The following is a 66,926-nucleotide window of genomic DNA, read 5'->3' on the forward strand; positions in this document are numbered from 1 at the left end:
ACAGAGCGGGCGAGTTGAGGAGTTGGGCTTAGAGCCCAGGTCCCCTAACCTGCAGGCTCATGCTCTCTCCAATAATAATAATGAGAATGAGAATGGTACTTGTTCAGCATTTACTATGTGTCAAGCCCGGTTCTAAGCGCTGGGATAGATACAGAGAAATCAAGTTGGACACAGCCCCTGTCCCACTTTGGGGTTTACACTCTTAAATCCCATTTTTCAGATGAGGTAAGTGAGGCCCAGAGAAGTGAAATGACTCACCCAAGGTCACACAGCAGACACGGGGCACAGCCGGGATTAGAACCCAGGTCCTTCTGACTCCCAGGCCTGTGCTCCATCCACTAAACCACGCTAGGCCCTCAGACTCTCCTGGGAACCTCAGCCCTCCCCTAACCCGTTGGAAGCAACAACCCTTGCGAGCCAGAGGAAGTGGATCAAAGCCATCTTCAAACCAAGAGGATGGAAGGCCGCGAGGGAAACCAAACCCGCCGTTCCTTCAAGCGTTCTGTCTCCCCTTGGGCGCACCTGGGCTAGAAAGAGGGCCGCCCCTTTCCATTCCTGGGGCGGCCCCCTAGCCAGCGATGCAACGCTAGACAAGGAAGTAGAAAACCAAATCAGTCCTCCGGGAAACTGCCAGGCCCAGGGGTTTGGCTTGGCACCAAACCGAAGGTCTTCAGAGAACGACACTGTCCAACCTCCTCTAAGCCGAGCAGCGTGGCCTAGTGGGAAGAGCCAGGAGACAACGGAGGCCGACAGACCACCGTGGTGCTCTGCAATGGATTAATTAACTTTGGTATGTGATCAGCACTTGCTACATTCATTCAGTTGTATTTACTGAGTGCCTACTGTGAGTGCAAAGCACTATTCGGCGCTTGGAAGAGTACCATATAGCCACAGACACATTCCTGCCCACAACGAGCTCACCGTCTAGAGGGGGAGACAGACATTCATAGAAATAAATAAATATCAGATATATATGTATATATATATATGTGTGTGGGTGTTCTGCAGGGATGCGAGGGAGGATGAATGAAGGGGCAAGTAAGAGCGGCGCAGAAGGGAGAGGGAGAAGAGGAGGGTTCAGTCGGGGAAGGCTTCTTGGAGGAGGTGGGCCTTCGATGAGGGCAAAGTGACAAACGATGGGGGTAGATAGAAGATAATCAATTTGGGCACAGTCCCTATCCCACGTGGGGCTCTGGGGGAGGGAGTGCAGGTATTGAACTCGATTTTACCAATCAGGAGACTGAGGCACAGAGAAGTTTGGCCACCCCCCCCCCCCCCGGTCACACGGCAGGCAACGTTGCCTTGCGGTTAGAGCACGGGGCGGGGAGTCAGGGGGACCTGGATTCTCATGCCGCCTCCCGCCGCGTGTCGGCTGAGGGACCTCGGGCAAGCGCAGACATCAGAGCCTAAATGGCAAAAATGCGCCCCAAGAGAAACTCTACCCTCGGTGACATGGTCTCCGAATGGGGACAGTGGCAAGCAGCGGGTGGCCTAGTGGAACAGAGCACGGGCCTGGGAGTCAGAGGACCTGGGCTCTAATCCCAACTCTACCACTTGCCAGTGGCGTGACCTCAGGCGAGTCACTTACCTTCTCTGTGCCTCAGTTGCCTCATCTGTCAAATGGGGATGAAATGCCTGTGGCCCTTCCCCCTTAGATTGTGAGCCCCATGTAGGACATGGACTATGTCCCGTCTGCTTATATCATATTTACCCCACCCCTTGCTAAAATTCCGGCCCCAAGTAAGTGCTTAACAAACACTATATTAGAGAAGCTGCGGGGCTCAGTGGAAAGAGCACGGGCTTTGGAGTCAGGGCTCATGAGTTCGAATCCCAGCTCTGCCACTTGTCGGCTGTGTGACTGTGGGCAAGTCACTTAACTTCTCCGTGCCTCAGTTCCCTCATCTGTAAAATGGGGATTAAGACTGTGAGCCCCACGTGGGACAACCTGATTCCCCTATGTCTACCCCAGCGCTTAGAACAGTGCTCGGCACATAGTAAGCGCTTAACAAATACCAACATTATTATTATTATTAAAGAGCCCGGGCTTGGGAGTCAGAGGTCGTGGGTTCTAATCCCGGCTCCGCCACTTGTCAGTTGTGTGACCCTGGGCAAGTCGCTTCACTTCTCTGGGCCTCAGTTCCCTCATCTGTCAAATGGGGATTGAGAGTGTGAGCCCCACGTGGGACAGGGACTGTGTCCAACACAATTTACTTGTATCTACTCCAGCACTTAATACAGTGCCTGATACCTAGTAAGTGTTTAACAAACACCATAATTATTATTGTTATTATCATCTTCCCCGTTTTCTTGATCAGATTCCAGTGTACAACACTTCCGGTCTTTAAATCCCACCCTGTCCCAGCTGTTATAATAATAATAATAATGTTGGTATTTGTGAAGTACTTACTGTGTGCCAAGTACTGTTCTAAGTGCTGGGGTAGACACGAGGTAATCGGGTTGTCCCACGTAGGACTCACAGTCTTCATCCCCATTTTACAGAGGAGGTAACTGAGGCCCAGAGAAGTGAAGCGGCTTGCCCAAGGTCACAAAGCTGACAAGCGGCAGAGCAGGGATTAGAACCCATGACCTCTGACTCCCAAGCCACACTGCTTCTCATATAATAATAATGATGACATTCGTTAAGCGCTTACTATGTGCCGAGCACTGTTCTAAGCGCTGGGGTACATACAAGGTAATCAGGTTGTTCCACGTGGGGCTCACACAGTCTTCATCCCCATTTTACAGATGAGGTCACTGAGGCACGGTGAAGTCAAGTGGCTTGCCTAAAATCACACAGCTGATCGGTGCCGGAGCCGGGATTTGAACCCATGACCTCTGACTCCCTAGCCCATGCTCTTTCCACTGAACCGCGCTGCTCCTCTGATAATAATGTTGGCATTTGTTAAGCGCTTATTATGTGCCGAGCACTGTTCTAAGCGCTGGGGTAGATACAGGGGAATCGGGTTGTCCCACGTGAGGCTCCCAGTTAATCCCCATTTTACAGATGAGGTGACTGAGGCACAGAGAAGTGAAGTGACTTGCCCACAGTCACAACACGGCTGACAAGTGGCAGATCCGGGAATCGAACTCATGACCTCTGACTCCCAAGCCCGTGCTCTTTCCACTGAGCCACGCTGCTCCTCTGATGCCCCGCTGCTTCTGCTTCGGTTAGTTTTTGACTTTATAACACTGGACTAGTAGTCAGTCAGTCAATCCTATTTACTGAGTGCTTACTAAGAGCACTGTACTAAGCGCCCTGGGAGAGTATAACACCACAACGCCACCATAACGCCACGATATTACAGACACGTTTCCTGCCCACCACCAGCTTACAGTCTAGAGGGGGAGACAGACATTAATAGAAATAAATAAAATCCCAGATTTATACGTAAGTGCTGTGGGGCTGGGGGGGGGGGGGGGGGTGAATAAAGGGAGCACGTCAGGGCGACGCAGAAGGGAAGGAAAAGAGGGCTAGTAATCCCGGGTAAGTAGTCTCACACCTTCATCCAGCCTTCCCCTCTTCCCAGCCCTGGCTTTCCCGTCCTCCCCCTTCCAAACATTCGGTTCATCAGTCAATCATATTTACTGAGCACTCACTGTATGCGGAGCGCTGTACTAAACGCTTGGGAGAGGACAACACAACAATATCACAGACACATTCCCCGCCTACAAGGAGCTCACAGTCTAGAGGCGGGGGGAGAGACGTTAATAGAAATAAATACATGATGGATAGGGACATAAAAAGTGCTGTGGGGCTGGTGTTGGGGAGGGGGTGAATAAAGGGAGACCCCCCCCCGCCCCCGCCCCAAGCTCACTCCTGGGTCCCAGTCCTTTCTTGCTTCCTCCTGCGTCCCCCCTCTTGGAGTCTGTTTGAAAGCTACCGCTGCTCCTGTCACCACCGGTGGAGTTTGGGGGGCTAGATAGGGTGAGGACGCGGGGAGGGAAGGCGGCAGAGGCAGAGGAAGCCTCCGTCCCTCCTCAAATCCGGCAGACGACGACTCTCCCCCCTTCCAAAGCCTTATTGAAGGCCCGTCTCCTCCGCGAGGCCTTCCCTGACCTCATCTCCCTTTCCGCGTCTCCCACTCCCTTCTGCGTCGCCCTATCTTGCTCCCTTTATTCATCCCCCCTCCCAGCCCCACACCGCTCAGGTCCAGATCCGTCATTTATTTCCTTCTATCAATGTCTGTCTTCCCCACTCTAGACTGTGAGCAGGGAACGCGGCCACGTATTGTTCCGTCGTGCTCTTCCAAGCGCTCGGTACGGTGCTCCGCACACAGTAAGCGCTCGGTAAATAGGACCGAATGAATGAATGAGAGGAAGAAGAGGGGCCGGCCTCCTTGGACCTTCTTCCCTTCCGTCATCGTTCTCTGGAGGGCCGAGAGCATCTGACTATGGAAACAGAGACAAAATACTCCTAACCAAATGGAGCGAGGGGGCATGAGGAGACGGGAGAGGCAAGGGATGGGTTCTTGGCGTTAGAAGGGGGGCAGGAGAACGATGGAAGCCTGGGGGCGGAGGAGGGAGGGAAGGGTTTTGTGTTGGCGTGGTTTCTTTTTTTATAGGATTTGATAATAATGTTAATTAATAACGCGGTATTTATTAAGCACTTACTATGTGTCGAACACCGTACTAAGCACTGGGGGAATACAAGCAAATGGGGTTAGACACAGTCCCTGTCCCACATGGGGCTCTCGGTCTCAGTCTCCATTTCGCAGTTGAGGCCCAGTGAAGTGAATTGACTTGCCCAGGGTCACACGGCAAAGTGGCAGAGCCGGGATTTGAACCCAGGACTGTCTGGCTCCCAGGCCCGGGCTCCACCCATGTTGCTTTGATAAGCGCTTACTATATTTCAGGCACTGGGGTAGATACAAGCTAATCAGGGTGAACGCAGTCCCTGTCCCACATGGGGTTCTCAATTAATCAATCAATCAATCAATCAATGGTATTTATTGAGCGCCTACTATGTGCAGAGCACTGTTCAAAGCACTTGGGAGAGTATGACACAAGAGAACTAGCAGAAACGTTTCCTGCCTATAATGAGCTTACAGTCTTACTCCCCTTTTTGCAGATGAGGTAAGGGAGGCGCAGAGAAGTGAAGTGACTTGTCCAAGGCCACTCAGCAGGGAAGAGATGGAGCCAGGATTAGAAACCAGGTCCTTCTGACCCCCAGAGATCCGTGGTCTGTCCACCAGGTCACACTGCATCACTGTTTAGGACACGACCTAGCTCTTCACGTGGCTTAGCGGAAAGAGCCCGGGCCTGGGAGTCAGCAGACGTGGGTTCTAATCCCGGCTCCGCCACTTGTCCGCTGTGTGACCTTGGGCAAGCCACTTGGCTTCTCTGGGCCTCCGTGACCTCATCTGGAAAATGGGGATGAAGCCCGGGAGCCCCACGTGGGACAACCTCATTACCTTGTAACTTCCTCAGCGCTTAGAACAGTGCTCGGCACATAGTAAGCGCTTAACAAATGCCATAATTGGTCTAGCTTTCTAGTCCAAAGCTTGTCTAGCCTGTAAGATCGTGATGGGTGGGAAATATGGCTGTTTATTGTTCTATTGTATGCTCCCCAGCGCTTAGAACAGTGCTCTGCAAATACGATCGAATGAATGGATGAATAAATGAATGAATGAATGAATGAGTGCCAGCTCCCTGCCAGTCCTAGGTCATTGAGCGAGGTCTCTAGGGACTGAAATTTAAACTTTCACCGGGCGGAGGGCGGTGATTTTATCCAAATGATTGTGATTTCTAATTGGAATGCAGCTGAATTACTCATCCATCTTTGACTGATGAATAATCTTAGGGTCGTTTTGCTAGCAGCAGGGCTTCCGGCCCGGGTGCTGGAAACTAATCCCACTTCCTTTTTTTAAAATTTCTTTTACGGTATTTGTTAAGTACCTACTCTGCGCCAGGCACTGAACTTACGCCGAGGTGGCCGATAGAAGCTAATCAGGTTGGACGTAGTCCCCGTCCCACGTGGGGCTCACCGTCTTAATCCCCATTTTACAGATGAGGGAACTGAGGCATAGAGGAGTGATGTTTTTTGGTGGTGTTTTTGATTTTTTTTAATGGGGTTCGTTAAGCGCTCGCTATGTGTCAGGGGCTGTACTAAGCCCTGGGGTAGATAGAAGGTTGTCAGGTTGGACACAATCCCTGTCCCGTGTGGGGCTCACAACCTCCATCCCCATTTTAGGGATGTGGTGATTGAGGCACAGAGAGGTGAGGGGACTCGCCCGCTGTCACAAAGCGGACCAGTGGCGGAGCCGGGATTAGAACCCAGGTCCTTCAGACCCACGGGGCCGGGCTCTAGCCACGAGGCCATGCCTGCTTCCCGGCTTCCTGTGAGAAACTGGCTCTGACTGAGGAACTTCCGACTTGAGAGGCCGGTTTCCAGGGCCGACGGTGCCGAAAGCCCGTGGCCGGCTAGTAAATTCGCTATTTTTCGGGCTGCGGTTGCTCGGCCCCCTCTGGGACCGGGAGCGCATCCTTTAACGAGTTCCCCCGGACCCTAGTTCCACGGTCAGGAGGTTCATGTCCCACGGGAGAACAGCTATTGAATCCCCATTTTACAGATGATGATGATGACGGTATTTGTTAAGCGCTTACTAAGTGCAAAGCACTGTTCTAAGCCCTGGGGTGGATACAAGGTGATCAGGTGGTCCCACATGGGGCTCAGTCTTCATCCCCATTTTCCAGATGAGGTCACTGAGGCCCAGAGAAGTGAAGCGACTTGCCCAAAGTCACACAGCTGACAAGCGGCGGAGCCGGGATTAGAACCCATAACCTCTGACTCCCAAGCCCGGGCTCTTTCCACTGAACCACGCTGCATCTCCTGACAGATGAGGCACCCGAGGCATGGAGACGTTAAATGACTTGTCCAAGGCCCCACACATCTGCCCGAAACCCCCCCACACACCCAAGGTGGGGTCCCCAATTAGGGGGCCACTGTGGCAGGTCTCAAAAACCCTGGACGTTGACACTCATAATCAAAATAATAATAATGATAGTATTACTGTGCGCCAGGCACTGTACTAAACGCCGGGGTGGATGCAAGCAAATCAGGTCGGACACAGTCTCTGTCTCACGCGGCGCTGACAGTCTCAGTATAGACAATAAGTTCCTCGTGGGCAGGGATCGTGTCTACCAACTCTGTCGTCAGCGCTTCGAGCAGGGCGCAGCGCTTCGAACAGTGCTTTGCGCGTAGTAAGCGCTTCGCAAATACCATCATCATCTGTAAAATGGGGATTCGATAGCTGTTCTTCCGTGGGACCTGAACCTCCTGAACTAGGAACTAGGAGGAACTAGGGTTTGGGGGAACTCTTTAAAGGATGCGTTCCCGGCCCCAGAGGGGGCTGAGCATCTGCAGCCTGAAAATAATAATAATAATAATGACAAAAGTAGTTGTTAAGCGCTAGGAGCCGGGCCCGGTTCTAAGCGCTGGGGTAGATACAAGTTAATCGGGTTGGACACAGTCCCCGCCCCACCTGGGGCTCGCACTCGGAATCCCCATTTTCCAGATGAGGTCGCTGAGGCCCAGAGAAGTGAAGCGACTTGCCCCAGGTCACGCAGCAGCGTGGCTCAGTGGAAAGAGCCCGGGCTTGGGAGTCAGAGGTCATGGGTTCGAATCCCGGCTCTGCCACCTGTCAGCTGGGTGACTGTGGGCAAGTTACTTCACTTCTCTGTGCCTCAGGGACCTCATCTGGAAAACGGGGATGAAGACTGGGAGCCTCACGTGGGACGACCCGATGACCCTGTATCTCCCCCAGCGCTTAGAACAGTGCTCTGCACATAGTAAGCGCTTAACAAATACCAACATTATTATTATTATTATTATTATCACTCTCCCGAGCGCCTAGTACAGTGCTCTGCACTCAGTAAGCCCTCAATAAATACCAGTGATGGATTGATTGCTCGTTCACGCTTCAGCCCCCGCCTCTCACCGTACCCCTTCGGTGACCAGATGGGGACATCCCCTGGCTCGCTCTCACTCGTCCCACTAGCCCACGCTGGGCTAGGGATGCAGAACACCGGCCCGGCCTCCCGTTGCCGGGTATTTCATCACCGCGTTCCTCCCGTTATCCAAACTTCGCACTCCCCCCTCCGTCTCGTCCTCCGACCCCTGGCCGGTGACCTCCCTCTGGCCTGGGACTCCGTCCTGCTTCACGTCCGATGGACCATCGCTCTACCCACTTTCCAAGTCTCGTCACGTCTCAGAGAAGCGGCAGGGCCTCGCGGCAAGAGCCCGGGTTTGGGAGGCGGAGGTCGTGGGTTCTGATCCCGGCCCCGTCGCTTAATAATGATGGTGGTATTTGTTAAGCGCTTGCTACGTGCCAAGCACTGTTCTAAGCGCTGGGGGGGATACAAGGTGATCAGGCTGTCCCTCGTGGGGCTCCCAGTTTTTAATCCCCATTTTTACAGATGAGATAACTGAGGCACAGAGAAGTGAAGTGACTTGCGCAAAGTCACACAGCTGACAAGCGGCGGAGCCGGGATTAGAACCCGTGACCTCTGGCTCCCAAGCCCGGGCTCTTTCCACTGAGCCACTTTCATTCATTCATTCATTCATTCAATAGTATTTATTGAGCGCTTACTATGTGCAGAGCACTGTACTAAGCGCTTGGGATGAACAAGTCGGCAACAGATAGAGACAGTCCCTGCCGTTTGACGGGCTTACAGTCTAATCGGGGGAGACGGACAGACAAGAACAATGGCACTAAACAGCGTCAAGGGGAAGAACATCTCATAAAAACAATGGCAACTAAATAGAATCAAGGCGATGTACAATTCATTAACAAAATAAATAGGGTAACGAAAATATATACAGTTGAGCGGGCGGGTACAGTGCCGTGGGGATGGGAAGGGAGAGGTGGAGGAGCAGAGGGAAAAGGGGAAAATGAGGCTTTAGCTGCGGAGAGGTAAAGGGGGGATGGCAGAGGGAGTAGAGGGGGAAGAGGAGCTCAGTCTGGGAAGGCCTCTTGGAGGAGGTGATTTTTAAGTAAGGTTTTGAAGAGGGAAAGAGAATCAGTTTGGCGGAGGTGAGGAGGGAGGGCGTTCCAGGACCGCGGGAGGACGTGACCCGGGGGTCGACGGCGGGATAGGCGAGACTGAGGGACGGCGAGGAGGTGGGCGGCAGAGGAGCGGAGCGTGCGGGGTGGGCGGTAGAAAGAGAGAAGGGAGGAGAGGTAGGAAGGGGCAAGGTGATGGAGAGCCTTGAAGCCTAGAGTGAGGAGTTTTTGTTTGGAGCGGAGGTCGATAGGCAACCACTGGAGTTGTTTAAGAAGGGGAGTGACATGCCCAGATCGTTTCTGCGGGAAGATGAGCCGGGCAGCGGAGTGAAGAATAGACCGGAGCGGGGCGAGAGAGGAGGAAGGGAGGTCAGAGAGAAGGCTGACACAGTAGTCTAGCCGGGATATAACGAGAGCCCGTAATAGTAAGGTAGCCGTCTGGGTGGAGAGGAAAGGGCGGATCTTGGCGATATTGTAGAGGTGAAACCGGCAGGTCTCGGTAACGGATAGGATGTGTGGGGTGAACGAGAGGGACGAGTCAAGGATGACACCGAGATTGCGGGCCTGCGGGACGGGAAGGATGGTCGTGCCATCCACGGTGACGGAGAAGTCTGGGAGCGGACCGGGCTTGGGAGGGAAGATGAGGAGCTCAGTCTTGCTCATGTTGAGTTTTAGGTGGCGGGCCGACATCCAGGTGGAGACGTCCCGGAGGCAGGAGGAGATGCGAGCCTGAAGGGAGGGGGAGAGGACGGGGCGGAGATGTAGATCTGCGTGTCATCCGCGTAGAGATGGTAGTCAAAGCCGTGAGAGCGGATGAGTTCACCGAGGGAGTGAGTGTAAATGGAGAACAGAAGAGGGCCAAGAACTGACCCTTGAGGAACTCCAACAGTTAAAGGATGGGAGGGGGAGGAGGCTCCAGCGTAGGAGACCGAGAATGATCGGCCAGAGAGGTAAGAGGAGAACCAGGAGAGGACAGAGTCCGTGAAGCCAAGGTGAGATAAGGTATGGAGGAGGAGGGGATGGTCGACAGTGTCAAAGGCAGCAGAGAGGTCAAGGAGGATCAGAATGGAGTAGGAGCCATTGGATTTGGCAAGAAGGAGGTCATGGGTGACCTTAGAGAGAGCAGTCTCGGTAGAGTGGAGGGGACGGAAGCCAGATTGGAGGGGGTCTAGGAGAGAATGGGAGTTAAGGAATTCTAGGCATCGATTGTAGACGACTCGTTCTAAGATTTTGGAAAGGAAGGGTAGTAGGGAGATAGGACGATAACTGGAGGGGGAAGTGGGGTCAAGAGCGGGTTTTTTTAGGATGGGGGAGACGTGGGCGTGTTTGAAGGCAGAGGGGAAGGAGCCCTTGGAGATTGAGTGGTTAAAAATAGAAGTTAAGGAAGGGAGGAGGGCAGGGGCGATGGTTTTAAGAAGGTGAGAGGGAATGGGGTCCGAGGCGCAGGCGGAGGGGGTGGCACTTGCGAGGAGGGAGGAGATCTCCTCTGAGGATACTGCAGGGAAGGATGGGAAAGTAGGGGAGGGGGTTGTTGGGGGGGAGGGGAGAGGCGGAGGGGTGACTTTGGGAAGCTCAGACCTGATCGTGTTGATTTTCGTGAGGAAATAGGTGGCCAGATCATTAGGGGTGAGAGATGGGGGAGGGGGAGGAACAGGGGGCCTAAGGAGAGAGTTAAAGGTCCGGAACAATCGGCGGGGGTGACGGGCATGGGTGTCGATGAGGGAGGAGAAGAAGCTTTGCCCGGCAGAGGAGAGGGCAGAGTTAAGGCAGGAAAGGATAAATTTGAAGTGTGTGAGGTCGGCTTGGTGCTTGGACTTTCGCCAGCGGCGCTCAGCAGCTCGAGCATAGGAGCGTAGGAGGCGGACGGAGGAGGTGATCCAGGGCTGTGGGTTAGTGGCGCGAGAGCGGCGGAGGGAAAGGGGGGCGAGAGAGTCGAGATGAGTAGAGAGGGTGGAGTTGAGAGCGGAGACCCGATCGTCGAGAGTGGGAAGAGAGGACAGGGCGGCGAGGTGAGGCGAGATGCTATTGGAAAGACGGATGGGATCGAGAGAGCGGAGGTCTCTGTGGGGCAGTAGCGAAGATTTGCAGGGGGAGGGAGTGTGAGAGATGAGGCAGGTGAGAAGGTTATGGTCCGAGAGAGGGATTTCAGAGTCGGTGAGTGAGGAGATAGTGCAGCGGTAGGAGATGACAAGATCGAGGGTGTGACCGAGTCGGTGAGTGGGCGCGGTATGGTGGAGGAGGAGGTCGGCAGAGTCGAGGAGGGATAGCAGGCGGGCGGCAGAGGAGTCGTCGAGTACATCCGTATGGATGTTGAAGTCTCCAAGGATCAGAGTGGGCAGAGAGAAGGAGAGAAGGAAGGTGAGAAAGGGGTCAAGGTGGTTGAAGAAGTCGGAGGTGGGACCGGGAGGGCGGTAGATGACGGCGACAAGTAACTGGAGTGGGTGGTAGAGGCGAACGATATGGGCTTCGAAGGAGGGGAAGGAGAGGGAGGGGGGAGGAGGGATAGTGCGGAAGCGGCATCGGGGCGAGAGGAGGAAGCCGACGCCTCCTCCCTTACCGGTGAGTCTGGGGGAGTGGGAGAAGGAGAGGCCTCCGCTGGAGAGAGCGGCGGCGGAGACCGTGTCTTCGGGAGAGAGCCACGTTTCCGAAAGGGCGAGGAGGAGGAGAGAGCGGGAGAGGAAAAGGTCATGGATGAAAGGTAGCTTGCCTGTAACAGAGCGGGGGTTCCAGAGGCCACACTTGAAAGTAGCTGTGGGTGCAAGGGGGGGAGGGGGGGAAGGGCGGGGGGAGGGGAGGGTTTGGATGGGAAGGAGGTGGCGGGGCCCTGGACGAGGAGAGGGGGATGAGGGGTGGCGGTGGGACAAGAGGACTGGGATGGCTGTGTGCCTTTGGGCAAGTGACTTCACTTCTCTGGGCCTCAGTGACTTCATCTGTCAAATGGAGACTAAGACTGGGAGCCCCACGTGGGACAGGGACTGTGTCCAACTCAATTAGCTTGTACCCACCGCAGGTCACACAGCAGACAAGTGGTGGAGCCAGGATTAATAATTATAACGGCGGTATTTGTTAAGCGCTTACTATGTGCAAAGCACTTTTCTAAGCCCTGGGGGGGGGATACAAGGCGATCAGGTTGTCCCACGTGGGGCTCCCAGCCTTCATCCCCATTTCCCAGATGAGGTCACTGAATCCCAGAGAAGTGAAGTGACTTGCCCAGAGTCACACAGCTGACAAGCGGCAGAGCCGGGATTAGAACCCAGAGGTCTCCCAAGCCCGGGCTCTTTCCACTGAGCCACGCTGCCATAACCTTCTGACTCCCAGGGCCGGGCTCTAGCCACTACGCCATGCTGTTTTCATTCATTCGGTTGTATCTATTGAGCGCTTAGAGCACCGTACTAAGTGCTTGGAAAGTACAATTGAGCCATAAATAGAGCCAATTCCGGCCCCAAACGGGCTCACAGTCCCTTTGCCCCCTCCTCCCTCACCTCGCTACTCTCCTACTCCAGCCCAGCCCGCACACTTCCCTCCTCTACTGCCAACCTTCTCACTTTCCCTCCATCCCGTCTACCTCGCCGCCGGCCTCTCGCCCACGTCCCGCCTCTGGCCTGGAACGCCCTCCCTCCCCAAATCCGACTCTCCCCTCCTTCATAGCCTTACTGAAGGCCCGTCTCCTCCAAGAGGCCTTCCCTGACTAAGCCCCACGTTTCCTCATCTCCCCCTCCCTTCTGCGCAACCCTGACTCGCTCCCTTTGCTCTTCCCCCCACCCCGATCCCAGTCACCCAGCGCTTATGTCCCTATCCGTCATTTATTTATTTCTCTTAATGTCTGTCTCCCCCTCTAGACTCTAAGCTCGTTGTGGGCAGGGAACGCGTCTGTTAGATTGTTGTATTTTGGACTCTCCCAGGTGCTTAGAACAGTGCTCTGGACACAGTAAGCGCTCGGTAAATACCACTGGCCGACTCCGCCGGTGGGCGTTCGGCTTCTGTTTCTCAGGTGGCCCCCGCCCCCGGAAAAGATGACCTGGAAGAAAGCTCCTTTTGGGCTTGTTTTTGTTTATTGTTTTTTATAGAAGCAGCGTGGCCTAGTGGATAGACCCCGGCTCGGGGCGTCAGAAGGCCATAGGTTCTAATCCCTGCTCCGCCGGTTGTCGGCTGGGTGATCTTGGGCAAGTCGCTTCGCCTCTCCGGGCCTCAGTTCCCTCATCTGTAAAATGGGGGTGGAGTCTGTGAGCCCCCCCCCCCCCCCGGTGAGACAGGGACTGTGTCCAACCCGATTCGCTCGGATCCACCCCAGCGTTTAGTACGGTGCCCGGCACCTAGTAAGCGTTTAAAAAAATACCACAATTACGAATTCTCGTATTGTCCTCTCCCAAGCGCTTCGAACAGCGCTTCGCTCGCGCTGAGTGCTCAATAAATAGGGTTGAGTGAATGAATTGGGCAGGATGAGCTGGGAGTGGGGGTTTCGGGGCTGCCCCGGCTCCTCCCGTTCCCTCCCCTCCCCTTCTGGCCCCTCCGCAGTGCCAGTTGTCTGCCAACTTTCTCCTCTTAGTTGTAATTAAACAAGCAGCCCGCAGATGCCAAACAGACGCCCCGGAGCCATCTGCTCCCTCCCCGGGGGAGAGGCTGGGCCCAGGGGGAACCCGCTACTATGAAGCGGAAGAGGAGGAGAGGGGCATGTGAGAGGAAGTAAGGGGAGAGGCCCCCCGCCTGCTGGGTCGCCCCCCAAGGACCCCCTTCGCCCACCCGCCCCTATGGCCTGCTCTCTGCCCTGGGGAGCTTGTTGGCCTCTGCTCCCGGAGGGGACCCCCACAAACAGCCATGCAAGCTGCCAGGGGGTACTCGGGGATGGGGAGGAATGTTTAATAATAATGATAATTGTGGTATTCGTTAAGTGCTTACTATGTACTAAGCGCTGGGGTGGAGGCAAGCAAACCTGGGTGGACGCAGCCCCTGTCCCACGTGGGGCTCACAATCTCCATCCTCATTCCGCAGATGAGGGAACTGAGACGCAGGGAAATAAAGTGACTTGCCCAAGGTCACCCAGCAGGCGAGTGGTGGAGCGGGCATAGCCGGACCCCCCCTCCTGGATCCTATTCCAGTCCATCCTTCACTCTGCTGCTTGGATCACTTTTCTACAAAAACTTTCAGCCTGTGTTTCCCCACTCCTCAAGAACCTCCAGTGGTCGCCCATCCACCTCGGCATCCAACAGGAAGTCCTCACCGTGGGCTTTAAACCCTTCCGTCCCTTGCCCCCTCCTACCTCCCCTCGCTGCTTTCCTACTCCAACCCGGTCGCCCACTTTGTTCCTCTGATGCCAACTTTTTCACTGCCGTCTCGTCGCCGACCTCTCCTCCACCTCCTGCCTCTGGTTTGGATGGCTCTCCCCTCCTTCAAAGCCTTAGGGAAGGCCCACCTCCTCCGAGAGGCCTTCCCTGACTAAGGCCTCCTTTCTTCTTCTCCCGCTCCCTTCGGCGTCGCCCCGACTTGCTCCCTTTATCCACCCCCCCCCCTCCCAGCCCCACGGCGCTGATGTCCACATACGTGATTAATTTCTATTATGATGTTGGTATTGGTGAAGTGCTTCCTCTGTGCAGAGCACTGTTAAGATTCAGGGTCATCAGGTTGTCCCACGTGAGGCTCTCCCCGTCTTCATCCCCATTTGACAGATGAGGTCACTGAGGTCCAGAGAAGTGAAGCCACTCGCCCACAGTCACCCAGCTGACAAGTGGCAGAGCCGGGATTCAAACCCATGACCTCTGACTCCCAGGCCCGGGCTCTTGCCACTGAGCCACACTGCTATTAATCTGTCTTCTAGATCGTAAGCTTCTTGTGGGCGGGGAACGTGTCCGTTTATGGTTAGATCGTCCTGTTCCAAGCGCTTAGTAGGGCGCTTTGTGCTGTGAGCGTTCAATAAATACGATTGACTGAATGAAAGGTGGCTTACCTGAGGGCCATTCATTCATTTGATCGTATTTATCGAGCGCCTATCGTTCTTTCAATAGTATTTAGTGAGCGCTTACTCTGTGCAGAGCACTGTACTAAGAGCTTGGAACGGACAAATCGGTAACAGATAGAGACGGTCCCTGCCCTTTGATCGTGTGCAGAGCGCTGCGCTAAGCGCTTGGGAGAGTACGGTACCACCGTAAACAGACACAATCCCGGCCCACGGCGAGTTTAGGGTCCAGATGCCCTCAGGGCAGCTGTGCCCACCCCTGCCCGCAGCTGGACGGACCCCACCGGGAGAGGCTGCCCGCCCCTGAGAAGCGGCGTGACTCAGTGGCAAGAGGCCGGGCTTGGGAGTCCGAGGTCATGGGTTCGAATCCCTGCTCTGCCACTTGTCAGCTGGGTGACCGTGGGCGAGCCACTTCACTGCTCTGGGCCTCAGTGACCTCATCTGGAAAAGGGGGATAATAACGTTGGGATTTGTTAAGCGCTTACGAGGGGCCGAGCACCGTTCTGAGCGCTGGGGGAGATCCGGGATCATCAGGTCGGCCCACGTGAGGCTCCCAGTCGTCGACCCCGTTTTCCAGATGAGGTCACCGAGGCCCAGAGAAGCGAAGTGACTCGCCCACAGTCACCCAGCTGCCCAGTGGCGGAGCCGGGCGTCGAACTCACGACCTCCGACTCCCAAGCCCGGGCTCTTTCCACCGAGCCACGCTGCTTCTTTAACTGGGATTGACTGGGAGCCTCCCGTGGGACCACCTGATGACCCCGGATCTCCCCCAGCGCTTAGAACAGCGCTCTGCACAGAGCAAGCGCTTAACAAACACCAACATACCTCACCCCCCCGGCCTTCCTCCTCGCAGCTGCATCTGGGGAGGGGAGGCAGGGCCTAGCCGGGGGGGGGGGGGGGGGGGCCCGGCACCTGGGGAAACCCCCCACCCCGGCTGGGCCGGGCAGGTAGGAGGCGAGGGGGGGGGGGGGCGGAGGAGCCGGAGCCCGCCCCCTCCCCTAATTAGCGCTCCGGGGTTGCCATGGAGACGAGGTACCGCCAGCGCCTCTCCCGGGTCGGTGCCACCTTTAAATAGCGCTAATTGGAGGCCTGGGGGTGGGGGGCAGGTGGGAGGGGGGTGGCGCGATCCCTCTCCCCCCGGAGCCGCCCGGGGGGTGAGGGGTGGGAGGGGGGGGGTCCCCTCCCCCTGACCCCCCCGCCCCCCAGGACGGAGCGGGCCGCCTCTAGGACCCGGGGGCTCCGTCCTGCTCCGGGGGGCGGGGGCTGCTTGGGAAGGAGCCGGGGACGGACAGAGACCCAGGGCCACGGAGCCGAGAGACGGAGCCGGAGAGACGACGGCGGGAGGCGGGGGGCGGGCTCGGCCGGCTGCGGGACCCCCGCCGCCCCGCGCACAGGTCAGTGGCGTCCGCCGAGGCCCGGAGGGGGCGACCCCCTCCCCACTGCGGGATCCGGGAGGGGGAACCCCCTCCGGCCCCCCACCCCGGCGCCTAGTACGGTGCTCGGCGCCTGATGAATAGCAGCGTGATGATGGTGATGATTTACTCTGCAGCTGGGCGCTCCTGGGGGAGAAACGGACGGGCGTGTGTGTGTGAAAGGGGAGGGGGCGTCGGGGAAGCCCTGCAGGGGGGGGTCCGGCTCCCAACAGGTTGCCCTTCTCCCCCCCCCCCCCGGCCCCAGGAGTCGCCCACCCTGCCCCTCCCCGGCCCCAAGGCCCGTGCCAACCCCCGAACCGGAGGTCCATCAGAGCCGGGGTGGGCATCCCCCTTTCCCTACTGCCCAGGACCCCCTACTTTTCTAAATGCCCCCCTCGCCCTCGCCGCCCGGTCCCCTCCCGTCGCCCCGGCCCCGCTCGGACCGGCCAGGCGGGCGATGCCGCGGCTGCCCCCGGGGCGGGGGCCCCCCGACCACCCTCCCTCGCCCCGTCCCCCCCTCCACCTTAGGGCCCGGGTCATCTTCACCCCGCCGTCCGCCTCCCCCATCCTTCGGAGGGGCATCCGGGCCCGCAGGGTGCCGGCCGGCTCGTCCGGCCTCGCCGACCACGGAGGGAGGGACGGGGGCCCGGGCCCGGAGCCGGCGGGGCAGATCTCCGACCCGGGTCCGTCCCATCCCTCGCGGCCCCCCTAGGTCGCACGTGGCCGGCGGGAGGATCGGGCGAGGGTTGGGGTCTCCGCGCCAGGCGGTCCTCTGTCCTCTCCCCGATCAGGCGGAGGAGGGGCCGGGGGAGCCATGGGGAGCCTCCGGGAGCTCCAGCACCCGCTGTTGCCCCCGCCCGCCCTGGGCGCCCCCCAGCCCCTGGACGCGGGCAACCTGCCCCCCGCCCTGTACCCGTCCCTGAGCCCCCTGCGAGGGGCCGCCTACAGCGAGACGGCCTTCGGGGACGGGCCGCGGCCCTGGAGGCCGGACCTGGTGGACCTGCACACCGTCAGCTCCAAGCTGGTTCAGCCCGGAGTCGCCGTCCCGGAGGTGGGTCTCTCCCCCGGGGCCGGGCCGGCGGGAGGGGGCGGGGGGGGCCCCCCTCTCCCCCCCACCGGGGCGGGAGAGCGGAGCCGAGGGGAGGTCTGGGTCCCCCGCTCCGGCGCAGGACGGCTCGTCCAGCGACGGCGACTCGGACTGGGACGGGGACCCTTCGGCGCTGCTGCCCCAGGACTACTTGGGCCTGGCCGTCTTCTCCATGCTCTGCTGCTTCTGGCCCCTCGGCATCGCCGCCTTCTACTCCTCTCAGAAGGTGAGGGCCGGGCCGGGGGTGGACCGGGGCGGGGGGCGGGCGGGCGGGGGGGGCCGGACGGGGGAGGTCCGGCCCCGCCTCGGCCTCCCCTTCCCGCCGACAGACCAACAAGGCGACGGCCACGGGAGACTTCCGGCAGGCCGGCGTGGCGTCGCGGCGGGCGTTCCTGCTGGCCGTCCTGGCCGTCGTGGTGGGCGCCTGCACCTACGTGGCCGCCCTGGTGGTGGTGGTGGCCTATCTGTCCTCCAAGGACCCCCCCTAGGGCCCCACCGGTGCCCCGGACTCGCGGACGCTCGGCCGAGAGAGGGGGGTGCGGGGGGCGGCCCGGCTCCAGGGCGGGGGCGGCCGCCCCCGCCCCCCGCCGCAGCGGCCTGGCACCGGACGCGGGCGGAGCGGGGACGAAGGCAGCCGCCGGAGCGCCGACTCCACGTTTCGGCTCCGGGGCCCGGCCGCGGAGGCGGGAGGGTGACACGACCCGCCGCCCCGCGGCGGCCCGGGGGAGCCCGCTGAGGGGGCCGCGCTGGGCATCTCCCTTCCGTGCGTCCCCTCCGCCGGGCGCCGGCCGGGGGAGGGGTCGGAGGGGCCCAACCCGAACATTAAAAGAACACGACGAAACAAAAAAGCAGTCCGAGCTCCAAGAGTGGTGGATGGGAGAGGGAGGCCGAGCGCCGGCGGCTGTATTATACGGGCGTCAGGGGGGAGGGGGCGGGAATCCCCCCCCCCCCCCCGCGAGGTCCCGTGTGGGTGTCGGCGGGGGAGGGGGCGGCCCCCCAGCTGTCCCGTGTGGGGGTTAGCGGGGCGGGGGAGACCCCCCGGGGCCTCAGCTCTTGGAGTAGCGCCGCTGCAAGGAGTCGCGGTAGAAGCTGAAGACGAGGTGGGAGGCAGCCTGAGCCGCAGCCAGGCTCTGCTGGAGCTGGGGTCGGACCGGGGGGGGGGAAGGGGGGAGACCAGAGGTCGGCGCCCGGCACCGCTCCCCCCGCCCCGGCCGCTTCCTCCCCGGCCCAGACCCCTCCGCCCCTCGGGCCGGGGCGCTCGGACAAGACCCGAACTTGGATCGCCATGGCAACCGAAGCCGGCACGCTCGGGAAGGCGGCGGCGGAGGGGTGGCGGGGAGAGGGCGGCGGAATAGGGAAGCCGTGGGTCACCACGGCCGTCTCCCCCCGCCGCGGACTGTCCTTCGAAACGCCAATTAAGGATGCCCCGGGTGGCCACGTCACCCCGCTCCCTCGGGTCTGTGGGTGGGGGGCGGCGGCTGGCCGCAGGAGGGGAGCAGACCCCTCCCTCGCCCCCAAAAGGCTCTCCGGGCCCCCCCCGTCCCCCTCCGCCGGCCCTGGGTCCCCTTCCCCTTCGACCCCCCTCCCCACCAACACCTGCACTGCCTTCCCCTCTCCCACCCCCGCCCCGGCAGCGGAGAGCAGAGGCAGCCCCCCCCCCCCACGCTTCAGTACGTACTACCCTTTAGGGGCTCCCCCCGCCCCAACCCCCGGGGGCGTCCCCCCCCCCGGCCCCGGCCCCCGCAGTGCAGGCAGAGCGGCCCTCCCTCCTCCACACGCTCTCCCTCCGTTCCGCCACATTAAGCCGGGGCCGCCGGTACGCCATCGAGCTAACGAGGGACGGACCCGGCCCGCCACGTTAACCGGCTCTCGCCCGGGGGGAAGGGGGACAGGCGGAGGGTGGGCCACGGGGGCCGGGGACCCCCCCACCCCCCGCCCGGGCCTCCCTTCCTACCTCCGCCTCGGAAAACTGCCCCTTGGTTGTCGTCATCAGCACCTCCTGCCCCACGCTGTCCAGGGCGAAGGTGAGCACGGCCCGAGCCTCCTGGGGACAGGCGGACACGCACGCACACTGATGGACACGGGTGGGTGCCGGGGGAGGGGGACAGGAAGCGCGAGGGGCCCGGGCCAGCTCCCGCTCCCCGGGAAGCCTCCATCGAGTCCGACCCGAATCCCTTCCGCTGCCAAGCGGACGCACTCCCCGCGGAGCACCCACCCCCCGGCCTCCCCCGCTCACCTTCTCCTGCTTGGCCGTGGGGTCGACGGCGAGGGTCCCGTCGGGGCCGAGGGCGCAGGTGACCCCGCAGAAGAGGGCCCGCAGGGGCAGCCCGGCGTCCACCATCCCCATGCAGGCGGCGTTCAGGCAGCACGAGAGCAGCTGGGCCGGACGCTAAGGGGACGGGACCAGCCCGGGCGGGGATGGACGGCCTCCCCTCCCCTTCCCCCCGGCCCCCCGAGGCGGGGGCGCGTGCCCGGGCAGGATACGGAGCCGGCGTCGCTGACCACCTGCAGGACCACGGTGACGGAGGTGCGGGGGTGCAGCGTCCCCAAGAGCACGGCCTCGCACGTGTTCCGGATCAGCCGCTCCCGGCTCTTCTCTGCCACGCCTGGGGTGGGCGACGGTGGTGGAGGGGGAGAATCCGCTCATGGCAGGCCCTTCCCTCCCTCCCTCCCTCCCTCCGGCCCCCACGCCCTGGCTTCGGGCCCGGGGAGGAACTCCCCTTCCCGCTGTGAACTGCGCGTATCCAAGGGCTTTTCTGGGAGTCGGGAATCTTGAAATCCCCGAGATAGATGGGTCAGCCCGTTAAATGGGGGATTTCCTCCCCTCCCACCCCGCACAGCGGGCGTTACCGTGGGGTGCGCTCTATTGGGTGGCGGGGGGGGGGTTCCCCCCTCTGGGCACCCTCCCCCCCGGATCCCGTTCGTCTCACTCACCGGGCAGCCCCACCTTAGGCTTGAGCATCACCTCCAGGGTGGCCTTGTTAAAGATCTCCTTGCTGGCCTTGACGTCTGCCGGCCCGTACACTCCCGCCAGGACCGACGTGTCACCTGGCGGGGGGGCAGAACGCGGTTTACTGGCCACCTCCCGCTCATTGGCCGTCCTCCATCGAGTCCAACCCAAATCCCCCCCGCTGCAAGGGGGATACACCCTCCGGCCCCGGGGTCTCCCTCTCCTGCAGGGCCCCGCGGACTGGGATCCTCCCCGCTCTTCCCCTTCCTTTCGCCTCAGAACCCGTCAGCCCCACTGCTCCTCTAGACTGTAACCTCCCAGTGGGCAGGAAACGGGTCTGTCGTCTGCGAAGTACTGTAGGCACTCTCCAAAGCGATCAGTACAGTGCTCTGCACACAGTAACCCCTCAATAAATTCCATTGATTGATTGCTCCCCAGAGCTGGTGACGATAATGATAATAGGGGTACATAATAATAATGACGGTAATTGTTAAGCACTTATTACGAGCAAGGGACTGTACTAAGCGCTGGGGGCGGGGGGGATACAAGCAAACCAAGTTGTCCCATTGTGAGGCTCACAGTCTCAATCCCGATTTTAGAGGGAAGATAACTGAGGACCAGAGAAGTGACCTGTCCAAGGTCACACAGCAGGAGTAGAACCCAGGAATGTATAATAGGAGTGTCTGTTAAATGCACGCTTTTTTCTTAATGAAATTTTGTTGAGCGCTTGCTACGTGCCGTGCACTGTCCTGTGTCCCGTGTCTAGCGGGGTGGACGCAAGATCATCAGATTGGACCCAAGCTCTGTCCCACGTGGGGCTCCCGGTATGTGCGAGAGGGAGAACAAGTATTTGGCCTCCACCGACGGGAAAGCTCAAGTCCAGAGAAGTCAAGTGATCGGCCCAGGTCACAGAGCAGGCAAGCGGTGGGGGCGGAATCAGAACCCAGGTCCCCGGCTCCCAGCCCTGGGCTCTTTCGCTTCGGCCACGCTGCTTCTCGGGGTGCAGGCGCCGATGCCCTCCGGATATCTCTACACCGGCCTCGGGGCACTGCAGGATCCCAAGAAGTCGGGGAGAGGGGGAGGGATCCCCCGATGGGGAGAATAAGCGGGGAGGAAGAAGCGTGGTCTAGTGCTCAGAGCCTGGGAGTCGGAAGGACCTGGGTTCTAATCCCGGCTCCGCCACTGGTCTGCCGCGTGACCTTGGGCAAATCACTTCACTGCTCCGTCCCTCAGTTACCTCGCCGGTGAAATGGAGCCGTCAGCCCCGTGGGAGACGGGGCCGGTGTCCAACCTGACCGGTTGACCCCAGCGCTTAGTACGGCGCCCAGCTCACGGTGCGCGCCTAACACCCCACAGAAAAAGAAAGAAACCAATACCATAAGAAAAAAAAAAAAGGCGACAGGCTCAACGGTTCCGCATCATCCAGGAAAATCGGGCCCGGCTCCAGCTGCGCTTGGGGGAGGAGAGCGGTGAAGGTGGGTGGAGGGTGGCGGTGGGGGGAGGTGACGCTGGTGAGGGACAGGAGGGCGTGGGTTTCGGGGAGCGGAAGAGGGGGTTCCCCACACTGGGGGCGACCCTAATAGACAGGATTTCCCAGCACGAAGGAGAAGGAATAACCAACGACCCTTTCCTCATCTCCCACACCCTTCTGCGGTTCTTCCCCCACCCCAGCCCCAACCCGCTTATGTACGGTCGGATTTTTTTTTATATAATAACGTTTCTTTCTCCCCGCCCTCGACTGTAAGCTCGTTGTGGGCAGGGAAATCGTCTTTTTATTGTTATCGAAGGAGCACGGCGCAGCGGATTATGCACGGGCCCGGGAGGGAGAAGGTCGTGGGTTCCAATCCCAGCTCTGCCCCTTGTCTGCTGTGACCTTGGGCGAGGTCGCTTCACTTCTCTACGCCTCAGTTCCCCCATCTGTAAAACGGGGATGGAGACTGTGAGCCCCATGTGGGACCGGGACTGCGTCCAACCCGATTCGCCTGTATCCACCCCAGCGCTTAGTACAGTGCCTAGCACTCAATGAGCACCTAACAAACACCACAGTAATTCTTCTTCTTCATTCATTCAGTGGTATTTATTGCTTACTGTGTGCAGAGCACTGTAATAATGATGATAATTAGGGTATTCATTAAGCACTTACTATGTGCCAGGCACTGTACTAAGCGCTGGGGTGGATAAAAGCAAATTGGGTTCGACACAGTCCCTGACTTCCATGGGGCTCACTGTCTTAGCCCCATTTTCCAGATGAGATAACTGAGGCTCAGAGAACTGAAATGACTTGCTCAAGGTCACCCAGCAGACAAGCAGCAGTGCCAGGATTAGACCCCTGGACTAAGCAGGGTTAAGAGAAGCACCGGGGCTTAGCGGAAGGAGCTTGGGAGTCAGAGGACATGGGTTCTAATCCCGGCTCTCCCACTTGCCAGCTGTGTGACTTTGGGCAAGTCACTTCACTTCTCTGCGCCTCAGTTACCTCGGCTGTAAAATGGGGATTAAAAACACGACCCTCACGTGGGACAACCTGATTACCCTGCATCTACCTCAGGGCTTGGAACAGCGCTTGGCACATAATAAGCGCTTAAAAAATACCATTATCATTATTCTCTGTGCCTCAGTTTCCTCATCTGTAAAAAGGGGATTAAGACTGTGAGGCCCAGGTGGGACAACCTGATTACCCTGTATCCACCCCAGTGCTTAGAACGGTGCTTGGCATGTAGTCAGCGCTTAATACATTATTCTTCTTCTTCTCTGTGGCTCAGTTCCCTCATCTGTAAAGGAGGGATTAGAAACAGCGTGGCTCAGTGGAAAGAGCCTGGGCTTGGGAGTCAGAGGTTATGGGTTCAAGTCCCGGCTCTGCCGCTTGTCGCTGTGTGACTTTGGGTAAGTCACTTCACTTCTCTGTGCCTCAGTGACCTCACCTGAAAAATGGGGATGAAGACTGGGAGCCTCACGTGGGACAACCTGATCACCCTGTATCCTCCCCAGCGCTTAGAACGGTGCTTTGCACATTGTAAGCGCTTAACAAATGCCATCATTCTTACGACTGTGAGGCCCACGTGGGACAACCTGCAGCGTGGCTCAGTGGAAAGCGCCCGGACCTGGGAGTCAGAGGTCGTGGGTTCTAATCCCGACTCCGCCATTTGTCAGCTTTGGGACCATGGGTAAGTCACTTCATTTCTCTGGGCCTCAGTGACCTCATCTGTAAAACGGGGATTAAGACCGTGAGCCCCATGTGGGACAACCGGATTACCTTGTATCTACCCCAGCGCTTAGAACGGCGCTTGACACATAATAATAATGATGGTATTTGTTAAGCGCTATGTGCAAAGCACTGTTCTAAGCACTGAGGTGGGGGATACAAGGCCATCAGGTTGTCCCATGTGGTACTCACAGTCTTCAGGGGCAAGAGCCCGGGCTTGGGAGTCAGAGGTCGTGGGTTCTAATCCCGGCTCCGCCATTTGTCAGCTGGGTGATGTTGGACAAGTCGCTTCACTTCTCTGTGCCTCAGTTCCCTCATCTGGAAAAGGGGGATGAAGCCTGGGAGCCCCACGTGGGACAAGCTGATTACCCTCAATCTCCCCCAGCGTTTAGAGCAGCGCTGGGCACCTAGTAAGTGCTTAACAAATACCAACATTACTATTATTATTATTTTCCAGATGAGGTCACCGAGGCCCAGAGAAGCAAAGTGACTTGCCCAAAGCCACAGAGCTGACTGGGAGCAGAGCTGGGATTAGAACCCATGACCTCTGACTCCCAAGCCCGGGCTCCTTCCACTGAACGACGCTGCTCCTCCAGAGGGTAAGCGCTCAGCAAATACCAACACCATAATTACCCTGTATCCACCCCTACCGTTTAGAACAGTGCTTGGCACACAGTGGGCACGTGAGAAGCAGCTTGGCGCAGTGGCAAGAGCCCGGGCTTGGGAGTCAGAGGTCATGGGTTCGAATCCCGGCTCGGCCCCTTGTCAGCTGGGTGACTGTGGGCGAGTCATTTCACTTCTCTGGGCCTCAGTGACCTCATCTGGAAAATGGGGATGAAGACTGTGAGCCTCGCGTGGGACAACCTGATGACCCGGTATCTCCCCCAGTGCTTAGAACAGTGCTCTGCACACAGTAAACGCTTAACAAATACCAACATTATTACCCTGAGTCTCCCCCAGCGCTTAGAACCGTGCTCTGCACATAGTAAGTGTTTAACAAATACCAACATTACGATTATTATTGTTACCCTGTCTATCCCAGCGCTTAGAACAGTGCTGTGCACATATAAGCACTTAACAATACCAACATTATGATTATTATTATCCTGTGTCTCCCCCAGCACTTAGAACAGTGCTCTGCACATAGTAAGCGCTTAACAAATACCAACATTATCATTATTATTGTTACCCTGTCTACCTCAGCGCTTAGAACAGTGCTCTGCATATAGTAAGCGCTTAACAAATACCAACATTATGATTACTGACACCCTGTCTCCCCCTGCGCTTAGAACAGTGCTCTGCACATAGTAAGCGCTTAACAAATACCAACACTATTATTATTATTGACACCCTGTCTACCCCAGCGGTTAGATCAGTGCTCAGCACGTAGGAAGCACTTAAAACACCCACATTATGATTACTATTGATACTGTCTACCCCAGCGCTTAGAACAGTGCTCTGCACATAGTAAGCGCTTAACAAATACCCACATTATTATTATTATTGATACCCTGTCTACCCCAGCGCATAGAACAGTGCTCTGCACATAGTAAGCGCTTAACAAATACCAACACTATTATTATTATTATTACCCTGTCTACCCCAGCGCTTAGAACAGTGCTCTGCACATAGTAAGCGCTTAAGAAATCCCCACATTATGATTATTATTGATACCCTGTATCTACCCCAGCGCTTAGAACAGTGCTCAGCACATGGTAAGCGCTTAACATATACCCACATTATGATTATTATTGATACCCTGTCTCCCTCAGCGCTTAGGACGGTGCTCTGCACATATTAAACACCCACATTATGATGATTATTGATACCCTGTCCCCCCAGCGCTTAGGACAGCGCTCTGCACACAGTAAGCGCTTTACAAATGCCCAGATTATGGTTATTATAATTAACTAATGAGGGCGGTGTGGGGGGTGCGAGCCTCCCCCGGGCTGCAGGAGGCCTTGGAGAGGGGTCCCCGGGGCGAGGGTCGGTTACCCTGCAGGAAGGAGGCGGAGCCGTCGGGTTGGGACAGCAGGTTCTGCTCGCAGGCCATGGGCCTCAGGCTGCAGGCCGCCTCCATGGCGCGCGCCCCCCTCCACGTGCTGCCCGCGCCGCCCGCTACTTCCGCTTCCGGAAGGGGGCGGGACTTAGCCGCCCGCCTCTTCCGGAGCCGCCCCTCCGCCCACGGCGCACGCGCGCCCTTCCGCCCACGGCGCACGCGCGCCCTTCCGCCCACGGCGCACGCGCGCCCTTCCGCCCACGGCGCACGCGCGCCCTTCCGCCCACGGCGCACGCGCGCCCTTCCGCCCACGGCGCACGCGCGCCCTCCGTCCAGCCGCCTGGTCTACCTGGCCGGCCCCAGCCCATTCATTCATTCATTCATTCATTCGTTCATTCATTCATTCGTTCGTTCGTTCGTTCGTTCGTTCGTTCTCGTTCGTTCGTTCGTTCCTTCGTTCGTTCGTTCGTTCGTTCATTCATTCATTCGTTCATTCATTTATTCGTAATAATAATAATAATAATGTTGGTATTTGTTAAGCGCTTACTATGTGCAGAGCACTGTTCTAAGCGCTAGGGGAGATACAGGGTCATCAGGTGGTCTTGTTCATCCCGACTTGTTCATCCCAAGCGCTTAGTACAGTGCTCTGCACATAGTAAGCGCTCAATAAATACTATTGAATGAATGAATGAAAGGTGGTCCCACGGGAGGCTCACAGTCTTCATCTCCATTTGACAGATGAGGGAACTGAGGCCCAGAGAAGTGAAGTGACTCACCCACAGTCACCCAGCTGACAAGTGGCAGAGCGGGGATTCGAACCCGTGACCTCAGACTCCCAAGCCCGGGCTCTTTGCTCCCTTTATTTATCCCCCCTCCCAGTCCCACAGCACTTATGTCCATAGCTGTGATTTATTTATTTCTATTAATATCTGTCTCCCCCTCTAGACTTGAAGCTCACGGAGGACAGGAAATGTCTCATATTGTTATATTGCACTGTCCCAACGGCTCAATCATTTGTATTTATTGAGTGCTCATTAGAGACCCAGCCTGAGAGTCCGAGGGACCAAGGTTCTAATCCCCAGTCTGCCACATGTCTGCTGGGTGACCTTGGGCAAATCGCTTAACTTCTCTGGGCCTCAGCTACCTCATCTGCAAAATGGGTATTAAGACTGTGAGCCCCATGTGGGACAGGGACTGTGTCCAACCTGATAAATTTATATCTACCCCGGCGCTTAGAAGAGTTGCTTGGCACATTGAAAGCCCTCAACAAGTGCTTTTTTTAATGGTATTTGTTATGCACTTACTCTGTGCAAAGTGCTGTTCTAAGTGCTTGGTATTCATTCATTGAATCGTATTGAATGAGTGCTTATTATGTGCAGAGCACTGTACTAATAATGATAATAATAACGATGGTATTCGTTAAGTGCTCAGTATGTGCCAAGCACTGTTCTAAACACTGGGGTAGATACACGGTGATCAGGTTGTCCCACATGGGACTCACCGTGTTCATCCCCATTTTACAGATGGCGTAACTGAGGCCCCGAGAAGTTAAGTGACTTGCCCAAAGTCACACGGCGGACAAGTGGCGGGGGTGGGATTAGAACCCAAGACCTCTGACCCCCAAGCCACTGAGCCACGCTACTAAGTGCTTGGTATTCTTTCAATCATTCATTCAATCTTATTTCTTGAGCGCTTACTGTGTGCAGAACACTGGACTAAGCGGTTGGAAGGAACAATTGGGCAACAGAGAGAGACCGTCCCTACCCAACGACGGGCTCACGGTCTCCAAGGGGGAGAGAGACAGCAAAGGAAAAGAAAAGAAGTAGTCTGGCCGTGTGCGGAGCACTGTACAGCGCTTAGTACAGTGCCTGGCCCTTAGTGAGGACTTCAGAAATAGTACAAGGAGCAGCGTGGCTCAGTGGCAAGAGCCCGGGCTTGGGAGTCAGAGGTCATGGGTTCAAATCACGGCTCGGCCACTTGGCAGCTGGGTGACTGTGGGCGAGTCACTTCACTTCTCTGGGCCTCAGTGACCTCATCTGGAAAATGGGGATGAAGACTGGGAGCCTCGCGTGGGGCAATCTGGTAACCCGGTGTGTACCCCAGCGCTTAGAACAGTGCTCTGCACAGAGTAACCTTTTTAACAAATACCAAGATTATTATTCTCTGGGCCTCTGTGACCTCATCTGCAAAATGGGGATTAACTGTGAGCCTCACGTGGGACAACCTGATGACCCTGGATCTCCCCCAGCGCTTAGAACAGTGCTCTGCACATAGTAAGCGCTTAACAAATACCAACAGTAGTATTATTATTATTGTGATTCCGCGGCGCGGCGAGGCACGTGCTCTTCGTTTACCAACACGGCTTCTCCCCTCCCCCCGCCCCCTCGCGGGAGAGACCATTGCGCCGGGGGGGGGGGGGGACGGGAGGCCGGTCCGGCGGAGGGCGGCGGGCCCGGCAGTCGGGGTGGGCGCCGAAGAGAGCCCAGAGGCGGGTCCGAGCGGCGGCCGCCGAGGCGGGCTCCGAAGCCGGTCGGGGAGGGAGGTGGGGGTCTGGAACCGCCGGGAGTCCCCCCCGCGGGGCCGGTCGGTGGGCGGGTCCGCGTGTGGGGAGACGGCGCGTGCGCGGGAGAGGAAGGGAGGGAGCGGGAGGGAGAGGGGGAGGGAGTGCGCGTGCGCGGGAGAGGGAGAGGGAAGCGAGAGGGAGCGCGCGGGAGAGGGAGGGGAGTGCGCGTGCGCGGGAGCGGAGGGAGCGCGCGGCAGAGGACGGAGCGCGCGGGAGAGGGAGGGAGTGCGCGTGCGCCGGAGAGGAGGGAGCGCGCGGCAGAGGAGGGAGCGCGCGGGAGAGGGAGTGCGCGTGCGCCGGAGAGGAGGGCGAGCGCGCGCGCCCCCCAGAGGCCGGGGGAGGAAGGACGGCGGCCAAGATGGCGGCCAAGATGGCGTCGGGGCGCCTGGCCTGGGCGCTGAGGGGCGGCCTCCGCCGGGGCTGGCGCGGCCTGGGGGCCCGGCCGGGGCCTCGCTCCCCGCCGCCCTCATCACCACCGCCCGGGGCCAGGGGTCTGACCGCCTCCGTGAGTGCGCCGACACACCGGGCCGGAGCCCGCTCCCTCCGCGACCCTCACCACCCCCGCGGGCCTCACACTTCTCCTCGGCGGCCTCGCCGCCGCGGCCTGTGGGGATGATCGTGGCGTCTCTTAAGCGCTTCCCATGTGCCAGGCGCTGTTCTAAGCGCTGCGGGAGACCCCAGGTCATCAGGCCGCTCCCCGGCTTTCGCCCCACTTGACAGATGCGGTGACTGAGGCGCCGAGAAGGGAAGTAATGATAATTACTAGTAACCATGGCCTGGGGTCAGCGCTTCCGACGTGCCGAGCGCTGGGCCAAGCGCTGGGGGAGATGGAAGGTCATCAGGTGACCCCCCGTGGGGCTCGAGGGCTTCATCCCCATTTAGCAGATGAGGGAACTGAGGCCCAGAGGAGGGAAGCCATAATAATGGTGGTCCTTGTTAAGCGCTTACTACGTACAGAGCACTGTTCTAAGCGCTGGGGGAGACACAAGGGAATCAGGTGGTCCCACGTGGGGCTCCCAGTTAATCCCCATTTTACAGATGAGGTCACTGAGGCCCAGAGAAGTGAAGTGACTTGCCCACAGTCGCCCAGCTGACAAGCGGCAGAGCCGGGATTCGAACCCGGGACCTCAGACTCCCAAGCCCGGCCCCTTCCACTGAGCCATGCTGCTTCTCTTGTGACTCGCCCACAGTCACCCAGCTGACAAGCGGCAGAGCCGGGATTCGAACCCATGACCTCGGACTCCCAAGCCCGGGCTCTTGCCACTGAGCCACGCTGCTTCTCTAATAATAATAACGATGGTAAAATAATTAATAATAATAATGTTGGTATTTGTTAAGCGCTTCCTATGTGCAGAGCACTGTGCTAAGCGCTGGGGAGGATACAAGGTCAACGGTCCCACGCGGGGCTCCCAGTCTTCATCCCCATTTTAATAATAATAATAATGATTTCACGGCATTTGTTAAGCACTTACTCTGTGCCGAGCACTGTTCTAAGCGCTGGGGGAGATCCAGGGTCATCAGGTTGTCCCACATGGGGCTCCCAGTCTTCATCCCCATTTTAATAATAGTGATGGCATTTGTTGACCACTTAATAATAGTGATAATGTTGGTATTTGTTAAGTGATTACTGTGTGCCGAGCACTGTTCTAAGCACTGGGGGAGATACAAGGGAATCAGGTTGTCCCATGTGAGGCTCACAGTCTTCATCCCCATTTTACAGATGAGGGAACTGAGGCCCAGAGAAGTGAAATGACTCGCCCACAGTTACCCAGCTGACAAGTGGCAGAGCCGGGATTCGAACCCATGACCTCGGACTCCAAAGCCCGGGCTCTTTCCACTGAGCCACGCTGCTTCTCTATGTGCCAAGCACTGTTCTAAACACGGGGGAGGATACAAGGTCAACGGTCCCACGCGGGGCTCCCAGTCTTCATCCCCATTTGACAGATGAGGTCACCGAGGCCCGGAGAAGTGAAGTGACTTGCCCAAGGTCACCCAGCAGACAGGTGGCCGAGTCAGGATTAGAACCCATGAACTTCCGACTCCCAGGATGGGGCTCTACCCACTGCACCAGGCTGCCCGTCAGTGACATTCCCCACCCACAGCGAGCTTACAATCTGGAGAAGGTGTTTGTTAAGCGCTTACTATGGGCCAAGCGCTGTTCTAAGCGCTGGGGTACCTACAAGCAGCGTGGCTCAGTGGAAAGAGCATGGGCTTTGGAGTCAGAGGTCATGAGTTCGAATCCCAGCTCTGCCACTTGTCAGCTGTGTGACCATGGGCAAGTCACTTAACTTCTCTGTGCCTCACTTACCTCATCTGTAAAATGGGGATTAAGACTGTGAGCCCCACGTGGGACATCCTGATTACCCTGTGTCTACCCCAGCGCTTAGAACAGCGCTCGGCACATAGTAGGCGCTTAACAAATACCAACATTATTATTATTATTACAAGGTAATCAGGTTGGACACAGTTATATCGTTGTACTGTCCCAAGCGCTTAGTACGGTGCTCCGCACACTGCCAGCGCCCAATAAGTACGATTTGGGCCTTGCCCCCTCAGGCCGAGAGCAGCGGGATGGCAGCTTGGGGGGCTCCCCGGACCCTCTCTCCCCTCCCAATTCTCAGCTAGTCTGTTTGGACACGGTCCCGGTCCCCCTTGGGGCTTACAGTCTTGATCCCCATTTTGCAGGTGAAGGAACTGAGGCACGGAGAAATAAAGGGACTTGCCCAAGGCCGCACGGCAGACGCTGGGAATAATTAGGACAGAACTGGAAATATAATCATGGTACTTGTTAAGCGCTTCCTATGTGCCAAGCGCTGTTCTAAGCGCTAGGGTAGATGCAAGGTAATTAGGTTGTCCCACGTGAGGCTCACAGTCTTAAGCCCCATTTGACAGATGAGGTCACTGAGGCCCAGAGAAGTGAAGCGACTTGCCCGAGGTCACCCAGCAGGCAAGCGGCAGAGTCGGGATTAGAAGCCATGAAGCAGCGCGGCTCAGTGGAAAGAGCCCGGGCTTTGGAGTCGGAGGTCATGGGTTCGAATCCCGGCTCTGCCACTTGTCAGCTGGGTGACTGTGGGCGAGTCACTTCACTTCTCTGGGCCTCAGTGACCTCATCTGTAAAATGGGGATGAAGACGGGGAGCCCCAAGTAGGACAACCCGATTCCCCCGTGTCTACCCCAGCGCTTAGAACGGTGCTCTGCACATAGGAAGCGCCTACCAAATACCAACATTATTATGACCTTCTGACTCCCAGGCCCGGGGTCTGCTTCTCTACTTCTCAGATACCACCGTTCCCCTTCCCCAGTCTATCCACCAGCCGTCTCGCTGCAACTCCAACCATTTAGGCGAAGGAAAGAGACGGATTCTCGGTTGGACGTTGGACAGGGCCCTGCCCACAGTCAGGACCGGTGACGAATCCAATTCTCCTTTCTGCCGGACTCAGCTCGAACCCAGCAGACGCCTCCTCCCCTAAGTCAGTCGTATTTATCGAGGGCTCGCTTACTGTGTGCTGAGCACTTCACTAAGCAATTGGGAGAGCATATGACAGACACGTTCCCTGCTCCCAGCAAGCTTACAGTCTAGAGGGGGAGACAGATATTAATAGAAATAAATATATTACGGATATGGACAGAAGTGCTGTGGGGCTGGGAGAGGGGATGAAGAAAGGGAGCACGTCAGGCCGACGCAGAAGGGAGTGGGAGGAAATGTGGGGCTTAGGGAAGGCCTCTCGGAGGAGACGGCCTTCAGTGAGGCTTCGAAGAGGGGAGGGGGGCGGCGTCTGTCGGATAGGAGGAGGGAGGGCGTGCCAGGCCGGAGGCAGGACGCGGGCGAGGGGTCGGCGGCGACACGGACCAGATGGAGGGACAGCGAGAAGGTCGGCATCAGACGAGCGTTCTCCGCCTGTAGCCCAAGGGATGGCGAGGCCCATCCGGCCCAGTTGCTCGACCTCTCCCCTCCGCCGCCCTCCAGGGAGGAGGAACCCCAGGGTCCGGCCGGGGGGTGGAAGAGGGGAGCCGTGATCCCGACCTCCCCGCACCCCCCGTCTCGCTCCAGGCCCCCCGGCAGCAGCAGGAAGAATTCCCATCGCTGGAAGAGAAGCCCCAGTTCCCGGGGGCCTCGGCCGAATTCGTGGACAAGCTGGACTTTATCCAGCCCAACGTCATTTCCGGCATCCCCGTCTACCGGGTCATGGACCGGCAGGGCCAGATCGTGAACCCCGAGGAAGACCCCCAGGTGAGACGCTCCTCCCTACCCCCAGCCCTGTCCCACCCCGCCAACCACCCTTCCCTCCTCCCTAAAGGTCACACCCCCGTCCACCCACCGGCCCCCACTTTCAAGCTGTCGGGGCTGATAACAACAACAGTTGTGGTGTCTGTTAAGCGCTCGCTACGTGCCGGGAACCGTATTCACCCCTGGGATGGATATAAGGCAGTCGGGGTGGACGCGGTCCCTGTCCCAAATGGGGCTCACCCTCTTAGGCCCCACTTTGCAGATGAGGTAACCGAGGCCCGGGTCCCCCAGCAGACAAGTGGCGGAGATGGGATTAGAACCCAGGGCCTTCCGACTCCCAGGCCCCGGGCACCGGCCGTTAGGCCACGCTGTTTCTCGGAGCTGTTTCCCCTCCAGTCATCCCCAGTAGCCCCCCGTCCTTCCCTGTGGACTTCCCCCGCAGGGCTCCCCCGGGTCTTGGCCGCTCATCCTCCTCCCCACCTGTTCCCCCGCAGCTGCCCCGGGAACAGGTGCTGAAGTTCTACAGGAGTATGACGCTCCTCAACACCATGGACCGCATCCTCTATGAGTCTCAGAGGCAGGTGGGTCCGGGCTTCCCCGCCCCCGGGGCCCAGGCGCCAGGCCGGGGCTGTCGAGGGGTCTCTGCCGCTGCCCGCCTCCCGCCCCCTCCCCTGCCGGCACCTGAGACGTTCCCCGAACGAGGAGGGAGAGGCCGGAGCGGGTCCCCGGTCCCCGGAGGGGGAACCGCGCCCGTCCCTGTCGTCCCCTCCGAAGCCACCACGGCCGTCTCTTCCGGGAGATTATCCGGACCGTCCCGAAGGGCGGCAGGAGGGAGAAGGTTCGGCGGGGCGGAGGGGGCGGGCTCGGGGGCACCGGGTCCGGCCCCTCCCCGGGCAGCGCCGGGGTGAAATCCCGAGACTCCCCGCCTCACCCCCGCACACGTACGGAGCCCCGCTCAGACGGTCCTCGTGGGGACACCGGCCCCCGACCGGAGTCAGCCATCTCCCCGAACGGTTCCCCGCTCGGCCCCTGGCATCGCCTTCATCTGGGCCCTGACGCCCGTCTCCCCGGGGCCCCTCCTCCACCTTTCCCTGCAGCGGGAGGGAACGTGGTCAGAGAGCAGGAAGGCCGGATGGGTGGAAGGTGCCGGTCCCGGCAGCCGGGACAGATGGTGGCTTGTGGCTTCCTCCCGGGAGAGCATTGTACCGTCCCCGCTGCGGCCCGGGCTAATAACGATAATCGTGGTATCTGTTAAGCCCTTGGTATGTGTCGGGCACTGTTCTGAGCACTCGGTTAGATACAGGTTAGTCCGGTTGGACCCAGTTTCTGTCCCAAATAGGGCTCCCGGTCTTAACCCCCATTTTACAAGCGAGGGAACCCAGGCACCGGGAAGGTCAGCGACTTGCCCCAGGTCACGGAGCAGACAGGTGGAGGAGCCGGGACCAGAACCCAAGTCCTTCCGACTCCCAGGCCCGGGCTCCACCCGCTGGGCCACGCTCTTCCGGGCTAAGTGGGATGGAGGCGGGGGGGGTCCGGCGAGGTGACCCGTCCACATCCTGTCCCGGTCGTGGGGGGAGGTGAGGAAACCCCTCCGAGACGGAGCCCGGGCGCTGTGGCCGCCCAACACCTTGTCCCCGTCTGCAGGGCCGCATCTCCTTCTACATGACCAACTACGGCGAGGAGGGCACCCACGTCGGTAGCGCCGCCGCCCTGGACGACACCGACCTGGTGTTCGGGCAGTACCGAGAGGCGGGTACGCCCCGCCCCTCACCCCCCCCCGGGTCCTGGGGAGAGGGAAGGGCTAGAGCAGCCGAGGAGGCCCCAGGAAACTGGCCGAGGTGACCTCTCCATGTCCCCAAAGGCGGAGGACATTCATTCATTCATTCAATAGTATTTATTGAGCGCTTACTATGTGCAGAGCACTGTACTAAGCGCTTGGGATGAACAAGTTGGCAACAGATAGAGACAGTCCCTGCCGTTTGATGGGCTTACAGTCTACAGGACGTGGTGCCGAGCTCAGGTGCCAGAGCGGGCCCGGGGATGTGGGTGGGTGGGCTCGGGGCTGAGGGGGGAGTGTGGGTCAGCCCAGCTAGGCTTCCCGGAGGAGGTGGGATGCCGCGGGCCGGCCGGGGTGGCCGAGACGGCCGCGGGAGGGGACGGGTCCCCTCGACCGCCCACCCTCCCTCCCCAGGGGTGCTGATGTACCGCGGCTACCCGCTGGACCTCTTCATGTCCCAGTGCTACGGTAACGCCAGTGACCCGGGCAAAGGCCGCCAGATGCCCGTGCATTACGGCTGCAAGGACCTGCACTTCGTCACCATCTCCTCCCCGCTGGCTACCCAGATCCCCCAAGGTGAGCCCCCCCCCCGGCCCCCGGGTCTGACCCCTCGCTCCACCTCCACTTGCTGGACTTCCTGAATCTCAGCCAGAAAGCAGTTCTGCATATGCAGAACCCCTCGCCCAGAAACAGGTTCGAACACAGATAATAATAATGCATTTGTTCGATATTGTTAGAGGATGAGAATGATAATAACAACTGTGGTATTAAGCGCTTACTAGGTGCCACGCACTCTACTAAGCGCTGGGGCGGATACGAGTAAGTCGGCTTGGACGCGGTCCCTGCCCGACGTGGGGCTCGCCGTCTCACTCCCCATTTTACAGATGAGGTAACTGAGGCACAGAGAAGTGAAATGGCTCGCCCCAGGGCACACGGCAGACAGGTGGCCGAGCCGGGATTATGATACCAATAATGATGGTATTTGATAAGCGCGTACTAGGTGTCAAGCACCGTCTAAGCACTGGGGTAGAATCAAGTTAATCGGATCGGGCCCAGTTCCTGTCCCCCACGGGGCTCGCCGCTTAAGGAGTAGGGGTGACCGTGTTTTGTTTTTTTTATCTTTTAGTGATATTAAGCGTTTTCTGCGTGCTAGGCGCTGTGCTAAGCGCCGGGGGTAGCTAGAAGATAATCAGATTGGACACGGTCCCTGTCCCACGTGGGGCTCGCAGTCTTAATCCCCATTTTGCAGATGAGGAAACTGAGACGCAGCGAGGTGAAGCGACTTGCCCACGGTCCCACAGCAGACAAGCGGCGGGGCCGGGATCAGAACCCCGGGTCTTCTGTCTCCCGGGTTCCCGTACGATTCCCATTTTACAGATGAGGAAACTGAGGCACAGATACTTGGCCGGGGACGGACAGGCGTTCCCGGGGATGGGACGCACCCGCTCAGAGGCGCACACGCATAAAGAGGATGAAATCAATATTCATCGAGGGCTCTCTGCGTACTGAGCAGTGGGGAGGGGACAGTAGGATAGTTGGTAGACGCGGTCCCCGTCCACAAGGAGCGTCCAGTCTAGCGGGGGGGAGGCAGACGCCGAAATAAATACAGACAGGAGACATGGCAGGGTGTAAACATTTGCACGTAAGTGCTGTGGGGGGGAATATCAAGTGTTTAAAGGGGACTGATCCCAAATACATAAGGGACGCAGAAGGGAGAGGGAGTAGGGGAAATCAGGGCTTAGTCAGGGAGGGCTTCTTGGAGGAGAGGGGATTTTTTTAGTAAGGATTTATGGGGGGGAGAGGTGACGGTTTGTCAGAGATGAAGGTGGAAGGGAGGTCCCGGGCAGAGGGTCAAAGCGGCGGGCTGCAGCCTCTAGACCCTAAGCTCTCGTGTGGGCAGGGAATGTGGTTATATCGTCGTCTCCCGAGCACTTCGTAGGTGCTCTGCACCCAGTAAGCGCTCACTAAATACCGTTGACTAATCGAGCTAGACCGTAAGCTCCTCACGGGCCGGGGACGCGTCCGCTCAGTTGTGCCGTACTCTCCTAAACCCTCAGTCTCTAGAAGGTGCTCAAAAGATACCACTGATTGCCTGAAAAAGATGAGCCACACAGATAAGATGTTGGTACATAGGTGCACGCACACGCGCACCTCACAGACGCGCTCCAAGGCCGACCGTCGTTTAGCCTAAGGTGCTTTGGCCGTGTGGTTGACGGCGGAAGTTAGGGCCAGAGGTCAGACGTGCCAAGCGGCCCTGGAGTGTGGGTCGGGGGCACTGGAGGTGGGGGGCGGGGACGTTCCCTCCACCCGACGGACACCCCATTTTGGAGGCTTCTCGGGCGGGGCAGAGGAGGGTGGGTGGGCGGATGCGGAATCAGAAACTCGAGGGAGAGTGGATTCCGGGCCCTGTCCCGCCCTAAAACACCCATCCTGGGGCAGCCCTCTCCCCTCCCCCGCCAAAAAACACCCACCCAGGGAGGGTCCGGGGGGCGACCGGCAGCCCCGGGCACGACCCGCCCCCTCTCCCCGGCAGCGGTGGGCGCGGCCTACGCCGCCAAGAGGGAGAACGCCAACCGGGCCGTCATCTGCTACTTCGGGGAGGGGGCGGCCAGCGAGGGAGACGCCCACGCGGGCTTCAACTTCGCCGCCACCCTGGAGTGCCCCATCATCTTCTTCTGCCGCAACAACGGCTACGCCATCTCCACGCCGACCTCGGAGCAGTACCGCGGGGACGGCATCGGTGCGTGGCCCGCGGGGGCGACCCGGGGGGGGGGGGGGGGGCGTGGGGCGGCCGAGGGGGCGAGCAGGGAGCTCCCCCTCCCCCGCCCCGACTGCCGTCTCTCGCCGCAGCCGCCAGAGGCCCCGGCTACGGGATCATGTCGATCCGGGTGGACGGCAACGACGTGTTTGCCGTCTACAACGCCACCAGGGAAGCCCGGCGCCGGGCCGTGGCCGAAAACCAGCCCTTCCTCATCGAGGCCATGACGTACAGGTCTGTGTCGTCGCGGTCCACACGCGCAGCCGGAGAAGGGCACGGGGCCGGCGCCGTGCCCGCCCCCTGGCCTCACACGCTCTCCTCTCCTCCCCGGGTGAGCCGTGGCCCCTTGCCCACCGTGCCAAAGGCCGGGCGATCTCGTGTCTCTGCCCCGCCCGCCCTTCCTCCCTCCTGATAGCCACCGCCAGCTCAGAGCCCTCCCCCAGGGCAGCGTGGCCTAGTGGGTAGACTACGGCCCCGGGAGTCGGTAGGACCCGGGTTCTAATCCCAGCTCCGCCGCTTGTCTGCTGTGTGACGTGGGCGAGTCACTTCCGCTACTCGGTGCCTCAGTTCCCTCATCTGTAAAGTGGGGATTAAGAGCGTGAGCCCCAGGTGGGACAGGGGCCCGAGCTGCTCGTATCCACCTCAGCGCCGGGTACAGCGCCTGGCACGTAGTGAGCGTTTAACAGGTGGCACGATCGTCATCATCAACCCTCCGTGCCCATGGGTCCCGAAGGCCCTAGAGAGAAACAGCCCCCCTCCAGGGCATCGCCCGGCCTGACCCCTCTTCGCCCCCAGGATCGGGCACCACAGCACGAGCGACGACAGCTCGGCCTACCGCTCGGTGGACGAGGTCAACTACTGGGACAAGCAGGACCACCCCATCTCCCGCCTGCGCCATCACCTGCTCAGCAAGGGCTGGTGGGGGGAGGAAGAGGAGAAGACCTGGAGGAAGCAGTCGCGCAAGCTGGTGAGGGGGCCGGGGGGGCGCCGCCGGCGGCTGGGAGGGCGAGGGGGATGACGCGAGCCCCGGGGCGCCCCCGGGCTACCCGCCGCGGGGCGGCCCGGGCTCCATCCCCGCTTCCGGGGCCGCCCCCAGGTGATGGAGGCCTTCGAGGCGGCGGAACGGAAGCTGAAGCCCAACCTCAACCTGCTGTTCTCGGACGTGTACCGCGAGATGCCCGCCCACCTGCAGAAGCAGCAGGACGCCCTGGCCCGCCACCTCAAGACCTACGGCGAGCACTACCCCCTGGACCACTTTGAGCAGTGAGGGGCCCCTCCCCGGAGGCCTAGACGCCCGTCGGCCGGCTGCCCGCTCGGACCCGCCCCGGTCGGGGAGGGCCGAGTCCGGGGGTCTCCGCTGACACCCCCACCCCCCTTCTCTAGGCCTGCCGGGGCCGGGGGGGAGACCCAACCTGCCCCACCCTGGGAGGGCAGAAAAGGAAGCGGGTCTGGCGCGGCCCCCCCCCCCCCCCCCGTCGCTCTGGGGAGAGGTGGACACGGCAAGTACCGGCCCCTTCTCGGGAGGAGGGGACCGGGGCCGTCCCCTCTCCGCTTCCCCCGGGCTCCGGATCCACCCGCTTGCAGACCCCGAGACTCGGCCCTCACCTGCCCGCCCCCTCGTGTGCCTCCCAGTGCCTTCTCCCCCGGAGCAGAGTCGGGGGCCCGGCCGGAGCAGCCCCCCGAACCCGGACTCCGCTCGCGGGTCCGATTCCGTGGCGGGGGGGAGGGTCAATAAAGGTGTCTCCGTTCAGCTCCCGCGGCCCGTGTGTCTCCCCCACCCGGGGACCTCGGGCGGCCGCCCCCTCCCCACACAACGCACAAGCCCACCCTCCCACAGACCGCCCCCCCCGCCCTCACCGGGGACGGACACGGGAGTCCGGGCCGAGGATCGTTTAATAAGTTACACGTCTCCCTCTTGGGGCCTCCCCCGCCGACCGCCAGCCCCAGCCTCCGACGGACCCGGCGCCCTCGGCCCCCCCAACTCCCCCGTCTTAGCCACGGAAGGGTGGGGGCTGGCGAGCCGGAGCGGGGAGCGCGCGGACGGGGGCGCCGGCCGCGGTCAGCAACGCAGGGCGGGGTCCCGCATGCCCCGCCAGAGGCGGAGGGTCTGGCGGGGCCCGCGGGGCCGCACGAGCAGCAGGCGGCGGTGGGCGCAGGGGTCGTCCCGCTGGGCCTCGGCCAGCCCGTCGTCGGTGCGGAAGCCCGGGTGGGCCCGGGGCTCCAGCCCCAGGGCGCGGAAGCAGAGCCCCGCGTACACGTCCTCGATGGGGAAGGGGGCCACCCGGGCCGCCGCCCGCAGCAGCCAGGGCCCCAGCCGCCCCGCGAACACGTAGCCCCCGCCCCCGGCGTAGGCCGGGTAGGCGCCCGCGTAGAAGGACTCGGGCACGTAGTAGGGGCTGCCCGGCGAGCGGAAGGGGGCGGCCCGGGCGAAGACCTGGCCCAGGTAGAGGGTGCGGGCCCGGGCGGGGTCCAGCCCCCGCAGCAGCCCCAGCAGGGCCTCCACGTGGACGAAGGCGTCGTCCTCGGCCCGCAGCACGAAGGGCACGCGGGGGCAGCGGCGGGCCAGCCAGCCCAGGAACAGCAGGTCCTTCAGCGTGCGGTTGAAGGCCACGTCCTGGAAGTCCCAGAGCAGCAGGTCGCCGTGGCGCCGGCTCTCCCGCCCCACCAGCGGGCCCAGGTCGGGCTGGTGCTCGCCGCGGGCCGAGCCCAGCAGGAAGAGGCGGCGCACGCCCCCGGCCTCGCGGCCCCAGGTCTCGCGCACGGCCTGCCGCTGGGCGAAGCGGCCCGGCGCCGACTTGACGGCCAGCAGCAGGTAGGGGGGCCGGGCCCCCGGGGGGCCGCAGCCCCCGCCCCGGGCCTGCAGCCGCAGCGGGAAGTCGCGGCAGGCGGCCGACAGCAGGAAGCGGCGGTGGGGCTCCGGGTAGGAGGCGAAGTCCGGCACGGCCGCCGCCGCCGCCGCCCCCCAGGCCCGGCAGTCCCCCGCCCCGGGCCCCGCCGGGAGGCCCCGCAGCCGCCACTGCTCCCGGTTCCAGTAGGCCGCGGCCGGGGGCGCCGACTGGCCCAGGCGCCGCGAGAGGTTGGCGGGCAGCGAGGGCTCGGCCGGGGCCGCGGGCGCGGGCCGGGCGGGGCGGGCGGGCGCGGGCCCCCGCCGGCCGGGGGCGCCGGGGGCGGCTCGGGGCCCCGGTCGACGTACAGCTTCAGGGCGAGGAGCGTGAGCAGGGCCGCCCCGCTCAGCAGGCACTTGGTGCAGCGCATGGTCGCCGGGGGGGGGGGCGGCCCGGGGGGCGGCCGAGGGACCGCGACCGCCGGGGCGGGGCCGGGCCGGCCCGCGCCCTCGCTCCCGCCGGGAAGGGAGGGACCGCCGGATCCCCGCCCCGCGCCGGCCCCCCCGGGGGCCCCTCCGAACCCACGCGCTCACCCCCGGGGCCCGCCCGGACGAGCCCGTTCCTCCTCCGGCCGCCCGGGTCGGGTGAAGGAGGGAGCGAGGGAGGGAGAGGCTGGGCGGGCACCGGGAGAGACAGAAGCCCCGGCGTGCCGGGGCCGGCTCTGCGGGCGGGGAGGCGGCGCCGAGGAGCAGACGGGAAGGCGTTTAGCCCGCCCTGGGGAGGAGGCCGCCCGGAGCCCGGAAGGGAGGGGGCGTGCGCTCAGTCAAGACTCTAAAAGCTTCTAACCCTTCCATCCCATCAAATATTCATCCGGGCCCGGGGGAGCGGGACCGAGCCACGGGACCCCGGGACCGCCTCCCCGCCGGGCTCCGCGCCAGGGTTCCGAGTCCCCCCTCCGGGGGTCCCCCGCCGGGGCCCGGCCCGGCCGAGGCCACCCTGGGTCGGGAAGGTCTCCTGGTCCGGGTAGTGGGGGCGGGAGGGCAGGCGGGCCGGGGGGCCCCACACCCGCCCCGTCGCCAGAACCTCTCTGCTGACGCTACCCCCCGACCCGGAGTCGGGCGGACCCCCGCCAGACCTCCCCGCCCCGTCTTCCCCTCAAGCTGTGGCGGGACAGATGCCAGAACTGGCATGTTCCCGGGCACCGGGCCAAGCGGGCTGAAGTTCCCCGGGCTCTGCCCGGCACCCTCCTCCCACGGAGGTGGGGGAGAGGAGGGGGCCCACCCGGCCCGCCGGGCCGAGCGCCAGCCGTCTTCCACGGCTGGAAAACCGGCAGGGCCTCTCACCCTCGGGGACGGGTAGGGGCGCGGAGGGAGGGTCGGGGACCTGGTCTTCCAGGTCACCCCCTCCCGGCCTCCGCCTCCGTTCCCCAGCCCCGGCGACGGCCCCGGGGGAAGAACTCCCCCTGCTTCTCCCCGCCTTCGAAACCCTCCGAGAACCACATCTCCTCCGAGGGGCCTTCCCAGATCGACACCCTCGCTCCCCTCCCCGCCCTTCCCCTCTGCGTCGACTCCGCCCTCGTCTGCGGAGCCCCCCCGGGGTGGGTCCATCGGTGGTGGTCGCCGAGCGCTTACTGTTTGCCGGACACCGTACCGAGCGCCTCAGGAGAATCGGCAGACCGCGTTCCCTGCCCGTAACGAGCTTCCGGCCTAGAGGAGAGACGGACGTCAATGCGAATAAGTAATTGATGACATATAACCGGAAGATACGTGCGTACGTTTAAAGATCGGCATTTTGATACGCCGGTCCCCCCCCGTACTTAATCATTCATTCGTTTATGCAACTGTATTTATCGACTGCTTACTGTGCGCAGAGCACCGTACGAGGCCCTCGGAAGAGTACGCCCGCAGTGAGCTCACAGTACTTCGGTAAACGGTCTTATATTTTACTACTTCCCCAATCCCTAATCTGTTTTAATGTCTGTCTTTCCCACTAATAATAATCATGATGATAATTCTGGCATTTGTTAAGCGCCTACTATGTGCCAGGCACTGTACGAAGCACTGGGGTGGATCCGAGCGAACGGGGCCGGACACAGTCCCGGTCCCACGTAGGGACCACAGTCTTCATCCCCATCTCACGGATGAGGTAACCGAGGCCCGGAGAAATGACTTGCCCAAGGCCACACCACCGACAAGAGGCGGAGTCGGGATCAGAACCCGTGACCTTCTGTCCGCCAGGCCCGGGCTCGATCCACTAAGCCACCTTGTGGGCGGGGATCACATCGATGAGAGAGCCCGGGCTTGGGAGTCGGAGGTGGTGGGTTCTAATCCCGGCCCCGCCGCCTGTCAGCTGTGTGACCTTGGGCAAGTCACTTCACTTCTCTGGGCCTCAGTTTCCTCATCCGTAAAATGGGGATGAAGACTGTGGGCCCTACGTGGGACAACCTGGTACCTCCCCCGGTGCTTAGAACAGTGTTCGGCACATAGTGAGCGCTTAACCAATACCAACCTTTCCTTTAATCTACCGACGCTACGTCATATTTTCCCCACACACTTTACTACAGTGCTCTGTACGCGGTAGGCACTCAATAAATACCAACGATGGATTCATTCTCCTACCCCTCAGGAAGACCCCGTTGAAGTCCGCCCTCCTCCAGCTCGTTGCAGGCAGGGAATGAGTCGGTTTGTCGTTCTACTGTCTTCTCCCAAGCGCTCGGTCCGGTGTTCTGCGCTCAGCAAGTGCTCGATAAATACAGTCGGCCGACTGACTCCCTCCCTCTCGCCGCGGCTTTCGCCATTCTCACACTCCAGGCCCTCCGGGTAGCGTTAGGGGTGGGGGTCAGCCCTCCCAGCCCGGGACCTGGGGGAGAGATGTGGGGGGTGGGTGGGGAGCGGGGCCGTCCTATCTCTGGGAGAGACCCTCCCCGCCACCCTCCAGAGACACTCCCGACTCGGGTGTTCTCGGGCGTCACCGGTTTATTGTCGCCGTCCGTACGGTGCCCGGGTCCCGCTGCCCCTTGGGGGCAAATACGGGGCGCGGGGGCGGAAGGGACCGAGGGGAGACAGCGAGCGGAAGAGGTGAAGGCTACCGGCCGGTCAGGGCCTCCCGTCCCTCCTCGCGTCCCCGCTCCCGCTCGGCCTGGCGGCCGGGCTCCCTCAGCCCGTCCCGATAGTCTGCCCCCAACACCTGGCACCGGGGCAGCATCTCCTCCACCAGGATCTGGGTCAACCCCTTGTTGGACAAGGCCGGCAGGTCTGAGATGTCCAGTCGCCGCAGGTTCCTGGGGATGAAGGGGGGGGGGCGAGGAGACGGCGGGTCCGGCCCAGGCCACCCCCCGACGCCCATCCGGGAACCGCCTCCCGGCCCCCCGCCCCGCCGTGGCCCGGCCCTCCCATTCGGGTCAGACGCGCCAGTCCTCCCCGCCGGAGCCCGCGGTGCCGGCGGCGAGGCCCCCGGGGGGGGGGGGGGGAGGGCCCGGGCCTACCCGAGGTGGTGGAGGCAGGCCAGGCCGCGCTCGGTGACGTGGGGGCAGCCGGCCAGGGTCAGCTCCTCCAGCGAGGCGGCCACCGTGGGCAAGTGGCTGAGGGACCAGTCGTCCACGTAGGGGCAGCGGGCCAGGTGCAGCATCTTCAGCTCTTTCAGGGGCTCTGGGGCGGGGAGGGGGATCACCAGTGGAGGCCTGACCCGGCGACGGGAAACAGACTCCTCCTCACCATCGGCTTCAGAGCCCCCCATCCCCTCGGCCCCTCCTACCTCACCTCCCTTCTCCCCTACCCCAACCCGGCCCGCACACCCCGCTCCTCTGAGGCCAACCTTCTCCCTGGGCCTCCAGCTCATCTTTCTCGCCGCCGACCTCTCGCCCACATGCCGCCCTCCTCAAATCCGACACCATTACTCCGCCCCCCTTCAAAGCCTGATCGAAGGCCCGTCTCCTCCGAGAGGCCTGCCCTGACTAGGCCCCGCTTTCCCTCATCTCCCACTCCCTTCTCCGTCACCCTGCCTCGCTCCCTTATGCACAGCACTCACGTCCACGTCCACAACTTATTTACTGATATTAAGGTCCGCCTCCCCCCCTAGACTGCCAGCTCCCCGTGAGCAGGGAACGTGTCTGTTATACTGTCATATCCTGTACTCTCCCAAGCGCTTAGTACAGTGTTCTGAGCACAGTAAGTGCTCAATAAATACGACTGGCTGACTGACGGGAGAAGGGGACACTCGCTCTGCCCCCGCCTGCCTGTCAGGAAATCCTCTTGGAAGTCTACCCTCCGTCCCTCCGGCTGCAGACCCACTCCTCTCACGGCGTAGCGCACAGGGCGCGGACCGGCGAGTCAGAAGGACCGGGGTTCTCATTTCGACTCTACCACTGGTCTGCTGGGTGACCTTGGGCCGGTCACTTCATCTCTCTGAGCCTCAGTTATCTCATCTGTAAAATGGCGACGGAGACGGTGAGCCCCACGTGGCACAGGGAACTGTATCCAACCCGATTTGCACGGATCCACCCTAACGCCCAGTACACTGCTTGGCACATACTAAGTACTTAACAAAGACCATACTCCTCTCTCCCCGTCACTTCCCACTCCGGGGCTGCAGAGAAGCAGACCCTTGCCCCAAATTTTCCTTTAGCTCCCGCTGTCTTGTTTTTATAATGTCTTGTTTTTGTGTTAGTCTATTTTGCTCTGCCGTCACTGGGCAGGGATGGTCTCTATCTGTTGCCGAATTGTCCATTCCAAGCGCTTAGTACAGTGCTCGGCACAGAGTGAGCGCTCACTAAATACTACTGAAGGAATGAAGCCCCCAGCCCTCACCCGGGGCTTCTCCATCTCAGTCCTCCACAGACCGTCCCCGCCTCCCACCCCAGCCTGGCCAGACCCGGGTCGCGGTCACCTGACACTGGACGGGACCCAGAAAGGACAACTTGTCCTTCCGCCGGCCGGAAGAAACATTCTCCCGCAGATCCAGGCCCCAGGACCTCCCATCCTGGCTCCTCTAGACTGTAAGCCCGTTGCGGGCAGGGAATGTGCCCGTTTACTGTTCTTTTGTACTCTCTCAAGCGCTCAGTACGGTGCTCTGGACACGGTAATCGCTCAATAAATACGCCCGGAGGACTCCTGCCCCCCCCCGCCCCGTGCCGACGTCTCCCTTAAGTCCCCGCCGCAGCCGTGACACCCACCTAAGTTGTCCAAGCCGTAGTAGTTGATGATGGAGCCGCTCAAGTCCACCTCCTCCACGGGGATCTCCGGGTGGTCCATGAAATCGCGGCAGAAGCGGCCCCCGGGGTCAGTCCGGTACCATTTCTCTTGACCCTGAAACCTGGGGAAGTGGACGCTGCCCTCGGGACTCCGACCCCCCGCCCGCTGGCGCTGGGCTGGGGCAGGACCCGCTCCCGGGCAGGGGGTGAAGAGAAAGAGAAAGAGAGAGAGGGAGACGGGGGGCCGGGGCGTCGCCTACCTGACACCACCCCCCTTCTGCAGGACGAAGAAGGTGACAGCCACGTTAGGTCCGTACCGATTCTCCCAGGAGAGGAGGCGCCTGGATGGAGCGGAGAGACCCTGCGCTATTATTATTAATAATAATAATTATGGCATTTGTTAAGCACTTACTATGTGCCAGGCACTGTCCTAATTGCTGGCCTGGATACAAGTAAATCGGTCCCTGTCCCACGTGGAGCTCACAGTCTCCACTTCCATTTTACAGAGGAGGGAACTGAGGCCCAGAGAGGTGAAGTGACTTCACCAAGGTCACCCAGCAGACGGGATTACAACCCATGACTTTCTGAGTCCCGGGCCCGAGGCTGGACTCCTGTTACGGGCAGGGAACGTATCTGTTAATCCTGCCGTACTCCCTAAGGCCTCCTTTCCTCTTCTCCCGCTCCCTCCTGCGTCGCCCCGACTTGCTCCCTTTACTCATCGCCCGCCCCCGGCCCCACACCGCTTACGTCCATAGCTGACATTTATTTATTTCTATCTAAGTCTGTCACCCTCTCTAGACTGTAAACTCATTGTGGGCAGGGAACGAGTCTGTTATAGTGTTCTGTTGTACTCTCCCAAGTGCTCAGTACAGTGCTCTGCACACGGTAAGAGCTTAATAGATAGGATTGGTTGTACTATTCTCTCCCAAGCGCTTAGTACAGTGCTCTGCACATCTCCTCCAAGATGCCTTCCCTGACTACGGTCACCTTTCCCCTTCTCCCACTCCCTTCTGCGTCGCCCCGACTCGCTCCCTTTATTCATCCCCCCTCCCGGCCCCACGGCGCTTATGTCCATATCCGTCATTTAGTTATTTCTAGCAATGTCTCCCCCCTTCTAGACTGTAAGGGGACTGTGGGCGGGGAACGTGTCTGTCAAACTGCTGTGTTGTACTCTCCCGAGCGCTTAGTCCGATGCTCTGCACATAGTTAAGCGTTCAGCAAATAGGAGGGACCGAGTCCGGAGGCGGGAGGGAGCGGGGCAGGGCGTCCTCACTTGTTTTTGCGATAAACGTTCCAGCGCCGCAGCTTGCTGACCAAGGCCACCAGGCTTTCCACGTCGTAGTATCGCAGGCTGAGCTTCTGGAGGAGTCGCTGGATCCGGGAGGCGGGAGGCGGGGGCGCGACCGAGCTGCCGGGCCGGACCCCGCCCCGCCCCGGGAGCCCGAGGGGCCCGCGGCCGAGAAGCAGCTGCAGTGGGAACGGGCGGGTCGGCGAGGGGAGACGGAGGCTGGGACAGCCGGACCCCTCCCTGGCTTCCTCCCCGACCCCACTACGGTGGTCCTCGGGGATGGGATGGGGGCAAAGAAAGACCCTTGACAGTGGGGCCCGCCCGCCTCTCTCCCTGGGTAACGGGCAGGTCGCTGGTGAATTGAATAAGGGTCCTCGGCGCTCAGTAAGCGCTCGATAAACACAACGATTAATAACTGTGGTATTTGCTCAGTGCTTACTCTATGCCAGACACTGTAATAAGAACGTTGGTATTTGTTAAGCGCTTACTATGTGCAGGGCACTGTTCTAAGCACTGGAGTAGATACAGGGTAATCAGGTTGTCCCACGTGAGGCTCACGGTCTTCATCCCCATTTTACAGAGGAGATAACTGAGGCACAGAGAAGTGAAGTGACTTGCCCACAGGCACATAGCTGACAAGTGGCAGAGGTGGGATTCGAACCCATGACCTCTGACTTCCAAGCCCGTGCTCTTTCCCCTGAGCCACGCTGCTTCTGTACTAAATGCTGGGGTGGATACAAGCAAAGCAGGTTGGACGCAGTCCCCGTCCCGCATGGGGCTCAGTCTTAATCCCCATTTTACAGACGATGATGGTATTTTTAATAATAATAATGATGGTATTTGTTAAGCGCTTACTAGGTGCAGAGCACTAAGCGCTGGGGTAGATACAGAGTAACCAGATTGTCCCACATGGGGCTCACATTTTTTTTAATCCCCATTTTTACAGATGAGGTCCCTGAGGCCCAGAGAAGTTGAGTGCCTTGCCCCAGGTGACGCAGCAGACAAGTGGAGGAATCGGGATTAGAACCCACGACCTCTGACTCCCCAGCCCGGGCTCTTTCCACTAAGCCATGCTGCTTCTCGAGGAGGTGTCTGTTAAGCGCTTCCTATGTGCCAAGCACTGGGGTAGAAACAAAGGTGATCAGCCTGCCCCTCGTGGGGCTCACAGTCTTCGTCCCCATTTTACAGATGAGGCAACTGAGGTACAGAGAAGTGAAGTGACTTGCCCAAGGTCACACGGGAGGTAAGCGGCGGAACCCACAGTCTCTGACTCCCAAGTCCGGGGTGAGGGAACTGAGGCGGCACAAAGAAGTAAGTGACTCGCCCAAAGCCACACAGCAGACTAGTGCCGGAGCCGGGATGAGAATAATAATGTTGGTATTTGGTAAGCGCTTACTCTGTGCAGAGCACTGTTCTAAGCGCTGGGGGAGATACAGGGTCATCCGGTTGGCCCACGTGAGGCTCACAGTCTTCATCCCCATTTGACAGATGAGGGAACTGAGGCACAGTGAAGTGACTTGCCCACAGTCACACAGCGGACAAGTGGCAGAGCCAGGATTCGAACCCATGACCTCTGGCTCACAAGCCCAGGCTCTTTCCACTGAGCCACGATGAGAACCCCGGAGAAGTGAAGGGACTTGCCCAAGGAAACACAGTAGACATGTGACAAAGTCGGAACTAGAACCCATAACCTGCATGATCTAGAGGCAAGAGCCCGGGCTTCGGAGGCAGAGGACGTGGGTGGGAGAAGCAGCGTGGCTCAGTGGAAAGAGCCCGGGCTTTGGAGTCAGAGGTCATGAGTTCAAATCCCGGCTCTGCCACTTGTCAGCTGGGGGGCTGTGGGCGAGTCACTTCACTTCTCTGGGCCTCAGTTACCTCATCTGTAAAACGGGGATGAAGACTGTGAACTCCACGTGGGACATCCTGATTCCCCTGTGTCTACCCCAGCGCTTAGAACAGTGCTCGGCACATAGGAAGCGCTTAACAAATACCAACATTATTATTATTAAAATGGGGATTAAGACTGTGAGCTCCACGTGGGACAACCTGATTCCCCTGTGTCTACTCCAGCGCTTAGAACAGTGCTCTGCACATAGTACGCGCTTAACAAACACCAACATTATTATTATTCTAATCCCGGCTCCGCCACTCGTCTGCTGTGTGACCTTGGGCAAATCACTTCACTTCCCTGGGCCTCAGTAAACCTCACTAATAAAATGGGGATGAGGACTGTGAGCCCCATGTACCCTGTATCTACCCCAGCGCTTAGAACAGTGCTAGGCACATAGTAAGCGCTTAACGAACACCATCATTATCATGGACATTGAGACCGTGAGCCCCACGTGGGACAGGGGACTGGGTCCAACCCCATTTGCTTGGATCCACCCCAACGCTTAGCACAGTAGTGCCTGGCACATAGCAAACAGTTAACAAGTACCATTATTACTATTATTATTATTATTATTAACGGTGCTGGGCAGAAGCACCAGCGTGGCTCAGTGGAAGGAGCACGGGCTTTGGAGTCAGAGATCATGGGTTTGAATCCCAACTCTGCCATTTGTCAGCTGTGTGACTTTGGGCCAGCCACTTAACTTCTCTGTGCCTCAGTGACCTCATCTGTAAAATGGGGATTAAGACTGTGAGCCCCACGTGGGACAACCTGATTCCCTTGTGTCTACCCCAGCGCTTAGAACAGTGCTCTGCACAGAGTAAGCGCTTAACAAATACTGGGGAAGCTGCGTGGCTCAGTGGAAAGAGCCTGGGCTTCGGAGTCAGGGGTCACGGGTTCGACTCCCGGCTCTGCCACTTGTCAGCTGGGTGACCGTGGGCGAGTCGCTTCACTTCTCTGGGCCTCAGTTCCCTCATCTGTGAAATGGGGATTAACTGGGAGCCTCACGTGGGCCAACCTGATGACCCTGGATCTCCCCCTGCGCTTAGAACAGTGCTCTGCACATAGTAAGCGCTTAACAGCTACCAACATTATGGGGCACCTAGTAGGCGCTTAAGAACCACCATCATTATTCCTGCAGCGCTTTGCAGACCGTAGGTGCTCAATAAATGCAGCCGGAGGCCTGCATGAATTCATTCATCCCACCGTATTTACTGAGCGCTTACTGCGTGCAGAGCACTGGACTAAGCGCTTTTAATGAAGAAGAATCGATGTGATTGACAGACGGAGCGGGCGGGAAGGTGACCCCCCCCCGCCCTCGCTCCCCATTGGCTGGTCTCTCGTTCGCTCCGCCCCTCCGCCCTCCGCCATTGGCTCGCGTGTGTGGAGGGTCCCGCCCCCCCGGGCCCCGCGCGGGGCAGCTCCCGGGCCGGGGGGGGGAGGGTCTTGGCGGGCCGGGGGGCTCCAGGCGGCGGCGGCGGCGGCGGCGGGACGGGATCCCCGCGAGCCTCTCCGCTGGCTCGGCGCCCCCCGCCCCACCCCCGCGGAGGCGCGGGCCCTTACCCGCCAGGGCGCTGCCATCTTGGGACCGTCACGTGGTCCACCGCTTCCGGCCGCCTCCTTCTCCCTCCCTCCTTCCCTCCCCTCCCGGCCCCGCCCACCCGGCGCTCCCATAGGCTCCTCGGCTCTCCTCCGCCCCGCCCCCTCCCTCCGCACTCCCAGGCTGCCGGCCCCGCCCCCTCTCTCCTCATTGGCTGCCGGCCCCGCCCTCTCCTTCCTCATAGGCCGCCGGCCCCGCCCTCTCCCCCTCCCTCGCAGGCTGCCGGCCCCGCCCCCTCTCTCCTCATAGGATGCCGGCCCCGCCCCCTCCTTCCTCATAGGCCGCCGGCCTCGCCCCCTCTCTCCTCATTGGCTGACGGCCCCGCCTCTCCGTCCTCATTGGCCGCCGGCCCCTCCCTCTCCCCTCCCTCCCAGACCGCCGGCCCCGCCCCTTCTTCCTCCCAGGCTGCCGGCCCCGCCCCCTCTTTCCTCATTGGCTGCCGGCCCCGCCCTCTCCTTCTTCACAGGCTGCCGGCCCCGCCCCCTCTCTCCTCATTGGCTGCCGGCCCCGGCCTCTCCTTCCTCATAGGCCGCCGGCCCCGCCCCCTCTCTCCTCATTGGCTGCCGGCCCCGGCCTCTCCTTCCTCATAGGCCGCCGGCCCCGCCCCCTCTCTCCTCAGAGGCTGATGCTTAGTCCAGCGCTCTGCACGTAGTAAGCGCTCAATAAATACTGTTGAATGAATGACGGCCCCGCCCTCTCTCCCCTCCCAGGCCTGCGGCCCCGCCCCCTCATTCATTCATTCCTTCGATCGTATTTACTGAGCTCCTCCTGCGTGCAGGACGCTGCACTAAGCGCTTGGAAAGGACAATTCGGCAACAGATAGAAACAATCCCCGCCCAACAACGGGCTCACGGTTTAGAAGGGGGGAGACAGACAACAAAACAAGTAGAAGGGCATCACTACCATCAAAATCGATCGGTGGAATTATAGATAGATACACAGCATTAATAAAATAAATGGAATGATAAATACGTACACCTATACAGCGTGGCTCAGTGGAAAGAGCCCGGGCTTGGAAGTCAGAGGTCGTGGGTTCTAATCCCGGCTCTGCCGCTTGGCAGCTGGGTGGCTTTGGACAAGTCAACGTCTCTGTGCCTCACTTACCTCATCTGTAAAATGGGGATTAAAAATGTGAGCTCCATGTGGGACAACTTGATCACCTTGTATCTCCCCAGCGCTTAGAACAGTGCTTTGCACATAGTAAGCGCTTAACAAATACCACCATTATTATATACATAAGTGCTGTGGGGCGGGGAGGGGGGCAGAGCAGAGGAAGGGAGTCAGGGAGATGGGGAGGAGGAGCAGAGGAATGGGGGGGGGGGGGGTCAGTCTGGGAAGGCCTCCTGGAGGAGGTGAGCATTTTCTCATTAATTCGTTCATTCACTCAATCGTATTTATTGAGCGCTTACTGTGTGCAGAGCACTGTACTGAGCTCTTGGAATGGACAATTCGGCAACAGATGGAGACCATCCCTGACTAACAACAGGCTCACAGTCTAAACCGGGGAGACAGACAAATCTCCTTCCTCACAGAATGATGGCCCCACCCAATCCTTCCTCACAGGAAGAAGGCCCCTCCTTTTCCCTCCCTCTTCAATAATAATCATAATAATAGTAATATTCGCAATAGTGCGGGCGTGGGCTCCTTCCAACTTCAGAGCCCGGCCCGGTCATTCATTCATTCAATCATATTTACTAAACTCTTACTGTGTGCAGATCACTGTACTAAGCGCTTGGGAAAGTATGATATGGCAACAGTGACGATCCCTGCCCACAACGAGCTCACAGTCTAGAGTGGGGGAGACAGACATCAATACAAATAAACAAACATCAATATAAATAAAACAAAATAGATATATAAGTGCGGTGGGGCGGGGAGAGGGGGGAAGAGTAAAGGGAGTGAGTCAGGGTGACACAGAAGGGAATGGGAGATGGGGAGAAGTGGGGCTTAGGGAAGGCTTCTTGGAGGAGGTGGGACTTCAGTAAGGCTTTGGAGGGGGGAGAGTCATTGTCTGTGGGATTTGAGGAGGGAGGATGTGCCAGGCCAGAGGCAGGACGTGGGCCAGGGGTCTACAACGGGACCGGAGAGAGGGAGGTCCAATGAGAAGGACAGAGGCACCAGAGGAGTAGAGTGTGGGGGCTGCTTTGGAGAAAGAGAGAAGGGTGGTGAGGTAGGAGGGTGTGCCAGGCCATGGAGTGCTTTAAAACCAATAGTGAAGAGTTTGGGTTTGATATGAGGTGGATGGGCAAACACTGGAGATTTTTCAGGAGGGGGGTGGCATGTCCCGGACGTTCCTGTAGGGAGATGATCCAGGCAGCGGAGTAAATTAGGGACTGGAGTGGGGAAAGACAGGAGGTTGGGAGGTCAGCAAGGAAGCTGATGCAGTAATCTAAGCCAGATTGGTCCTACCGCTTCCCCCCTTATCACCTTATTCCCGCCGGGACAGGAGGAAGAGGAGAAATGAGACTGCAGCTGGAGGGATGGAGGGGAGACTTCAGAACATCATCAAGGACAGGTGGGGGAAGGGGCCACGTGGTCTGGTGGAAAGAGCCCGGGACGGGGAGTCAGAACTGGGTTCTTATCCCAGGTCCAGCACTTGTCTGCTGTGAGATCTTGGTCAAGTCACTTCACTGCTCTGTGCGTCATCTGTAAAATGGGGATTGGGACTGTGAGCCCCGTGTGGGACATTCATTCTTTCATTCAATCATATTTATGGAGCTCTTACTGGGTGCAGAGCACCATACTAAGCACAGGGAAAGTACAATCCAACAGTGAAGAGAGACAATCCCTGCCCACAGTGGGCTTACAGTCTAGAGGGGGGAGACGAACATCAGAACAAGTAAACAGGCATCAGTATAAATAAATAGGATTATAGATAAATAAATCCATATATACATAAGTGCTGTGGGGCAGAGGGAGGGGAGAGCAAAGGAAGCGAGTGGAGGTGATACGGAAGGGAGGGGGAGTTGAGGAAAAGGGGGCTTCGTCTGGGGCAGGGACTGTGTCCAACACGATTGTCTTGAATCTACCCCAGCGCTCAGTACAGTGCTCGGGTCATAGTAAGAGCTGGCTCCTGGGATCTGTTCACACGGGGCGGAGACAGAGGACGGGTTCGATCGGTGGATACTTTTTACCGAGCGCTTACCGTGTGTAGAGCACCGTGCTGAGCACTTGGTAGAGTGCAACGTAACAGACCCGTGCCGTGCCCACAACGAGCTCACAATCCAGGGGAGGATGGCGGTGTTTTACCCGTGTAGCAAGGAGGAGCCCAGGTGTCCAACCGTGCCCTTCGCCATCCCCCGGATCTTCCGGGCCCCACCCAGCTCTGCCCTTCGCCCCCGACCGCCGGCCGGCTGCTCCCTCCTGGACTTCGGACCCTCCTCCCCGACAGCGTGAGAGTCGGCACGCGAGAGCGAACCCGGGGATCGGGCGGGATGGACCTGTGGCAGCGGCTGTGCCAGGGGGGGTCGGCGCCCTGGGGCCTGCCCCCTCCTCCCCATGCCCTGCAGGGAAGCCCCCTGCCCCTGGACCCCCAGCCGGCCCAGGTCCCGGCCCGGGACGGGGTCGGCGGCGACGGGCCGGCGGGAGAGGCCCGGCTCCGGGACCGCTTGGCCTGGCTGAGGGGGCAGCTGGTGAGTGACCGAGGACGAGGAAGGCGAAACCGGTGACCCCGGGGGAGGGGGGCAGATTCGAAGCCACAGCCCCCCGACCCCGGCTTGGGGGGCGGGCGTCGACCCTGACGGGTTCTCTTTAACCCTTGGATGGCTGCAGCGGAGCCTGCGGGAGGTGGACGGGCAACTGTTCCGGCAGCTGTGTGTCGTGGGGCTGAAGCTGGGCGAGCTGGCAGAGGACCTCGCCGAGGAGCAGCTCGAGGGAGACGAACGGGAGGGACGCCCGCAACAGTCGGTCCTCCACAGACACCCCACCTTCGAGATGACCATCTGACCGTCCTACTCCGGGCCACGACTCTCTTCCTGAGACCTCAGCGCCCTTGGCCATAATATTAATATGCAAATTAATTCAGTAGTATTTATTGAGCGCTTAGCGTGTGCCGAGCACTGTACTAAGTGCTTGGGAGAGTACGGATCAACAATAAACAGGCACATTTCCAGCCCGCAATGATGCGAATGCTTAAGCGAATGACTGTGGACTCCATGTGGGACGGGGACCGTGTCTAACCTAATTAACTTGTATCTACTCTAGGGCTTTGGGACAGCACTTGACAGATAGTAAGTGATTAACTTTCATGATTCATCCAGTCGTATTTATTGAGCGCTTACTGTGTTCAGAACACGGTCCTAAGTGCTCGGGAGAGGACAAGGGAACAATAAGCAAGACACATTCCCATGCTAGGATAATAATAATAGGGATCTGTATGTCAATTAGCATTTATTCTCTTCTAAATCACCATCCCAAGCGCGTTTTGTAGCCATCCGGCTCTAGCCCTTAGATGACCGAGATAGGCCACAAGAGGCAAGGTGTGTGTGAGGGGGTCAATCGATGGGATTTATTGGGTGCTTATTGGGAGCTGAGCTTTGCGCTCAGCACTTGGGAGACTGCAATAAATTGGAGGGGGTCTTTATGGAGTCCGTTCCCAGAATATACCGTTCAGTCCATCCCAGCGCAGAGTCCGGGGGGATCCTCACTGAGCCTCGACTGAGCAGGCCTGGATCTGCCAGGCGATGCTCTGGGGATGGACACAAGGTGGGAGGCCCGGTGGGTCCCAGCCCCAGCCCGGGAGCGGGAAAGGGTCTAGAGGAGGATGGCGACAGGTTTTTAAGAAGGGCAAGATGATAATAACAATAATTGTGGTATTTGTTATGCACTTACTATGTGCCAAGTACTAGGATAGATACCAGGAAGTCAGGTTGAACACAATCCATGTCCCACATGAGGCTCCCAGTCTTCATCCCCGTTTTACAGATGAAGGAACCGAGGCCCAGATGTTAGTGAGAAGCAGAGTGGCTTAGTGGATAGAGCCCGGGCCTGGGAATCAGAAGGACCGGGGTTCTCATTAAGGCTCTACCACTTCCTGTGTGACCGTGGCCAAGTCGCTTCATTTCTCTGGGCCTCAGTTACCTCATCGGTAAAATGGGGATTAAGACCGTTAGCCCCACGTGAGACAGGGACTGTGTCCAACCTGATTACCTCGCATTTACCCCGGGGCTTAGAAAAGTGCCTGGCACCCAGTAAGTGCTCAACAAATACCATGATTACTCTTATTATTATCTCCATAATTTAATCTATTAATATCCATCTCTCCCCTCCAAAAAAACCTGTCAGCTCGCTGCGGGCAGCGAATAATAATAATAATAATGGCATTTGTTAAGCGCTATGTGCCAAGCCCTTGTTCTAAGATCTGAGATAGATACAAAGTGATCAGGTTGTCCCACGCGGGGCTCGCCGTCTTCATCCCCATTTTACAGAGGAGGGAACTGAGGCACCGAGAAGCGAAGTGGCTTGCCCAAGGTCACACAGCAGACAAGTGGAGGGGTCGGGATTAGAACTCAGGTCTGCTTATTTTTATAGTGTCCTCTCCCAAGCGCTTAGCACAGTGGCCTGCGAGCAGTAAGCGCTCAATAAATAGTCAATTGAGAAGCGCCTGAGAGGGTCGGGGGAACCGGGCTTGTCTCCTTGTGTCCACTAGGGGGCGGCTCAGGCCTAGGAGACGGACACGCGACACAGTCCCTTCAGTCAATCCTATTTATTGAGCGCTTACTATGTGCAGAGCGCTGCACTAAGCGCTTTTGAGAGGACAGTAGAACCACAGACACATTCCCTATCCACAAGAAGTTTACAGGCTAGAGGAGGAGATGGACATTAACGTAAAAAACTCCATTACAGCGCTTAGAACAGGGCTTGGCACATAGCGCTTAACAATTGCCAACGTTATTATTATCAATTAATAATATAATATAATAATAATAACGTTGGTATTTTGTTAGGCGCTTACTATGTGCAGAACACTGTTCCAAGCGCTAGGGTAGATACAGGGTAATCAGGTTGTCCCCCGTGAGGCTCACAGTTAATCCCCATTTTACAGATGAGGTCACCGAGGCACAGAGAAGTTAAGCGACTTGCCCACGGTCACCCAGCTGGCAGGTGACAGAGCCGGGATTCGAACCCATGACCTCGGACTTCCAGGCCCGGGCTCCTTTCACTGAGCCACGCTGCTTCTCGCCTAAGTGTCGTGGGGCTGGGTGACTTTGGGTAGGCTACTCGCTTCTCTGTGCCTTAGTTTCCCACCCCTGTGAAATGGGGATTCAGTGTCTGCTCTCCCTTCCATTTAGACTTTGAGCCCCATGTGGGACAGGGACTGTGTCCTACCTGATTATTTTGTATGTGACCCTACGCTCAGCACAGAGCTTTGGTCATATTTAAGTGGCACCTTCAAGCTACCCGTAATCAAGTGACTGATCAAGGACAGTCAGTCGGTTGTCTTTATTGAGCGCTTCCTGCGTGCTGAACCCTGAACTAAGCGCTATGGAGAGTACAATGCGACTGGTAGGCGGGATCCCCGCTCCCAGTTATAATTCTATAATAATAAGAATAACAAATATGGTTAAGATAGAGGGGGAGATGGAAGGTATTCAGGGTGTACCACGTAGGGCTCACAGTCTTCAACCCCATTTTCCAGATGAGGGAACTGAGGCCCAGAGAAATGAAGTGCCTTGCCCAGGGTCACGCAGCAGACGAGTTCCAGAGCCGGAATTATAACCCACATAATAATAATAATAATAATGTTGGTATTTGTTAAGCGCTTACTATGTGCCGAGCACTGTTCTAAGCACTGGGGTAGATAAAGGATAATCGGGTTGTCCCACGTGAAGCTCACAGTCTTAATCCCCATTTTCCAGATGAGGGAACTGAGGCACCGAGAAGTGAAGTGACTTGCCCAAAGTCACACAACTGATAGGCGGTGGAGCCGGAATTCGAACCCATGACCTCTGACTCCCAAGCCCGGGCTCTTTCCACTGAGCATGCTGCTTCTCTACTCTCCCAAGCACATACTTCAGTACTTTATATATTATAAATAGTCAATGACCGATTTTATTAAAGCTTTCAGACTTATGCCTCAGTTGCTTCCTAATACCTCTCTCTTGGGTAGAAGCAGTTATAATTATGGTATTTACTGAGCACTACAGAGCACCCAAGGACTGTACTAAGCAGTTTCCTGTAAACTGGAGCCAATATCTTGTTGACAGCGATGTCTCCAAGGGGAGATTGGTTCCCGAACCAAGGTCGGACACCCCAGAACCGTGTACTTACTCAAAGGAAGCAGGGTGGCCTAGTGGATAGAGCCCGGGCCTGGGAGTCAGAGGTCGTGGGTTCTAATCCCGGCTCCTCCAGTTGTCAGCTGTGTGACTGTGGGCAAGTCACTTCACTTCTCGGTGCCTCAGTTCCCTCATCTGGAAAATGGAGATGAAGACTGTGAGCCCCATGTGGGACAACCTAATCACCCTGTATCTCCCCCAGCACTTAGAACAGCGCTCGGCACGTAATAAATGCTTATCAAATACCAACATTATTATTATTAGAAGGACCTGAGTTATAATCCTGACCCTTCCACTTGTCGGCTGTGTAACCCTGAGCAAGTCACTTCGCTTCTCTCTCCCTCAGTTACCTCCTCCGTTAAATGGGGATTAAGACTGTGAGCCCTATGGGGGACATAGACTGGGTCCGACCTCATTAGCTTGTATCTCCCCCAGCGCTCAGTACAGTGCCTGGCACATAGTAAACACTTAACAGTGACCATAAACAAAGAGTTCTGCGTTCGGGACTCAATGTTGAGTTAGGGTGGTCGAGAGGATCGTCGATCAGGAAACAGCATGGCCGAGTGGGAAGAGCCCGGGCTTAGGAGTCAGAAGACGCGGGTTCTAATCCCGGCTCTGCCACTTTGCCGTGTGATATGCATTAAGTCACTTAACTTCTGTGCCTCAGTGACCTCCTCTGTAAAATGGGGACTGAGACTGTGAGCTCCATGTGAGAGAGGGACTGTGTCCAACTCAATTACCTTGTAACTACCCCGGTACTTAGAATAGTGCTTGGCACATAGTAATCACTTAACAAATACCACAATTCCTATTATTATAATTTATTTTGACTAGCGTGGCCTAGTGGATAGAGCACGGAATTGGGAGGCAGGTAGTCGGGGGTTCTAATCCCGGCTCTGCCACTTGTCTGCTGGGTGACCTTGGGCAAGTCGCTTTACCTCTCCATGTCTCAGTTCCCTCATCCGTAAAATGGGGATTGAGACTGTGTGCCCCACATGGGACAGGGACTGTGTCCACCCCAGCGTTTAGTACAGTGACTGGCAGAGAGTAAGCACTTACAAATACCATGATTATTATTATTATCCTCCAACCGGGAGTTTGTGCCGGAAAGGGGGCTGGGGCCGTCAACCAAATCGACGTGTTGGGCAGCAGAAGGTTGAAAATCTGGAAACGCTGTGGGGGCGGGCTCCACAACTCACCCCAATCCAGGGTGAGGTTGAGCCACACTTCCTGGCAGCTCTCGCCCTAGAGATTGCAACTCAGGGCCCCCCCGGAGGCAGCTGTGGCTTCAATTATAATCACAGTGGTATTTGCTAAGCGTCTACTAGGTGTCAAACACTGTTCTAAGCGCTGGGGTAGGTACGAGACCATCAGGCCGGTTACAGTCTGTCCCACCTGGGACTCGCCATCTTATTACCCTTTTACAGATGAGGTTATTGAGGTCCAGAGAAGTTTAGTGAAAAATAAGTTTGGTATTTGCTCAGGGCTTATAATGTTCCCAGGTGCTGGGAGAGAAGCAGCGTGGCGCAGTGGAAAGAGCCCGGGCTTGGGAGTCAGAGGTCATGGGTTCGAATCCCAGCTCCACCACCTGTCAGCTGGGTGACTTTGGGCAGATCACTTAACTTCTCCAGGCCTCAGTGACCTCATTGTAAAATGGGGATTAAAACTGAGACCCACTTGGGACACCCTGATCACCTTGTGTCTCCCCCAGCGCTTAGGACAGTGCTCTGCACATAGTAAGCACTTAACAAATACCAACATTATTATTATTATTATACCATACAACTCAATCAGGTCAGCTACGGACACTGTCCCACATGGGGCTCATGCTCTAAGTGAGAGGGAGAGCAGGTATTGAATCTCTATTTTTGCAGAGGAGGGAACTAAAGCACAGGAGTGAAGTGACTTGCCCCAGGTCGTGCAGCAGGCAAGTGGTGGAGCTGGGATTAGAACCCAGGTCCTCTGACTCCCAGGCCTGGGCTTTTCCCACTGGGTCACGCTGCTTTAAGGGAATGGTGGGGGGGCACTGGGGACCCTGAGACTGGGAAATAAACGACACCTTTCTATCTGCAAGTTATCGGCCTCTCCCCCCAACCCTTTCCCTGAACCCGGGGCAGGTCGGAGGAGCTGAAAGGGGGCAGGGGGGCGATGTCCCTGCCAGTTCTTCCGTCCCCATTAGCTGGTCATCCTCCCCCTCCCCCCTGCTGCCTCATTCCAGGTCTGAGCAGCCCCCCACCCCCTACACTCCATCTGTACTGGGGATCAGAATGGATTAGACCCAATCTGTCTCCTCCTCCTCCTCCCCCATGCTGACAAAATGCTGACATGGGTAGAGACATGGGCAGGCTCCGTTCTGCCCCTCTAATATTCTGGTCCTACTCAGAGGACTTCCTCAATCCCCTGCTTCTGCCCTGCACCATCCCTCCGCCCCACCCCCACAACTGCAAGATATGGGGGTGGTGGGGTGGGCACATGGTGCGGAGGAGAGAGGCCGGAAGGGTTTGCAAGCACCCCGTGGCCCCCTCGAGACTGTAAGCTCTTTGTGGGCAGGACACGTGTCTGTTTATTATTGTACTGTACTCTCCCAGGTGCTTAGGAGAGTGTTCTGCCCATCATCGTAAGTGCTCAATAAATACGACCCAGTGAATGAATGATTTGAACCCTTTATTTAATAATGTTGGCATTTGTTAAGCGCTTACTAAGTGCCAAGCACTGTTCTAAGCGCTGGGGTAGATACAGGGTAATCAGGTGGTCCCACGTGAGGCTCACAGTTAATCCCCATTTAACAGATGAGGTAACTGAGGCACAGAGAAGTTCAGTGACTTGCCCACAGTCACCCAGCTGACAAGTGGCAGAGCCGGGAGTCGAACTCATGACCTCTGACTCCAAAGCCCAGGCTCTTTTCCACTGAGCCACGCTGCTTCCCACCCCAGCCCCCCAGCGTTCATGTACTTCAATCAATCAATCAACCGTATTTATTGAGCACTTACGGTGAGCGGAGCTCCCCTCTCAGGGTCTCACCTGGAGAGTTCCCGGTACTCTACCCGTCTCGACTACGGGAGAGAAAATCGAGCGGAGGCCTGTCCTTTCCATTCCTAGCTTGGGCAGTGGCTAGCGAGTGGAAGGCCATCGGCTACAAGACAAAACTCACCCGTGCCGGGCAACAGCGGCACGGGAGAGAATCAAGGGCGAAGACTCGCGTTTACCGCGCAGAAGGCGGCGATGGTAAACTACTTCGGGATGTGTTGGAGTCTCCTTGCGCCTGGACATGGCTGCCGGTACTGTCTCCTAGGGTGCCCACGTACGAGGAGGAGGGGAACCCAGGAGTGCGTGTCCTCCTGCCCCGACCAGGGGCTCCAGAAAAGGCCCATTTAATCCCACGCTCCGGGAGGGGAGAGGGCATTTCCCAACCGCCCCCAGGGCTCCCAGCTGTCACCCCCATCTAGAACCAATTTGTCAGCCCGGCCTCCCCCAGTGCCACCCCCACCCCCACCCCAGCCCCCCAATCCTCTCTAATTCACTTACCAATGTGCTGAGGCCAGGTCTGGGCTAAGAGGATTGGAGCATTTGTGAAATTAGATCAGTAAAAATAACCCAGGCTGGGGGCAGGGCAGGGCAGGAGGGTGCTGCAGTTCAACCTCAGGGACCCCCACCCCCAAAGCCAGGAGAGCCCCTCCGCGACCGGCCCTGTGGGGGGGAGCGGCGGGCCCAGCCCATGATGGTGATGGACACGGCGAGATGGGGCCTACTAGGGCAGCTCTGGACCCTGAGGAAACCAGCACACCACAGTTGGGCCCTTTTTCAAGTATTTCATTTAATTTTTTCTCATTTTCACCTGGGGGCCTGGCGGGTGAAGGAGGGGAAGAGGGGAAAGAGAAGAGGGGCCCGCAAGCTGAATGGGGAGGGGGAGTCAGGCCTGGGGCCTGGGGCCGATTTATCTGCGTGTGTGTTTCTCTCCCACCCCTTTTTCTCTGCTGCTAAGAGAGCCCCATGAGTGAGGTCAGGGACGAGTGTTTGTCTGGGGGGCGCGGGGGATTGGACGAACATACACACACACAAACATGGCTCGTCACCCAGACTCTACTGACCCACAACCCCCTTGGGAGTCGGTCCTCAGTTTTGCCGGTACCCCGGCCCAGGCTAAGATGCTTTGCTGGGAAAGAGAAAGGAAGGCTGTGTCCAGCTGGGACAAGACAAAGGCTAGAGAGGGAGGGATGAAGAATTCCTTCTCTCCCTCCCGGGCACGGGAAAGGGTACGGTAGCTGTATCAGGTTCTCTCTCCTCCCAGTTTTCAGGCTCCAGGGTTAAACACAGACCCAGGAGCTTTTGCTCCCAAGCCCAGGAAGCCTGTGGAATAGTCTTTCCTGCCCATCTCCTCACAGTCTCCTTCCCATTAATGTCGGGAGAGCAGGGAGGCAGGACAGCCAGAACAAAGTTTCCGGGATTATATCAAAATCTCTTCCCCTGCCTCTAGCCATCATCTTTGGGGTCCAGGGAGTCGGGGGCCGTGGGAGCCCGGGCTCGGTTCCGTTCTGAAACTGGGACCCCCAGGGGCATCTCCCCCACCCCTCCGTCCTCCCCTAACCTGCAGGTTCCCCAGCGACCCAGGAACACTTTCTCGAAGTTGGAAAAGAAAGAAAACTAAAAACGTCCTCTAAGCCTCTCGATCGGAGGACACGGTCCCCAAGGTTTCCGTAAAGCGCCTGTAGATTTTTTTTTTTTCCCTGGATGCTCAGAGAGGTGTCCGTGAAGTTGACGGAAAGGCTTTGGTTCCGTTCGGTGTCTCAAACCCTGAGCCTCGTGGTGACAGAGCTCATTTGGAGGGGGTGGGGGAGGGTGGCACCTGAAGGGAGACTTGTGGCTTCACGCAGCGCGGGGTGGGGGGTGGGTGGCACCCCTGGGGGCCCCACCCCGGCTTTTCCGGCTCAGGTCCAGAGAACCTCTAGTCGCACAGTGTCTTGGGGCCAAGAACGTGCCCCTGGGCGGACTCTGGAGAGAAAACTCAAGAGCGCGGGCTTCTCCTCACCTCTCGGGCCTCGTCCGCCCCGACCCCCAATAATCCAGGAACTCCCCCTCCCCCGGCGGTCCCCCCGGTCTCGGCGGGGTTGTCTCCGACACCCCTGGTCTGGCCGCGGGGAGGGGGTGGGGAATCACCTTGCCAAGAAGGCTCATCTCCAGGCCCCTGGGGGAGGGGAGAGGAAGCCAACAGGAGGCCGGGCTAGAGGAAGGCAGCGGGGCGGCTTCCGAGCGGCGGGGCCGGGGAGGGCGCTTCGGCCGGCGGTCGGGGGAAACCCCTCTCTCCCCCCTTTCGCGTCCCCCTCACAAGACCTGGAACTTCCAAGAACTCTGGTCCTTATAGTCCAGACAGTCGGCCGCGTTGAAGTTGAGCTTCCAGGAGCCCGACTGGTCCTTGTAATCCAGGCAGTCCACCGGGCCGAAGCCCAGCCCCGCGGCCCCGTAGCCCTGCCCCGAGAGCGAGGCGGGGGACTGGCTCAGGTGACCCCCCATGGTGGGGGTGGCGATGGGGCTGAGGGCGGCCCCGGGGGCGCCCAGCTGGGGATGCATGGGCGACAGGTAGGGTCCGCAGTCCAGCCCCCCGAAGTAGGAGCCCGAGGCCCCGTAGCCGTGTCCGTAGCCGGCGGGGGCCGCCTGCGGGTAGGCCACGGGGTAGGCCGAGGCCGCGGCCGGGCGCTGCAGGCAAGGGGCGCCGGTGGCCGCGGTGCCCAGGGGGTCGGGCAGCGGCGAGATGGAGGCCGGGCTCCAGATGGACACGGTGGCGCCGACCGTGGAGCTGGGGGTGCCCACCGGGCCGGCCGCCGGCGGGCTGTACTGGCCGCTGGCGCCGGGCTCCGATGCCGGGGGGCTCTTCTTCTTGACCGGCCGGGCCTTGGTCTGTCCGCTGCTCTGCTGCTGCTGCTGCTGCCGGCACTTGGCCCGGCGGTTCTTGAACCAGACCTGGGGCGGAGAGGGGGAGAGCACTGAGGAGTGGGGAGGGGGGCTTGGCAGGAGTCGCGTAACCTAGTGGAAAGAACCCGGGCCTGGAAATCGAGAGGACTTGGATTCTAATCCTGGCTCCACCACTTGTCCGCTGGATGACCTTGAGCAAGTTATTTCACTTCTCTGGGCCTCAGTGACCTCATCTGGAACACGGGGATTAAGGGTGTGAGCCCCATGTGGGACAGGGACTGAGTCCAACCTGATTTGATTTGGATCTACCCCCATGCTTAGAACAGTGCTTGGCACATAGTAAGCGCTTAACAAGTCCCATTATTATTATTACCATTACTAACGATGATAATAATAATGAAGGTATTTGTTAAGCGCTTACTATGTGCCAAGTACTGCTGTAAGCACTGGGGTAGATGCAAGGAAATCAAGTCGTCCCACGTGGCGGTCCCAGTCTTAATCCTCATTTTCCAGATGAGGTCACTGAGGCACAGAGAAGTGAAGGGACTTGCCCAGAGTCACACAGCTGACAAGTGGCGGAGCCGGGATTAGAACCCACGACCTCTGACTTCCTAGCCTGGGCTCTTTCCACTGAGCCACGCTGCTTCCCTGATAATAGTAACCCCATCTCTGCCAATTGTTCCTGGGTGACCTTGGGCAAGTCACTTCAGTTCTCTGTTCCTCAGTTTCCACAACGGATTCAATACCTGTTCTCCCTCCTACTTAGACTGGAAGCCCCGTGTGGGACCGGGACTGTGTCCATCCTGATTCATCTGTATCTTCCCCAGAGCTCAGGACAGTGCTTGACACATTCTAAGCGCCGTACAAATGACGTAAGAAGAAGCGACACATCGATCCAAAGGTCCGCAACAATAATATCTGTTGCCGATTTGTACATTCCAAACGCTTAGTACAGTGCTCTGCATATAGTAAGCACTCAATAAATACTATTGAATGAATGAATGAATGAATAATAGTAATGGGATTTGTTAAGAGCTTACTATGTGCCAGGCACTGTACTAAGCATTGGAGTGGATACAAGCAAATCAGATCTGACACAGTCCCCGTCCCCCATGGGGCTCACAGTCTAAGGAGAAGAGGTTTTTAAAAGCGATTTGGCAGATGAGGAAACTGAAGCACAGAGAAGTTCAAGGTCACACACCAGGCAAGTGGAGGAACTGTCAATCAATCGTATTTATTGAGCGCTTACTGAATGCAGAGCGCTGTCCTCAAAGCTTGGAAGAGCACAATACGCTTGGGGAAGCAGCGTGGCTCAGTGGAAAAGAGCCAGGGCTTCGGAGTCAGAGGTCATGGGTTCGACTCCCAGCTCTGCCACTTGTCAGCTGGGTGACTGTGGGCAAGTCACTTCACATCTCTGTGCCTCAGTTACCTCATCTGTAAAATGGGGATTAACTGTGAGCCTCACGTGGGACGACCTGATTACCCTGTATCTCCCCAAGCGCTTAGAAGAGTGCTCGGCACCTAGTAAGCGCTTAACAAATACCAACATTATTATTATTATTATTATTACAATATAACAGAGTTGGTAAAGAGTTGGAGGAGTCAGGATTAGCACCCAGGTCCTCTGATTCTCAAGCCTGGGGTCTTTCTCCTAGGTCATGCTCTTTCTCCAATTTGCTCGACCCAATATCCAGGGATGTGGAGTTAGAGCAACGTGGCTCAATGGCAAGAGCCCGGGCTTTGGAGTCAGAGGTCATGGGTTTGAATCCCGGCTCTGCCACTTGTCAGCTGTGTGACTGTAGGCAAGTTGCTTCACTTCTCTCTGCCTTAGTTCCCTCATCTGTAAATGGGGATTAAGGCTGTGAGCCTCACGAGGGACAACCTGATGACCCTGTACCTATCCCAGCGCTTAGAACAGTGCTCTGCACATAGTAAGTGCTTAACAAATACCAACATTACTATTATTATTATCTGTACCTATTAAGGACCCGATATTGACCCCCACCTTCCCTCCCAAAGCCCTTATGCCCACATCCGTAATTAATTTATTTATATTAATGTCTACCTCCTCCTCTAGACTGTAAGTTCCTTGTGGGCAGGGAAGGTGTCTACCAACTCTGTTATATTGGACTCTCCCAAGTACTTAGCACAGTGCTCTGCACACAGTAAGCACTCAATAAATGTCATGGATTGACAGTCAGGGGGTAGAGAACTTGCCATCTCCCATTTCCCTCTCTTCCTCTTTCTCTCTTTCCCTCCCTCCCCACCTCTAGCTCTCCTCTTTTCCTTAGACTGGGAGTTCCATATGCTATCTAAATCATAATTATGGTACTTGTTAAGCGCTTACTCTGTGCCAAGCACTGTTTTAAGCATCGGGGTAGATCCAAGTCAAATCAGGTTGGACTCAGTCCCTGTCCCACAAGGGGCTCACACTCTTAATCCCCATTTTTCAGATAAGGGAACTGAGGACAGAGAAATGTAGTGACTTACCCAAGGTCATACAACAGACATGGGGCGGAGCTGGTATTAGAAAACCCAGATCCTTCTGACTCCCAGGCCCAGGCTCTACCTACTAGGCCCTCCCCTGTTCCAAATCAGAGCACTTATGTTCGTTCATTCAAAGTATTTATTGAGCGCTTACTATGTGCAGAGCACTGTACTAAGCGCTTGGAATGTACAATTCGGCAACAGACGGAGACAATCCCTGCCCACCGACGGACTTATATGTGTAATTTTATTGACTTGTATTGATGTCTGCCTCCCCCCATCTAGACTGTGAGCTCATCGTGGGCAGGGAATGTGACTGTTTTTTGTTGTATTGTACTTTCCCAAGTGCTTAGTTCGGTGCTCTGCACATAGTAAGCGCTCAATAAATACGAACGAATGAATGAAAAGCCCCTTGGCTTCTCAGTTACCTTGTATCTACCCCAGAGTTTAGCACCTAGTAAGTGCTCAATAAATACCACAATTATAATTATTTTCCCTCTCTTTCTGTCTTCCCCCTTCCCTCGGGTCCTCTTTCTCCCTCCCCTCTGTGGCGGGGGCGGGCAGGGGGACGGGGTGGGGGACATGGAGCGAGGGCTCACCTGCACCCTGGATTCTGGGAGGTTAATCTTCAGGGCCACCTCTTCGCGCATGAAGATGTCTGGGTAGCGGGTCTTGGCGAACAGAGCCTCCAAGATGTCCAGCTGGGCCCGGCTGAAGGTCGTGCGTTCTCGACGCTGTTTCCTGGGGGTGGCTGGGGCCGGGGGAAGAGGCGTAAAATCAGGGCCGGTCCCCTCCCCGCCACCCGTCCCCGGGGGTGCCAGGCCTCCCTGCCACCCCAAGCAGCAGCCTGGCTTCTCGGTAATCCGGGGACTGACTACCTAGTCATCGAGCCCCTGTCCCGCCAGGTTCCCGTACCCAATAATAATAATTGCGTTACTTGTTAAGCCCTTACTATGTGCCAGGCACTGTACTAAACGCTGGGGTGGATACAAGCAAATCGGGTTGGGCAGAGTCCCTGTCCCAGACGGGGGTCAGGCTTCAGAGAAGCAGCGTGCCTCAGTGGAACAGCATGGGCTGGGGAGTCAAGAGATCATGGGTTCAAATCCCGGCTCCGCCGCTTGTCAGCTGTGTGACTTTGGACAAGGCATTTAACTTCTCTGGGCCTCAGTGACCTCATCTGTAAAATGGGCATTAAGACTGCGAGCCCCACGTGGGACAACCTGATTCCCTTGTATCCTCCCCAGCACTTAGAACACTTATAACAAACGGCATCATCATCATCGTCATCATAATTCATCCCCACTTTGCAGATGAGAGAACTGAGGCACAGAGTAACAGAAAGGTGCAGCAGAAAGGGGATGGAGGCCAGGATTAGAACCCATGTCTTTCTGACTCCCAGGCCCCGGGGCGCTCTATCTACTAGGCCGGGTTGCTTCCCCAGTGATGGTCTGGGGGAAGGGCAGGGGTTAGCAGTGGCATCTCTGCCCTGCCCAGCTCCGTGCCTCGGTTTCCCCCCAGGGGCGCTTGACAGGCTTGGACCCGGG

The 66,926-nt window shown here is 58.7% G+C and overlaps 7 protein-coding genes across 8 annotated transcripts in view; 3 read left to right on the top strand and 4 right to left on the bottom strand.

The window, feature by feature from the left end:
- The first annotated feature begins 16,850 nt into the window (after positions 1-16,850).
- TMEM91 (transmembrane protein 91) lies at positions 16,851-18,302 on the top strand. Of its 2 annotated transcripts, none has more exons than XM_039912277.1 (3): positions 16,851-17,415; positions 17,597-17,677; positions 17,781-18,302. In XM_039912277.1, the coding sequence occupies exons 1-3, from the start codon at positions 17,179-17,181 to the stop codon at positions 17,937-17,939; spliced, it is 477 nt and encodes a 158-aa protein (XP_039768211.1). In that variant the 5' UTR covers positions 16,851-17,178; the 3' UTR covers positions 17,940-18,302. The 2 variants fall into 2 exon arrangements, with proteins under 2 accessions (XP_039768211.1, XP_028920329.1); XM_029064496.2 differs by having other exon boundaries at positions 16,865-17,415; positions 17,534-17,677.
- A 16-nt stretch (positions 18,303-18,318) lies between these two features.
- Positions 18,319-25,733, bottom strand: EXOSC5 (exosome component 5). Its single transcript, XM_029064495.1, has 6 exons — positions 25,596-25,733; positions 20,386-20,499; positions 19,936-20,057; positions 19,688-19,828; positions 19,406-19,495; positions 18,319-18,590 (listed from the first exon to the last, which is right to left on the bottom strand). Exons 1-6 carry the CDS (start codon positions 25,678-25,680, stop codon positions 18,498-18,500), a joined length of 645 nt encoding a protein of 214 aa, XP_028920328.1. The 5' UTR covers positions 25,681-25,733; the 3' UTR covers positions 18,319-18,497.
- Positions 25,734-28,478: 2,745 nt separating this feature from the next.
- On the top strand, positions 28,479-38,675 carry BCKDHA (branched chain keto acid dehydrogenase E1 subunit alpha). Its single transcript, XM_029066359.2, has 9 exons — positions 28,479-28,667; positions 32,214-32,393; positions 32,885-32,971; positions 34,035-34,143; positions 34,582-34,743; positions 36,701-36,907; positions 37,018-37,159; positions 37,721-37,892; positions 38,022-38,675. Exons 1-9 carry the CDS (start codon positions 28,521-28,523, stop codon positions 38,190-38,192), a joined length of 1,377 nt encoding a protein of 458 aa, XP_028922192.1. The 5' UTR covers positions 28,479-28,520; the 3' UTR covers positions 38,193-38,675.
- A 124-nt stretch (positions 38,676-38,799) lies between these two features.
- On the bottom strand, positions 38,800-40,197 carry B3GNT8 (UDP-GlcNAc:betaGal beta-1,3-N-acetylglucosaminyltransferase 8). Its single transcript, XM_029066360.2, is given in 2 exon segments — positions 38,800-40,108; positions 40,111-40,197. Coding segments are annotated over 2 exon segments (1,194 nt in total). The 5' UTR covers positions 40,181-40,197; the 3' UTR covers positions 38,800-38,984.
- A 2,510-nt stretch (positions 40,198-42,707) lies between these two features.
- Positions 42,708-49,714, bottom strand: DMAC2 (distal membrane arm assembly component 2). Its single transcript, XM_029064326.2, has 6 exons — positions 49,678-49,714; positions 46,212-46,405; positions 45,199-45,279; positions 44,921-45,060; positions 43,235-43,397; positions 42,708-43,030 (listed from the first exon to the last, which is right to left on the bottom strand). Exons 1-6 carry the CDS (start codon positions 49,693-49,695, stop codon positions 42,835-42,837), a joined length of 792 nt encoding a protein of 263 aa, XP_028920159.1. The 5' UTR covers positions 49,696-49,714; the 3' UTR covers positions 42,708-42,834.
- Positions 49,715-53,069: 3,355 nt separating this feature from the next.
- Positions 53,070-53,854, top strand: ERICH4 (glutamate rich 4). Its single transcript, XM_029066467.2, has 2 exons — positions 53,070-53,346; positions 53,486-53,854. The coding sequence occupies exons 1-2, from the start codon at positions 53,149-53,151 to the stop codon at positions 53,657-53,659; spliced, it is 372 nt and encodes a 123-aa protein (XP_028922300.1). The 5' UTR covers positions 53,070-53,148; the 3' UTR covers positions 53,660-53,854.
- Positions 53,855-62,179: 8,325 nt separating this feature from the next.
- Positions 62,180-66,926, bottom strand: part of CRX (cone-rod homeobox) — an 8,067-nt gene continuing 3,320 nt past the window's right edge. The window contains exons 3-4 of the mRNA XM_029066692.2: positions 65,982-66,133; positions 62,180-62,943 (exon numbers count right to left, since the gene is read on the bottom strand). Of these exons, the coding sequence (XP_028922525.1) occupies positions 62,308-62,943; positions 65,982-66,133 (788 nt within the window). The 3' untranslated portion in view covers positions 62,180-62,307. The remainder of the gene's footprint in view (positions 62,944-65,981; positions 66,134-66,926) is intronic.

This window comes from Ornithorhynchus anatinus, chromosome 5 (assembly GCF_004115215.2).
Source record: "Ornithorhynchus anatinus isolate Pmale09 chromosome 5, mOrnAna1.pri.v4, whole genome shotgun sequence".
Lineage (NCBI taxonomy): Eukaryota > Metazoa > Chordata > Mammalia > Monotremata > Ornithorhynchidae > Ornithorhynchus > Ornithorhynchus anatinus.

Excerpts from the sequence above, each read along its gene's own strand:
- TMEM91 (XM_029064496.2), top strand. The coding sequence starts at position 17,179 with ATGGGGAGCCTCCGGGAGCTCCAGCACCCGCTGTTGCCCCCGCCCGCC. Across the intron at positions 17,416-17,533 it reads CCGGAGTCGCCGTCCCGGAG|GACGGCTCGTCCAGCGACGG; the intron begins GTGGGTCTCTCC and ends GCTCCGGCGCAG. Across the intron at positions 17,678-17,780 it reads CCTTCTACTCCTCTCAGAAG|ACCAACAAGGCGACGGCCAC; the intron begins GTGAGGGCCGGG and ends TCCCGCCGACAG.
- EXOSC5 (XM_029064495.1), bottom strand. The coding sequence starts at position 25,680 with ATGGAGGCGGCCTGCAGCCTGAGGCCCATGGCCTGCGAGCAGAACCTG. Across the intron at positions 19,829-19,935 it reads TGGTCAGCGACGCCGGCTCC|CTGCTCTCGTGCTGCCTGAA; the intron begins GTATCCTGCCCG and ends CGTCCGGCCCAG. Across the intron at positions 18,591-19,405 it reads GGCAGTTTTCCGAGGCGGAG|CTCCAGCAGAGCCTGGCTGC; the intron begins GTAGGAAGGGAG and ends GTCCGACCCCAG.
- BCKDHA (XM_029066359.2), top strand. The coding sequence starts at position 28,521 with ATGGCGGCCAAGATGGCGTCGGGGCGCCTGGCCTGGGCGCTGAGGGGC. Across the intron at positions 32,972-34,034 it reads TCTATGAGTCTCAGAGGCAG|GGCCGCATCTCCTTCTACAT; the intron begins GTGGGTCCGGGC and ends CCCCGTCTGCAG. Across the intron at positions 34,744-36,700 it reads GGCTACCCAGATCCCCCAAG|CGGTGGGCGCGGCCTACGCC; the intron begins GTGAGCCCCCCC and ends TCTCCCCGGCAG.
- DMAC2 (XM_029064326.2), bottom strand. Across the intron at positions 45,061-45,198 it reads CAGAAGGGGGGTGGTGTCAG|GTTTCAGGGTCAAGAGAAAT; the intron begins GTAGGCGACGCC and ends CCACTTCCCCAG. Across the intron at positions 43,398-44,920 it reads CTACGGCTTGGACAACTTAG|AGCCCCTGAAAGAGCTGAAG; the intron begins GTGGGTGTCACG and ends TCCCCGCCCCAG.
- ERICH4 (XM_029066467.2), top strand. The coding sequence starts at position 53,149 with ATGGACCTGTGGCAGCGGCTGTGCCAGGGGGGGTCGGCGCCCTGGGGC. Across the intron at positions 53,347-53,485 it reads CCTGGCTGAGGGGGCAGCTG|CGGAGCCTGCGGGAGGTGGA; the intron begins GTGAGTGACCGA and ends GGATGGCTGCAG.